Here is a 72089-nt window from a genome sequence, read left to right as displayed (position 1 = left end):
CAACCATAAAGACTGGTGTGTAGGAGTTTGTTTCTCATGCAGCTCATCACCACAAGTAAACTCATCTCCTCTACAAATTTCCAGCTGTGAGACCTGAATCTGAGGCTGGAGGCACAGTGTTCTCAGTAAAGCATCTCTGTGTTTGCAACATACTTAATGGCCTCTAAGGCACACTTGTACACATATAAGAGAGCACTCTCATTTTCAGACAATATATCTTCTTTTCCTTGGCATGATGGTCCTCCTATATTTGGACAATTTCTTTTTCAGGAATAACTTTACGAAAACAAATAACTTCCAATGGTTAATAACATAAGCCATTCTCCTCTAGACATGATTTACTTTGTGAATAATTCTTGATTGCTTTATACCCAATAGCTAATTATCCAGTTATTACTCAGCGATAGTTTTTCTATACCACTAATTTCCTCAGTCAGTGTTTGGTAGTCTCAAGATTGGACCACTGTGGCAAAATTTATTTCACAGTGATTTATAACATTGTGTTCTTACTATGACCCAGTACACCGTGCGCTACCCTACTGTATTTGAGGAGAGGTCTCCAAGCCTACTTGGATTTTCTTTTTAAAAATTAAATATTTAAGATTTTTGATATTTTCTCAATGAATAATGATTTATTTTAAAATGTTCTTTAAAATTCTCTAATATTTAGAATGTTTATAAGTAGAAAATTTTAGAGATGCCAAAGCAAAAACTCTGGTAAATATCAGATGTATCATTTAAACAATAACAATACATAAAGAACCAAATTATAATACTGAAAACTTGAAAATTGAAAATTGAAAAGTATTCTCCATTTCAAAGGAGAATGTGATGAAAGATTCCTTTAGATTTTTTGTAAACATCTACTTCCAAATTAAAGTAAATTCATATCTGTATGTTATATGAGATTATATGCCTCAATAATGTTGTATAGAGACTAAATTTGACTGAATTCTTTGCATTTGGTCAATGTACTTTAATTCTCCAAAATCATACTTCCATTCTACAAAGCAAACAAAGATTTCACGGACTATTGAGATAAAAAGCCATTCAAAGGATGAACCTTGGCAATTTAATGTTGAGTTCTATTTCATGCTTAATGTGCTGTGTAGAGAAAGAAAGAAAATGTAACAGTGTTCCATGATTCAATGATTTTTGAGATAAGAATATTTTCAATTTATGATTCCATGGTTCAGAAAGAGTGCATAGACGCTGAAAGAGTCCAGTGAGACACATTTTATGACCACCAAGGGCATTGTCTTCTTAGAGTCTAGGTTACCTGGCATGTAACAGTCACTTAATAAAGATTGAGTGAAGTTACAGAGTTTTAGTACTCCTGCATTTCATTGAAATTATATGCTGGAATATTAGACTATTCTATAAACTCTGCTGACTTTCTTCTATCCTGTTTTCAATTAATAAATGAAAAGTTTGTATGTTAAGATCTTACTTCCACACTGATTCCAAAGTACAAAATCACCATATGATATGGTCTTATTTTCTGATTCTCCTCTCACTGTTTTCTTCTAATCGGATTGTATTGTTGACATGGATAATATTCAAATTCTGTTCATGGAAACTTGGTCAGCATCAAGTAAATTCTTGTTGATACTTATCATCATCCATTTAGATAAGTGATTGACTGCAGTTACTGCTAGTATTAATCATATTTGGTATTTTATGGATGTTAGTTCAAAGTTTTCAGAGTGATGTAATTCTAGAAGTTACATCATCGCATTCCCATGAAAAAGAAAATGGAGGGAATGAGGGGCTAGTAATTTTTCCAAGGTCATACAGGTAAAATGTTCTTATGCTAATCTAGATTAAAGATGTAAATCTAGATCTGAGAATATTACAAACAGCATTTTCCTCTCTGCCATTCTGCTAATTCTTTTGGTGAAGGATGGACAGTAAGGACAGTTTCAACTTTCTCACACACATGGTGCTTTGTCATTAACAACTTGGATCCACCCGTACAGCTTTGGGTAATGATTTCATATAGAGGATACACAGAGAAATTGATCATTTTGGTAGATCTAGAGTTTGCTAGTAGAAAATGGCTCTAGGAGGTGGGGATGTAGATTTTAGGAGGAAATTCAAAATGAGCCTCAACTTGTCCAATTATATAGCCCCTTACTTGGAAATGTATACAGGTTAAAACATATATATTTTCTCTTTGGACTCTAATTATAAAGGTCTCTAATGTTCACATATATCATGTTGCTTAAATCATTTTCATTAAACTCCACCAATAGTATAATTTTGACTAAAATGTTTTATTCGAATATGTTGGAGCTTATTTCATGATATCAATGAACATGCCTCATAGTTAAAAGACTTTTTTGTGGACTATCTGTGCTTGCAAAGTTATAATTTTTTTATTGAGCACTTATTACATATTTCCCCTATTCTGACACTTTCCATGTGCTGGATCACACACATGGGAATGAGGTAGTCTCTATTCCCATTGCTGAGGAAATTGGAGTGCAGAGGGATAATATGTTTACTGACCACATTTAGATACAAAAAGACTCTGGGAGACCTGAGTATTGGTCTGATTTTAATACGCTAAAACTTAACCCAGAAAAATACAAGGTCCTGTATTTGAGTCTAAAACAACTGCCCAAGTACAGAATGAGAAAAATGTGTCTTATCAACAGACTATAAATATAAAAGATGCAGAACTTTTGCTGAAGAAGAAGCTCTAGAAAAGTCAATGGAATTTTGAGGATGCCAAAAATAGTGAACTTAATCTGCACTGAGGGAGGCACTGAAACTCATTAGAGGAAAGCAAGGATCCAGCTCCCCTCTGTTTTTGGATTATTACAATCTTAGAATGGGTTCTGGGCCTAGTACTGAATTTTTACAAACTTGTAAACAAACTCAGATATATTCAAAAGAAAACAACTAGAAAGCAAGGGTTCCAACACTATATTAGATGAAAAATGATCAAAAGAGTTGGCAGTATTTACCAGTGAGGAAAACAATAAATAAGGCCTCAGGGATAATATGATAGCTGTCCACCAATATCTGAGGAACTGACACAATCAGGGGGGATTACATTTATTTAGTACAACCCGAAGTAGTAAAACTGGCAAGAGTGAGTAAAAGCAGCTATAAACAGAGGATTCAAGTCTTAACAAGCAAGATCTTTCTAATGGTTGGAGCTTTACAAATATGAAATGAACTGCTTTGAGAGGGAATAAATTCTCTGATACTGGATGACCATGCAGAAGAGATATTGCAGCAGAGATACAAAAATTAGATGGATGGTTAGACTGGATCTTTGAGTTTCAATCCTGTGATTTTTTTTTAATTCTAGGCTCTTTCCTTTTGAACAAGAAAGAACAGGCACCTGGCAGGTAGCTATGCTGTCTGATCTAAACAAGCAGGAGCCTGCTCAGGGTATTTGGAGAAAGCCCACCCTGAATTAGGAGATTTTGGCCGTTATTGAAGTAGCAAGACCTGTATACTTTCTCACTCACATGTGACTTTTTCTTACATCTTCCTTATTGTGCAAAAATCATCTTTTATTTCACCTTTGCCATATATATCATAAATTTCTGATCTCACTTTGAAACAGGCCATTCCTAATTGATTTGTCCAGAAGTTACACTCAAAATGGCTTTGCGATTATTTAACTGAAGCAGGTGCAGACATAGCCTCTCAGCTTTCTATAAGTTCAAAGACTAGTCCTTACATTAAGCTCCCTACCTCTAAAGGAAAATTAAACTGGCTCAGAGGCATCTATTTATCCAAAACAAAAGGATCCTTGAGGTACAGACTCATGGATTTAACAGGATTTTGTTTCCTTACTATATGAGTAAAAGGTGTTAATGGATAAATCATTCTTTCTAATCTGGCACAAGATGTAGTCCCAGCCACACTAGATAATCAAATGAAATAAACATTTTATTGTTACTTGGGAAGAAAACTTAATACCTTTATGTCACAAGGCTTGAGAACAAACACAGAATCCAAGTCTGTAATTTTAGCATTCTATTTCAGAATCTGCACAGAACTGCAAAGAACACAGACCATGCTCTGAAGGATATGAGGTTCTTGCTAGTGTGCTCTTGAAACTCCAAAATCTCTTTCAACAATACTGTAGTTGCATACTATGTCATACCTCCAAAGAAAAATAGTTAGAAAAAAATTTCCAACAAGAGTAATGTTTCAGGCTAGACTCCTCTCCAGGTGGTAGAGGCATTCTTAGTAGACACAGACATGTGGAGACATGAAGACCACCTTTCTGAATGCTGATTGATCCTGTTCATCAAATTGGAAACAGAGGAGGTAATAGACTTCATCACTGTGGAGGGGACCACTTATTAATTTTGAATCAAAATCAGTACTCTTGGAATTCATACTGTTAGAATTCATGCCTATGTCTAATCCCTGGCATAAGAACTGTAGATATGCATCTTCCAGTATGTAACTATCTATTTCTTGTATAGTTTATATTATTCTTCATACATCACCTGCTTTTTATTATTTTTTATTTCAATAAAGAAAATGTTACACTTGCATTGATTAAATATCTGCTTAATGATATATTTTATATTTCGTAATAAAACAAGACCATGGAATCATAAGACCCGAGTTGTCTGTTTCTAGGTGATATCACCCTTAAGCATAACTTATTATCAAAAATGTTCTGACCTAATTTTACAACATGGTGTGACCTTACAGTCCTGTATTCCAAAGTCACTGCAATCAGCATTGTCATCTTGATATCTTGTTTAAATACTGCTCGCTATAATATAATTTTATGTCCTGTCCTCAGAGTGGCCTTTATTTTGAAATTTTGCCAAGAACAACATTGTGAGTGCTAGAGTTTGATTAAACATAGCCCGGAAGAATGTCTTTCAAAGGATACATCTCACCCAGTTTCCATTTATAAAACACAAAGTAGCATATGCTTTGCAATGACAATAAATCATCTTCAAACTTAGACTTAAAAATAACAGACGATGTGGTCTTAAACTCTGATCAGAGAGAGAAATGCTTCCTAGAAGGAATCTTGTAGTTTATCCGTGTCATACATCCCCTGGGCACCTGGAGGCACAGTGATGGTGTGGGAGAGGATCCCAAACATGTGGCTAACGTACAAAACGGGTGCTCAGGACTTTCTCAGCTCTGCTGTATCTTCAGCCCTGAGACCTCAACCTAAAGGCTCATTTTTGTCCAGTTTCTGAGTCAATTTTGACTAAAGTAGAGCACATAACAGTAGCTTCCAGGTGACCAGCTAATGGGATCTGATTGATCTTCAGGTACCTGGTGTGCTTAAGGTGATGCCTGCACAATCTTTTGTCCAGAGAACCACAGCTTTTCCACCTGAAGTCCACTTATTTGTCTAGTCTACTCATATGTCCTGGCTTCTGCTGCACACTGGGCTAACCCTGATACTGCTGAAACTTTCCTCTTCCAGGGAACTGGAATTTCATTTGGATATACACCTAATTGTTGCTTGTGAGAGTCTAGAATTGTGATACCACCACCTCCCCTCATAAAATACCGCTTTGGAACTACTACTGTTTTGTCTCAACTATTACAGCCAGGTATTTAGAACATCAACTATTACAGGTATTTAGAACAGCCAGAATCAAGTTCAAGTTAATCATACCTCTATGGATCCAGGGATAAGGATGGTCACTGACTCCCCTCATCTGTAGCCATGATTAGAATTGAGTTAACTTCTCAACACTGTTCATGTTCTCCGTTCCTTCTCCATTCTTCTAATCTGCTGGAAGATCCTAGCATGCTTTTGAGCCTAGGTTTCATATGCTACATCATGCTGACTACTATGAATGGAAAGCAAAAGATAGATGGAGTTGGAGGAGGGATTGAGGGGTTCTGTAGGCTCACTTAGTGACTTTGTTTGGCTATAGGTGTAAGGCCGGGAGATACATCTATTTAGTCAACTATATATTTCTGCTTCTCCCTGTACTTACAAATCTAATTAGATCCTAGGCAACGAACAAAGTGTTCAGAGAGAGGCTACATGTTCGATTAGAGACTGAAGAGGTGACTTAAGTGCTATTTTTGTCCTGAATTTGAGAAAAACACTGAATATGGCCACTCCCTAATACACACTTGGATTTGGGGTGGGTCGGCTAATGAAAGTTCTTAAAAACATTACTAAGATATCATCATATTTTTCTTCATTATGCAATTCTCCCACAACACTGCAGGGCAAGGTTGAATTACTTTTTAAATTATTTATCATTCTGTACTCTCTGGTTCACTCATTTTTCCCTTTACCTGGATTGAATAAAGAGTTGATTTTATGTGGAAGAAATTCCTAGAAGTGAAGAGGGTGAGGCTATAAATTACATTTTTAGAGAAATGTCTTTCCTCAGGATAAGAGTAAAAAGATAATCTTCAGTATACAAATGTTTCATTAAATCTTATGTGAGACAGGGTAGTGAATCATAAGATCTCTGCAAAATCTTTCCAGAATCTATGAAAAGATACAGCTACTGTTTATATGCCAGTGATTAGAAGTTATGGTTTCATGCAACAGTATTCTAGCTTAGCCTATTTATGAGCCAGGACCATAGGAGATTCTCCATCGCTTTCATATTTATAGACAAACCTTCATATTTTCTTATTGCAAGACAAGTCTTTTGAACAGTGACAAAGTTTTAATTCCTTTGGGAGTGGAGGCTGAATAGTATGGCTCGGCAAGTCTAATTTAGATTTCATTTCCTTTGATTCTAAACAATAGGGAAGGTGAGTGTGAAATGACTTTGGTTCCTGACACCAGTTGCATAGATTTATTTCAGTGATTGATTAAAAGATCACATGGTTATGCTAAGCATTGCAAGGCTGCATCAATCTTCAAGAGAGATGAAACCGCCATTGATTTTGCCTTGCTGTCCTAGAAAGAAAATTCTGAAAGACTCCATCCAGCTGTTAACAGGCATAAGCAGAGCTAATAGTTGCTTTGATTGCCAAGAAATTAGAGTATGAAAAGAAGAGGTCCATTTGACAATATTCTCTTTTTATTTAAAAAATGCCTTCATATATTTTACTTGATCAAATAATTTTAAATTTAAATGCAGAAAATATGAATGATTACTGTAGCTAATAACAAAAGAGATATATTAGAAATATGTAACCTTCAAGAAATAATTTAAGATTTTTTTTACCTACTATTTATATGTATGGAGGGAAATATCAATTTTTATTTTATTTTTAATTACAGAAGTGCATGCTGCTGTTAAAAATAAAGTTCACTGTAACATACAAGCTTCTAGGGAAAAAAAAGTGAAAATCTCTATCTATTCCATAAAAGCTCCCTATGGGATGTGCAACAGTAAAATTTGGAATTTTGAGAAAGTGAAAGGAGAAAAAGATCCAGGTGGCAGCAGATACAAATTTTACTCTACAAACTCAAATATACAAATACTGTAATTTTATTTTTCTATAACTTATAGAAGGAGCTCTCATAATATCAGAGCAGTTCTTCCCCTCCATCGCACCCACCTTCTTCCTCAGAGTTAAGTCTATAGTTGGGAGCTCACAAAATGCGAAGGCTTAGGGAGGGGCACACATGGCATCTTATTCTTGTTCTTATCTTTCCATTGTGGCATCTACTGAGGTGATTCTTGTCTAATTGGTCTGGGTTGTGGATTTGCAGAGGTTCCTTCTCTGTGGAGCCTCGGCAGGTCAGATGACTCCCAGTATTAAGTTCATGTCATTTTTGGATGGAGGAGATGTATTATGATCTTCCCTTGGGAGTACAGGAATCCTTATACCACTCTAGCACGATCCTCGGTGTCCTGACTTTTGAAATTAACCCAGACTCATCTGCCTAGACATGACATACAACTATTTCTTGTCCGAAGAGGGGCCCCAGTCCTCACATCTTTTAAATATTCAAACCCATCTTTAGTCTGTCATTACCCTACCCTGGGCTTAATCTGGCTTTGACCCAGGATGGCCGAAGGAAGAGGTTCTAAGTATCTTTCTTGCTTACTCAATTCTATCAAAATCTTACTGCTCACTCTTTAACTCTTCTCTTCTTTTCTCTCTGATGGGGAAGCGGTCAGAGTAGCATCTTCTAACTTTCATGTGTTCTCTCAAATTTCTTCTCCTTTTCTTGAGTTCTTTCCTTTTTTTCCCGCATGTTAAACTTCTGAAATTCAAAACTCTAAAAACTGACTACATTTTCCCCCTCTTCTCTCTAATTTGCCAAACTTTTGGTGAGACATGAAGCAAAAGAGACAAGCTGTTTAAAGGAAGGATTAAGGCAAATAAGAAAATACAGTGAAGGATATACAATTGATAAATCAAAAACATTAATGCAAATTATGAGTTAAATATTACTGAATACTGCAAAAAATTACAGAAAAGTGTATACACCACAACTCTGTCATGTAAACAGTGAATTTTTTCTATTTTTCACCAAAAAAAGTCATGTTAAATTTATAGATGGAAATCTGCAACTTACTCTATTTCCTTTAAAAAGAATATTATGGAAATTCTCAAGTGTAATTCATACAAGTCAGTCGCCAATTTAAAAGCAGCTGCCTAAAATGATGTATCTGTGGCTGAAATCAAACCAGTAGACAGTGATATTCTTGTGCCAATTATGTACAATCCATGTCCACTCTGATTAATGCATTCTATTTAGTCAGCACCAGGGCTGCACTGTTATTTTTGTTATTGTTTACTATTTTTACTATCACCCCAGCGTGTATCTTAACTTATTAGTCATATGGATACTCAAGTGGTTTCTAATTTGTTGCTCTTTAACCCCACACTGAACACCTTTGCATATATAGCTCATAACTTAATAATATTACTTCTTAGGTATAAATCCAATTTTAGGTTTAGAGAAATTCTTTCACAGGTAAATAAGAAGATCGGAATAATGATGGTCTTCTTCAGTATTGTCTGTAATCACAAACAACTGAAAACCATCTAAAGGTCTAATCGTAGGTAAATAGACCGAATAAACTGAATGAATTATATAGCAGATAAAATGAGTGAATGAGGTCTCTATACATTTATCAGTATGAGTTGATCCTGAAAACATAATGTCAAGGAAAAAAGCAAATTGAATTTTGTTACATAACATACAGGTGACTAAAAATAAAATTATACTATATGGTTTTTCATGCTATAAATAACTATTAAGAGTATTGAAATAAGTACTTCAAACACATTCAATTTGTGATACAGGGTGCTGGGCCTTAGAGAGAAGTGAAAAGAAATTCAACTTCATCTGAAATAAGTTATCATAAAAAGAAACTACCATCAGAGTGAACAGGCAACCTACAAAATGGGAGAAAATTTTCGCAACCTACTCATCTGACAAAGGGCTGATATCCAGGATCTACAATGAACTCCAACAAATTTACAAGAAAAAAACAAACAACCCCATCAAAAAGTGGGCGAAGGACATGAACAGACACTTCTCAAAAGAAGACATTTATGCAGCCAAAAAACACATGAAAAAATGCTCACCATCACTGGCCATCAGAGAAATGCAAATCAAAACCACAATGAGATACCATCTCACACCAGTTAGAATGGCAATCATTAAAAAGTCAGGAAACAACAGGTGCTGGAGAGGATGTGGAGAAATAGGAACACTTTTACACTGTTGGTGGGACTGTAAACTAGTTCAACCCTTGTGGAAGTCAGTGTGGCGATTCCTCAGGGATCTAGAACTAGAAATTCCATTCGACCCAGCCATCCCATTACTGGGTATATACCCAAAGGACTATAAATCATGCTGCTATAAAGACACATGCACACATATGTTTATTGCGGCATTATTCACAATAGCAAAGACTTGGAACCAACCCAAATGTCCAACAATGATAGACTGGATTAAGAAAATGTGGCACATATACACCATGGAATACTATGCAGCCATAAAAAATGGTGAGTTCATGTCCTTTGTAGGGACATGGATGAAATTGGAAATCATCATTCTCAGTAAACTATCGCAAGAACAAAAAACCAAACACCGCATATTCTCACTCATAGGTGGGAATTAAACAATGAGAACACATGGACACAGGAAGGGGAACATCACACTTCAGGGACTGTTGTGGGGTGGGGGGAGGGGGGAGGGATAGCATTGGGAGATATACCTAATGCTAGATGACAAGTTGGTGGGTGCAGCGCACCAGCATGGCACATGTATACATATGTAACTTACCTGCACATTGTGCACATGTACCATAAAACCTAAAGTATAATAATAATAATAATAATAATAATAATAATAAAAAAAAAGATCCAAAGAAATATCACAAAATAGCAACATTAGTCCAAATATAGGCATATTTTATCTTATATGTATCTTACCTAAATGCATTTATTTTAATTTAAAAATCCTCATATACCATAAATTTTCTTTTGAGTACCACTTGGTTGCATTTAGTAGAATTTGCTGATACCTTTCATACAGCTGTTTTGTGATTTCATTTTTAACTTAAGATTCATTGGAAAAATTAATGTATATAGTTTTCTAGTGATTAGATAACCTTTCATTATGCTCTCCTTATTTTGCTTTGTTTCTACACAATGTGGCTTTAGTGGTATCTAGTTTTAGCAAGTCAATGAAATTTTATTTGACCCAAACATATGCAAAACTTCTATAAATACCATGAGGGCATTAGTAAACAATGTGAGATCTCTACTTGTTGTCTTTAGTGTTGTGTATGTCCTTATGTGTATTTAAGTGTATTCCTATATGTTTGTTTGTGTTCATGACTATATCTGAGAGTTTTAGATTAAAGCTTCATAGGATTTTGTTATTTCAGTTTCGCTTTGTATTTTTGTCAGATTTTGCTCTGTCAGTATTGACCCCATGTAATTCAGTACGTATGGGTTTATAATGTGAAAGGTACTGGGTGTATCTTTTGTTTGTTTGTTTGGTTGGTTGGTTTTGGTTTTTTGTATTGTTGTTGAGAGGTGGTTTTGCTATGTTGCCCAGGGTTGGAACTCCCGGGCTCAATGGATCCTCCCTCTCAACTTCTTGAGTAGCTGGGACTACAGACACACACTACTGTGCCTGCCAGATTCTTTTGTAATCAATATAAATGATTCCTTTTATTTTCTAACACAGTTTTCTCTTAGGTTTCATGCCATATGACTCTCATGTTTCTATCCTTAATTTTTTTTGTTGGCATTTGTCTGTTATGTTCCCTGTTTTTCTTTTCAACATATTTTATGTTTTGTCATACTATTTTTTAAACATCTAGAGAAGTTATTCCTCTCACATTTTATCCGTGAATTTCCTAATGAGTTTCATGAAACCTCACATCAATTAGTATTTTTTTAGTACCAAATCTAAACTAGTAGCATTTTATTTGTGGCACTAAGAAACAAGCATTGGAGGGAGGGAGACAGTGGAGGAGGAAAATCAGCAAAAGTGCCCAGTTTGACCCTAGATTTTAAGAGTCATATCTCCTAGAAACAGAGAAAGAACAAGTAAAGGCCTATAGTATGGAATTTATATTTTTTGTGATATTCAAAGAAGGAAGATATTGCTCACTGAAATTGTTGGAGCAAACTTCACAGATCTTTTTAAAATAGTTACTGAATGAAAGAAAGACCAGTTTTGATTTGCACAGGGGGAATAACATAAACAAAAAAATAATTCATTCATTCATTTCAAGAAACATTAAGTAACTACTTTTTCCAAGAATTGAGATAGGTTTAGGGAATACAACAATATACAAAAATGGCTCCAAAATATGAAGCTTAGAATCTGTCCTCAGATTATATCACCCAAGTAGATGTAAAACTAAGTTCTGGGTCTAAGAAGTGAAGTGTTGCATCATCAATGGTGGGGAAAATCTGGCTAGGAAGGCTGGGAGAGGGTTTCCCAAAGTATAAATGTTAAACTGAGGGAAAAAGAAATAGTGGGTAGTGACCATGAAAGAGAAGTAGGAGAGAGTTTATTAGATACAAAAAATGATGTGTGCAAAGACCCAATGGCAGGGGGATCTTGGATTGTTCTACCTCTCTTTGAAGCTTGAATGAAAAGAGAAATGGGTTTTGTGGTATGAGAAGTCATGAGAGGTCCACAGATGTCAGCTGAGGTAGGCATTTTAGATCTGGCTAAATATTTTGATCTCTGCATTAAAAATGACAAAAAAAAACTACTGATTTTTTTTTTTTAAAGCAAGGATTTGAGAGTGGAATAAGGGTGACTGTCTTTTTGGTTTGATCAATATTTGCATAGAAATGATCTTCCTGGCTTCCCCTCCATGAAGAATAAAGTCAACAGATCAAGAGAGGCCATAGAGGATAAGAACTACAGCAGAAGTGCAAGTTAGAGCTTATAGTAGTTATGTCTAGAATGGTAACCATTGAAACAAAAAGAGCCGTTTGTAATTGAACAATGTTTAGGAGGTAAAATCAGTAGGGCTTTAAGATAGATTGTATGAGGGATGAGGTACTCCAGGGTTTCTGGCCTCACCAACAGGATGGGGAGGGTATGGAACATGAGGTGATCATGAGGTTTGTTCTGAACATGACCAGAGTCATTGACATTGGAGTGTACATGCAGGAATGGCAATGATAACAACTTAGAAACAGCTGAAAATGCCTAATGGAGAGTTATGCAATAAAGATGAAAATTAAAATCATTAGGAGAACACAGAAAAAAACAGGAGAATTGAAATTCAGGCAGTGATGTTAGAATCACACACAACTAGGTTGAAATCCCCATGATTCTATTTACTCAGTGATTTTTTTTTTAAGTACATAATTACCTTTCAGAGTCTTGGTTTTCTCATTTTAATGATGTGAAATCGTATCTACTCATAGGGTTTTATGAGGGTTAAATGAAATAATATGGATGAAGTGTCTAGTTCAATAAGTGCTTAATAACATTTTTATTTTTAAAAGAAGAGAGAGAAGCAAAGTCCCATTTTCAATGTGAGCTGCAACCTTATATATTGCTCATATAATAGTCTCCATTTCTGATATTTGAGAAAATAAAGAGAACGGATGATATATCTCTAGTTAAATACTTTTATTAGCTATATCTGTTCTCTAAGTGCTAGTCTGGCAGGTAGGCAGACATTTTCCTACATGCAACAGTAACTTACACATTTTGAGACAGATTTAGAAAGTATTTACCTACTTTATGAAAGTTGTCAAAATTACCTCCACATAAAACACAAGTGAATTGCTTATTTATTCTGACAATTCAGTTACACCAAAATATATGGAGCTCGGAAGGCATGAAATCTTCAGGCTGAGACCAATGGGTGCCAAGGAAACAGCCAGCCACCCGACTACTCTGTGTCAAAGGACTCAAGAAAATCAGCACTTGCTCAGAGTAGGAGACGAAGGCCTGAACATATAGAAACAGCCATTTTGAATCTTGACTTCTAGAAAATCATGCGCTGTGACAGCACCAGATCTGCTCTAAGCTCTCTGGTTCACATGGTTCCCTCCACTTCCTGTTTGATGCCTTACAACTGATCCTTTGCATTCACTTATATTATCTGCCTGGACTCTGCATTCACCCGCATGTGTAATCCAGACATTTCTTTTGCTAACACTCATAGTTAACAACCCAGGCTCTGAGGCGAGATAGCCTAGGTTCAAATCCTGGTTCTGATACTTACTATCTCACCATGACAAGTTACCTAACCTCTCTAAACTTAAGATTTTTCATTTGCACAATAGCAATATTAGTAATACTTAATTTACAAGTTGTTATGAGGATTAAAAACATACATAAAGCCCATAGAACAGAACATAGCAACAGATTGGTGCTCATGGATAGGTACTGAGGAAGTAAATAGGTACTAAGTGTTCTTCCGAAAGTTTCAATACACACAAATGGATATCTTAGGGATCCAACTGTTCTCAGGAAGCCATTCCAAGTAAACATCACTCCCTCCTTTGAGCTTTCCTTAACCAGGCTTTATCAATGCTCAGCCACATATTAGCACATCCAGACTTCAGCATTTCCAATTCATGTTTTTTCTTTGGAGGATAGATCAAATCTAGGTTCTATAAAAGCCTAGAAAGGGCCCATTTTGGAAGACTCTAGAAAAGGGACCAGCATTTTGATGCAGTTTCAGTATCTCTGAGATGGTAGTACTGATAGGAACAGGAGTAGATACATTCTAGGCAGAAAAGGGCGGGTCCCTGGAGAAACTCCACCCTCAAGCCAAAAAGCCTAAAATCGTGGCCCAAAGTGAGAACTTATATCCCTGTTTTCCCGCTTGAATGTTGCCTTTTCCGAAACCACCAATGGCCCCGCCCTGCCCCATCATGTGTCTATAAAAATTCCAGACTCAGCTGGTAGATGGAACTATGGCTGGGCGTCGCAGAGAAGTGCCTTGGCCTCAGAGGGACAGCTTGATGATGTAACTTCGGAGAAGAATTCGGCTGGAGAGGGCCGGACTTCAGGGGGCTAGTACCTTTCTGATCAGTCCCCTTCTCAGCTCCCCTTCCTGCTGAGAGCCATTTTAATTGCCAATAAAATGCTCCGCATTTACCATCATTCAATTCACTTGTGCTACCTCATTTATTTTATTATTATTATTATTTTTTGGACACCAGGCAAGAGCTCGGGAGCCACAAATGCAGACACAAAAGGCTGCCACACTGGCCCTTTGCCCTCGCTGCTGGAGGGCAGCTACCTCACGTGAAAAGGCAAAGGGTTCACTGAACTGTTAACACTTAAGCCGTCCGCGGACAGCAGAGCTAAACCAGCACCATAACAACGCCCTCTGGGGCTTCAGGAGTCGTGGGTACTCCTGCCTAGATACCGCTGCGGGCCTGCACGGAGTCCACTCCAGCCGGCATTAAAGCATCCGTCTGGTTCCTGTACCCGCTCACCTATGTGCTCCCTCCCATGAGGGGTGGAAGGCAATGGATCCGAGCGAGTGGAGTTTGATCCTGCCGGCACCCAAGCGGCCAGCTGGTTCCAGCACTCATTCACTCGTTCCCGCACTCATTCGCTTATGTGCTCCCTTCAGCGGGGAGTTGAGATTGGTGGGATGAGTAAACGAGGCACCCCTGGGGCAAGTCCCACAAAGGGGTCAGGGAAATATTCTACTTCAGTACTTCCCAGCTACCTTCTTATTTTATTCATCCCATTAAACGATTTTACTCCTATACTTGTGTTCCTTGAGTTTAAATTTTATCCCTTGTTTCTTAGGCCTGAGAAGTTATCATAATATGAAGAAATTCACTGGAATTATAAAAATAGATTTTTAAAGAACTGAATAAGAAAAAAATGCAAGCATCACCTAAAACAAAGAAAAGAAACAGAAAATCCTTCTTCCTTACCCAACCCTTCCTTCCTATCCCCGATGTAAACACTTATTCACTTTCAGGTTATATTCTTCCCCCACTCAAAAAAATCAGGTTTACTCAAATATACATGTATATACATTATAAGTTATAAATGGAACCATACTACACACTTCTTTCTGCAGAACTTTACATGTAAAAATACATACATATCAATCTTTTAATGTCTGCACAGTATTATGTTGTATGGAGTATTATCCATGAATGATTTATATAACTAATCCTCTATTGTTACAATATTACAAAGAATGTTGGTGTGAGTACACTAATGTGTGCCTGCACATACACACACATACATACATTCATAGGTATTGACATACTTTTCCTTCAAGACATGTTGAAAACCTGAACTAAGTAGCAGTGGAGAGGAGATATGGAAGGTATATAAAATTGAACATATGGGGGACCAAGAAAGTCTAGGACAATTCCCAGGTTTCTTTCTTTCTTGAACAAATGTAATGTGTAATGTAATGTAATGTGAATGCATTGTAGGATCACATTCACTGAACTAAGGAATGCTGGTGTAGAAACTGGTTTTCATAGGGGAAATAATGACTTCAGTTTTTTATAGGTTGTTTCAGTTGTCCAAGGAGCATCCAAGAAGAGCTTTCTAGTAAGTAATTAGATACAACTGCCTGAAATTCAAAGAACAGGCCTCAGCTGCCAAGTTTATTCTGCAGCAGCCTGTGAAAATGGACAGTCTCAGAGTTTACTAGCCAGGTCTAGAAATTACTTAAAGTAGGACCTGGATGAGTTAGTAAAGAAGCTAAAGTTAAGACTATAAGACCGTTCTTTACATATATACATAATTTCAACTTTCATTCTAGATTCAAGTTACCTGGGTATATTTTGCGATGCTGAGGTTTGGGGTACAATTGGTCTTGTCACCTAAGTACTGAGCATAGTACTGAATAGTTAGGGTTTCAGGACTTGCCCTTCTCCATCCTTCCCTACTAGACCCCTCTAATAGTGTCTATTGTTGCCAGCTTTATGGTCATGATTATCCATTGTTTAGCTCCTGCTTATAAGTGAGAACATGTGGTATTTTTTATTATTTTTCTGCATTAACTTGCTTAGGATAATGGTCTCCAGCTGCATTAATGTTGCTGCAAAAGATGTGATTTCATTCTTATTTATGGATGCATAGTATTCCATGGTGTATATGTACTACATTTTCTTCATCCAATCCACTGTTGGTGGGCACCTACTCTGGTTCTACATCTTTGTTATCATGAATAGTCCTGTGATGAACATATGAGTGCATGCGTCTTTTCGGTAGAATAATTTATTTTATTTTGGCTATACACCCAGTATTGGGATTGCTAGGTTGAATAGTAGTCCTGTTGTAAGTTCTTTGGGGAATCTCCAAACTACTTTCCACAGTGGCTGAACTAATTTACATTCCCTCCAACAGTGTAAAACTATTCTCTTTTCTCTGTAGCCTTGCCAGCATCTGCTGCTGTTTGACTTTTTAATAATAGCAATTCTGACTGGTGTGAGACGGTAATTCACTGTGGTTTTGATTTGCATTGCTCTGCAGATTAGTGATATAGAGCATTTTTTAATGTTTGTTGGCTGCTCATATGTCTTCTTTTGATAAATGTCTGTTCATATCTTTTGCCAATTTTTAATGGGGTTATATATTGTTTATTGTTCAATTGTTTAAGTTCCTTATGGATTCCAGATATTTGGCCTCTATGGAATGCACAGTTTGCAAATATTTTCTCCCATTCTGTGGGCTGTCTGTTTAGTCTGTTGATAGTTTCTTTCGGTGTGCAGAAGCTCTTTAAGTTAATTAGATTCCACTTGTCAATTTTTGTTTTTGTAGCAATTGCTTTGGAGGACTAGTCATAAATTCCTTCCCAAGGCCAACATCCAGAATTGTGTTTCCCTAGGTCTTTTTTCTGGGATTCTTATAGTTTGATGTCTTACATTTAAATCTTTAATCCATCTTGAGTTAATATTTGAATATGGCGAGAGGTAGTGGTCTAGTTTCATTCTTCTGCATATGGCTAGCCAGCTATTCCAGCACCATTTATTGAATAGGGTGTCATTTTTCCACTTATTAATTTTGATGGCTTAGATCAGATGGTTATAGCTGTGCGACTTTGTATCGGGGTTCTCTATTCTGTGCCATTTATCTATATGACTATTTTTGTGCTAGTACCATGCTATTTTGGTTATTATAGCCTTATAGTATAGTTTGAAGTCAGGTATGTAATGCCTCCGGGTTTGTTGTTTTTGCTTAGGATTGCTTTGCTTATTCTGGGTCTTTTTTGGTTTCATATAAATTTTAGAATAGTTTTTCTCTGGTTCTATGAAAAACAATGTTGGTTGCTTAATAGGAATAGCTTGAATCTGTAGATTTCTTGGGGGCAGTATGAACATCTTAACAGTATTGATTCTTGCAATCCATGGGCATGGAATGTTTTTCCATTTGTTTGTGTCATCTATGATTTCTAAGACTATCATTCTATTATGATTTAAATGATAATACTAGATAGAAGGAAACTACTTTTGTATTGAAATGCTGTATAATAATAATTTATTTCACTGCTGTAAAATATTTTATTTCACTTAACACTAAATTCATATGATACTTATATTCTTTTTTTTTTTTTTTTTGAGATGGAGTCTCACTCTGTTGCCTAGGCTGGAGTGCAGTGGCACAATCTCAGCTCACTGCAACCTCCACCTCGCGGGTTCAAGCGATTCTCCCACCTGAGCCTCCCAAGTAGCTGGGACTACAGGCACCCTCCACCACAACCAGCTAATTTTTGTATTTTTAGTAGAGATGGGATAGTCTCTTATTTTTAAGTTAAGAAAAGATACTTTTAATCCTGCAATTTGTGATTTGGTCAGAAAATCACATATAAATTTCAGGAAAATGAGCATATTCTTATGCCATATGTTTTGATGTTTGGGCCACAGCATCAGTTGAAAGGAAGCTCTCTAAGCAGGCAAAAAGAGCATCAAGTGCTAAAAGTGTAAACACTAAGTTATAAAATTCTCATGAAAACTTGTTAACCAAAACCAAACCAATGACAGTTACAGAAGCTGTACAAGTGATGCTGGCTGTTTAGGAGGTTGTCCTTCAGATGCTTGCCAATGCAACATTTGATTCTAACCTATATGAAAGAGAATCCACATTTTTCAGTCAGGAAGCCAGGGCTTCCAAAACCAGCCTTGAAGGTAAATTAATCCTCCACTCAGTCCCAGGAATCCCCCATCTAGCTGCTTCATGAGCCTGCCAATCAAAAGCAAGTCACCTGTGTCTGCACCTACCTGCCGCCTGGGGCTAGAACTCTAATTGCAGTGAGAAGGGAAAGCAGCAGTCATTCTGACACTGCCTAGGGACACTATTTCCCATTTCTTTCATGGTAAATTTACAGTATCGAAAATGAAATTTCCTCCCAAGTTCAGTTTTAGTTCAGAACAAAAACATACAGTACACTGGAATTACTGTAAAATGCTAGTTTTGGTGGAGCACATCGGAGCGTATTATCTGGATGTGATATTTAACTCTCACTTTCTCTTTCTATACTGCATACGCTTGGGCAAATTTCTCTTGCTAAAATGGAGCAGAAAGAATTTAATGCAATTTAGTAGTCTCCAGCAGCCTCATGCACTTGGGGAAGAGCAGTATTATTTGATAATGATAATGGTGATGAAGGCACTCATACTTTGGGAATTTCTTACCAAGTTTGAGAAGAGAAAAATTCTGTACATTTACAAATTATAATAGACTTAAGCTAAGAAGGTTTTTGTGACAATAAATGATGTTACATATGGGTTGGAAGAGGTTACTGAAAACAGGGTAAAGCTAATTCCAGTATTGGGTGAGAAAAGAATCTTATTTACTAGATTAAAATGTATAAAGGAACACACAATTTACTAATGAATGCTGATAATTTTAGGTCAAAATATATTTTCTGAGGTTATAAATTAGATTATTTTTATAGTTTCAATTAAATTATTAGTATATTAATACTTATTTAATTATAATACTTTTTGATGGAGGCTGAAAATATACAGCAATTGGGAAGAAAGCACATCATGCCTCCCTAGGGTGTTTGATAAATATCAAAGTATGACAATGAATTGTGTACAGAACATGCTTTATTTGCATTTACGGTTGAACTTCATAGAAAATCTTCTCTGTGAGACATTAGATAGGTCCTAACTAAAATATTGTGTCATGTTTACTTTCATCCCTCTTTTGAAACATGCTATGGAAAACTGAAGGTCCTATGGAAAGAAATCAAAATAAAGAACATACTTGCACAAGTTTCCAAGTGAAAGCCCATCAAAGTTTCTTTTGGTCAATTGCAACTGGCTACTATTACATAAGAGGGATATTTTAATGGCCTGATAAGTGTTCTACCATATCACAAGATCAGCTTCACTCCATTATAAAATGCTTTGGAAGACTGAACTGATATGTGTTCCTCGGAATATAATAGACATCTGCAATCAAATTCTATCCAGAGAATTTTCTGGGCACAATTTAAAGTGTGGACCAAAAAAAAAAAAAAAATCAAACCTAGGGGTATAGGACTCAATTATCTGTGGGAATCAGAACTCATCATCCAATACATCATCTAAAGAACAATTAAAGATTTTACTGAAGCAGTCAGTGACAAAATCAGCGTCTGAGTTCATGATTTCTCCGAGTCTCCTAGTGTTAAATTTGATCATGGATCATTTCGCTTCAATCATTTTTTTTTCATTCAAACCGAAAAATATTTATAACAAAAACTAACTTGTTGAGTAAGATAGAGGAGGAAAAAAGAAACATGAGTGAAAATAAAAAGTGAATGCAGCAACGTATAATATGTTGGAAGAAACTTAATTTGCAGTTTTGCCATTTAAATGCATTATGAGTTATGAGAATAAAAGAGGAAGACTTTAGTAGAAAATGATGGTAGAATAGCCTTCACATTACTAATCTGACAAGTCAGAGTGGTTACATGAAGTCTCCAACAATTATTACCTGAAAGATTCATTCTAAACCCTGAATAATGAAGGCTTGTTAAGTAAAATGCCTCTGTAGCAGTCAACTCTATCCAAGAAAGCTGAAGCCATACTCTGGGTTTTTCAACCAGAAAGATTTACTACAGAAAACTGTTTTCCAGATTATATGGTTTGAATATGCCCCCTCCAAAATTCTGGTATTGAAACTTGGTCAATGTGATGTTATTAAGAGGTATGGCCTTTAAGAGGTGATTAGGTCATAAGGGCTTCTTCCTTCACGAATAGAATTATGACCCTTATATAAAAGCAGATGCAAGTAACATGTATCCCACTTACCCTTCCATCTCTGTCATGTGAGGACACAGTGTTTCTCCCCTCTGGAGGATGTAGCAACAAGGCACCATTTGAAAGCATAGAGCAGCCCTTATGAGACAACTGAATCTGCTGCCACCTTGATTTTGGACTTCCAGCCTCCAGAACTGTGAGAAAATAAATTTCTCTTCTTTATAAATTACCCAGTCTTAGGTATTTTTGTTATAGCAACACAAAACAGACTAAGACAATAGATAATGCAATTGTTGAGAAACAAGTAGAGGTGAGTAGTGCAAATATAGATTGGCAACAGCAAGAAGCCATTACCATCTCTAGGGCAGAAGGGACAATGGAAAGGAGCACTTTCCACTGTGTGGGAGCCAGAGCCATGGTGGAAACATCTTCGTCAGAAGTGGGTTCTCAGGGTGCATGGCTTCTTTGAGGGACTGCAGTTATGAAAGAGAAGCACTTTCAGAGACAACACAGGGTGCAGAAGGAAATGGTGAGAAGTAAGCAGACCTCCCCCTACTCCTGTCCTCAAACTGTTGGCCCCCGCCTTCTGGTATTTGGTTTGCGCTTCCATAACAAAATACCATAGACTGGGTAACTTAAAAAGCACAGAAATATTTTCTTACAGTTCTAGGGGCTAGAAGTCCAAAATCAAGTTTCTGGCCAATTCAGTTTTTGGTGAGGGCTCTGTTCCTGGCTTGTAGACAGCCACCTTCTCCATATGTCCTCACATGGCCTTTCCTTGGTACATGCACAGGAGAGAGAGAGACAGAGAGATAGAAAGACACACAAAGAGATAAAGAGAGACAGGGAGAGAAACAGGGAGAGAGAGACAGAAATAGACGACAGAAAGACAGAAAGTGCACACACACGCTCTCTGGTGTCTCTTATAAGGATATGAATCCTATTGGATCAGGGCCCCACTCTTATGACCTCGTTTAACCTTAATTACTTCCTAGGAGGCTCCATCTCCAAACACAGTTACATTTAGGGTTAGGGCTTCAACATATGAGTTTAAGGGGACATAGCACTGCCTTTGACTGAACCTACTGTGATGCCTTTGGCTGAGTCCCTGAGATAGCAAGGGGTCCTGAAAAGTGTCCTGAGATGCAGAAAAGGGGGAGAGGTAGAAAAGGTTAACTTGCACATTCTCTCATGGTATTCTTTTAATCTGATTTTTAATGGAACCTGGAGAAAAAAAAGAACAGAGGAATTGAGTGAACTTAATATAACTTGGTGAAATATATGTTTCTTAATTACCATCATGGCAACTCAATATATGCTGGCAGATTTGATAGTTGTGATCAAATGCTAGGCTACAGAAAATGTCTAATTTATCACCAGAAATATCTCCCCCTATATCAGAAGATTTATCATAACTGGAGCATTATATAAATTTTTTTCCTAGACAACAAAGATCTGTCTGCTTGAGGAAAAAAAATAAACTGTTAGAGGAATAGAAAGAAAATACGATTCTATTCTAATAAACTAGGCAACACATAAAAATAGGTTGGCTTCAAGGTTTCCTTATTAATCCTCCATTCCACCCACTCACATTGTGGGCAGTGTTGATAAATATAGAAAAGCAACATGCTTCACTACATACAACCAAAAAATAAAGACAGTATATTATTATTGTTTGAACAAAGGATAAGTCTTTTATCTATATCAGTACCCTAAATCTGAGACATCATATGCAATCCAAACATAGATGCACAAACCTCATTTACAGTTAAAATTCTGGCTTTGCAAACATTCATTAGGGAAATGGTAATTGCTCTGTAGGTCAGTTGAGACTTTTTAGATTTAACTCAATGGATACTTTCAGGTAACAAAAGAGGAAACGCATATGGGTAATTAAAATCACCAAAAATCGATCCATATGAAAAATACAATGGCCCTTTAAGTGGAGTATCCTAGAACACAGTGCCTTGCCATTTAAAATGTGATCATAATGAATGATCCAAGACCTCATAATATATATCAAGAGCCTTTAAAAGTCCATTTTTTAAATCAATTTATTTCATTTTTGAGAATCCAAGGACATAAAAAAAATCAGGAAAAGTTTTACATAAAGCTGTTAGGTCATAATTTATAATATTACAAATTAGAAACAATCTAACTTTTTGACAGTAAGACAATGCTTGAATAAGCTGTGAAACAGAGCTAGAATTAGCTATTATATAACCAATAAAACTATAATTATGAAGAGAATTTATTATATGGTAAGGCACGTGCATAGGGTACTACCAGAGTAATACTACAGGAAAGACAGGAGAAAGATGTAGCAAATATTAATAGGCTGTAAATGTTATAAATAATCGTGGTTATCTTTCAGTTTTAGGATTATAGGTGTATTTTTCCCCTTTATTTCTTTGTAGTGCATATTTTCCACATTGATCATCAGAAAAAAAACAAGCCATATAAAATAATCAGTGCTCCTATCTGACACCTTGCATCTTGTTGTTTGGTGTCTCTCAGTCCTGCCTTGGTCTAGCAGTTTTGGAGGTCAGAGCTATGAGAGCTTAGCTATGGATCTGGCCAGATGCCCACTGCTCCCCAGTGCTATCCCAGCCTCTTCACCTACATTTACAATTATAATAATATTTGTTGAGAACCTGTTATGTGCCAAGCATCAGTTCAGGTGCAATAATAAACTTACAGATGTATGCCATTTTACCTTTACGTTTGCAATTAGGTTTATATTTATTAGGGCGACAAGACTTATTTACTTGAAATAAAAATCAGAAAACAAAAGAGCACTTAATCTGAACCCAAGATGTTCTATAGGCCAGTGGCTTTTAAACCTTTCAATGTAAAGAATATATTTTACATTGCAATCTATACATCATGGTGTGTGTGTGTGTCTACGCATATCTGGAAATAATGTCTCACAGAATATTTGTCATCACTATGTTTAATAAACTCTGATATTTTCTATTTATCCCTGTATTCCTATTCTGCATTGTTACATTTAAAATACACTATTAGCATGACAATATTTTTTGTCAGCAGCAGCTTACCTAATGAGTGTTGAAGCTTTGGGTCTGAGTGAAGAAAAGATAAAAGAAGAAAAAATATGCTAATCACAATCCACTAGATTGATTCCATGACCTATTACTGGGTTCAAATCCAGAGTTTGAAAAATACACCTATAGGCAAAAAATTCTGAAAAATGCTTTAAAAAATCAACATAGTTCCTGTAAATTACTGGGAAAATCTGAGTTTGAAAGTAGTATTCAAAATAGTGATGGTGTCCACGTGGGAAAGATAAACCAGCAGAATTAATCTGATAGATTCGCCTGAAGTTCAGATCTGCTGCTTGAGAAACATCCAAATAAGTAGAAGTATACTTCAGTAGTTAAGAGTGTAGTCTTTAGAGTTAGACTGACATGGGTTCAAGTCTAAGCCTTCCTAGATTACTTAATTTCTCTCTATATTGCCCCAGTGTAAAATAAAGATGGCTAGTTCTACCTTTTAAGAAAATGTATAGAATTAACTCAGCCAAAATAAGTTGTGCCTGATATGTAGGAAGTACTTACTATGCACTTCCTTTGTTCAAAGCTTGGTGGACTATGTTGACTCCTGAATCTTAATGATTTATTTCACCTGATTCCAAATTCCACAGTGGTACTGACCAAAACTAATGTCTGCCTCTCATCCTAAAATCTCCAACCTGGCTTATTTCTACTTTTGCCTAACTCCTATCCCTAAATCTATAATCTTCTGCTCTCAATAGTCCAGAGTAACAGAATTTAGCAAGTTTGAGAAGTGAGTCAGACTCTAATTCTTTTTTAATATAGACCATGCTATGTAATGTAAACTTTATATATAGAGATGTCTGTTTGTAGTGATAGTGTTTTTATTTTTTAAAAGTAATAAATATAAATAACATATAAAGGAATAAAGCAAAAAAGAAAAAACTTAGAAACAAAAATCATTGTCTTTCCACCACCTAATCTTTTCAATCCCACTCCTTGACAGTAATTTCAAAACAATGTTAAAAGACAGTGATGAGAATGGGCATCCTGACATTTTTCCTGACTTTAATGTATATGCTCATTTTTCACTATCAAGTATAATGCTGATTTGGGGGCAAGAAATATATAAGGAGAAATACCCCTGAATCTCCATGATTGACATATATGAGAAAATAGAGATTATTTTTAAATGAACTTGTATATTAAAAAATCATTATAGGCCAGGCATGGTGGCTCACACCTGTAGTCCCAGCACTTTGGGACACTGAGGCAGGGAGATTGTCTGAGCCCAGGAGTTTGAGACCAGCCTGAGCAACATAGCAAAACCCTGTCTCTACTAAAAACACAAAAAATTACACAGACATTGTGGCATCCACCTCTAGTCCCAGCTACCCTGGAGGCTGAGGCAGGAGGATCACCTGAGCTCAGAAGGTCAAGGCTGCACTGAACCATGATCATACCACTGCACTCCAGCCTGGGTGACAGAGTGAGACTATGCCTCAAAAAAAATCATTATATTTTCCCATTTTGTTATTTTTAAAATAAATAATAAAGAATAAACTTTATCATATGTCTTTTCTCCATCTCATGGGGCAACTTATGGTTCTTCTTGTTAGACTTCTCATATGGGGAAGCGTAATTATGGATATTCTAATATTCTACTTGCTTATATCTGAAAAAGTTATTTTAATGGACAGATTTTTTAACAGACATGTTTTCATGTAAGTATTTGAAAAGGTATTCAGCTTCATTAGACATTTGGAATATGTAAATTATAACCACAATGAGAAATCAGTACTTATATATTACCATGGCTAAAAGTTCAATGATTGACACTGTTGATTGCTATGGAAAATGTTGAGTAATAGGAACTCATTTCTGGTGGAAATGTAAAAGTGCAATAATTTTGGAAAATAATTTGGTAGTTTTTAATAACATTAAATATATACACTCAATCTAAATTCTTGGTATTTATTCAAGTATTATAAATTGTAAATCTATATTGACACATGACTTGTATGTGAAACACCACAAGCTGGGAACAACTAACATGTCCTTCACCAGTTGAATGACTCAACAGAACTTACATACCTACGATGGAATGACACTTAGCAATTAATAGAAAAAAACACTGATACATCGCAGCATGAATAAATATTAAATACATTTTGTTAAAGGAGGCAGAAAACAAATGCTACATATTGAATGATTTTGTGTATATGACATGCCAAAAAGGGCAAAATTATCTAATATTCTACTTTAAAGATTTATATTTTCTTATCTATCAATGTACATCATTGGAAATGGAGGGCATTATTCTCTGATTTGAAAATTATCAGTCATTGTGCATATAAAATAGTATTATTCCTATACTCCTTACACCCTAGTCATACCATCAAATGGATAGCAAAGATAAATGCTTTTCTGCTAGTGCACTTTGTAAATCTTTGAATAACACATTCCATAATCATGATAGTCAAAATACAATTGAACAGATCAAGATTTTTGTCAGATTATACTCATTTATTCATTCATTCACTCACTCAAAAAGTATTTCTTGAGTACATACTATACGTTTTGTTCTGTGACTAACATAGTACAAGAACTCCATGGCGTTTATGATCTAAAAGGGAGATAAATGTTAACAATTACCCTAGGTAGATGTGTAAGCAGGTAGGCAGGTAGGTAGGTAGGTAGGTTAGTGGGTGGATGAGTGGTTGGATGGATAGATGATAGATAGGTAGATAGATGAATAAACGGATAGATGATAGATATGTAGATGGATGGATGAATGGACAGATGGACAAACATATAGGTAGGTAAATGATTGACAGATAAAATTACTAACTGTAGTTAAGCATTGTCAAGATAAATTATAGAATTATAGGAGAGATTATTACAGAGCACAAGAAATCTAACATAATCTTGGGAGAATGGGAAGGCCTTTATGAGAAATTGACTTTTTTTTTTTTGAAACGGAGTTTCTTTTCACCCAGGCTGGAGTGCAATGGCATGATCTCAGCTCACTGCAACCTCTGCCATCCGGGCTCAAGCAATTCTCCTGTCTCAGCCTCCTGAGTAGCTGGAATTGCAGGAGCCCACCACCATGCCTGGCTAATTTTCATATTTTTAGTAGAGACGGGGTTTCACCATGTTGGCTAGGCTGGTCTCGAACTCCTGACTTAAGGCAATCCATCTGCCTCGGCCTCCCAAAGTGCTGGGATTACAGGTGTGAGCCACCGCACCTGGCCTGAGAAATCAACTTTCAAGCAGAGATCCTAAGGATAGAAGGTAAATAATAGAAAACACAGTGAAAAGTGCTCTGCACATAAAAAATAGTACTCAAGTCTTAAAGATGAATGGATAGTGACATATTTATGCAATTAGAGAAAGTCCAAGATGGCTGGAGAGCAAAGCATAGAGAAAAGTGAGGGAAAATGGGAAAAAGGTGGGTGATTTCTGCATTTCCAACTGAGGTACCTGGTTCGTCTCATTAGGACTGGCTAGACACTGGTTGCAGCCCACAGAGGGCAAGCCGAAGCCGGGTGGAGTGTCAACACACCCAGGAAGCACAAGGGAGCTGGGAACTATCTCCCTTAGCCAAGGAAAGCTGTGAGGGACTGTGCCTTGAGAAATGGTGCAATCCAGCCCAGATACTCCACTTTTCCCACGGTGTTTGCAACCCGCAAACCAGGAGATCCTCTTGGGTGCCTATGCTATCAGGGCCCTGGGTTTCAAGTACAAAACTGGGCAGCCATTTGAACAGATACTGAGCTAGATGCAGGAGTTTTTTTTCATACACCAGTGGTGCCTGGAACCCCAGCGAAACAGAACCGTTCACTCTCTTGGAAAGGGGGCTGAAGCCAGGGAGCCAAGTGGTCTAGCTCAGTGGATCCCACCCACAAGGAGCCCAGCAAGCTGAGATCCCCTGGCTTGAAATTCTTGCTGCAAGCACAGCAGTCTGAAGTTGACCAGGGACGCTTGAGCTTGGTAGGAGGAGGGCTGTCCACCATTACTGAGGCTTGAGTAGGCGGTTTTCCCCTCACAGTGTAAACAAAGCTACTGGGGAAGTTCGAACTGGGTGGAGCCCTCTGCAGCTCAGCAAAGCCGCAGTAGCCAGACTGCCGCTCTAGATTCCTCCTCTCTGGGCAGGGCATCTCTGAAAGAAAGACAGTAGCCCCAGTCAGGGACTTATAGATAAAACTCCCATCTCCCTGGGACAGAGCACCTGGGGGAAGGGGCAGCCGTAGGCACAGCTTCAGCAGACTTAAATGTTTGAAATTGAGGCAGTAATTTACCAACCAAGAAAAGCCCAGGACCAGATGGATTCACAGAGGAATTCTACCAGAGTTACAAAGAGAAGCTGGTACCATTCCTTCTGAAACTATTCTAAACAATAGAAAAAGAGGGACTCCTCCCTAACTCATTTTATGAGGCCAGCATCATCCTGATCCTAAAACCTGGCAGAGACACAACAAAAAAAGAAAATTTCAGGCAAATATCCCTGATATACATCGATGCAAAAATCCTCAATAAAACACTGGCAAACCAAATCCAGCAGCACATCAAAAAGCTTATCCACCATGATCAAGTCGGCTTCATCCTTGAGATGCAAGGCTGGCTCAATATACACAAATCAATAAACATAATCCATTACATAAACAGAACCAATGACAAAAACCACATGATTAACTCAATCGATGCAGGAAAGGCTTTCAATAAAATTCAACTCCCCATCATGCTAAAAACTCTCAATAAACTAAGTATTGATGGAAAGTATCTCAAAATAATAAGAGCTATTTATGACAAACCCACAGCCAATATCATACTGATTGGGCAAAAGCTGGAAGCATTCCCTTTGAAAACTGGCACAAGACAAGATGCCCTCTCTCACCACTCCTATTCAACATAGTATTGGAAGTTCTGGCCAGGGCAATCAGGCAAGAGAAGGAAATAAAGGTATTCAAATGGGGAGAGAGGAAGTCAAATTGTCTCTGTTTGCAGATGACATGACTGTATATTTAGGAAACCCCATTTTCTCAGCTCCAAATCTACTTAAGCTGATAAGCAACTTCAGCAAAGTCTCAGGATACAAAATCAATGTGCAAAAATCACAAGCATTCCTATATACCAATAATAGACAAGCAGAGAGTCAAGTCATGAGTGAAGTCCCATGCACAATTGCTACAAAGAGAATAAAATACCTAGGAATACAACTTACAAGGGATGTGAAGGACCTCTTCAAGGAGAACTGCAAACCACTGCTCAAGAAAATAAGAGAGGACACAAACAAATGGAAAAATATTCCATGCTCAGGAATAGGAAGAATCATTATGGTGAAAATGGCCATACTGCCCAAAGTAATTTATGGATTCAATGCTATCCCCATCAAGCTACAATTGACTTTCCTCACAGAATTAGAAAACACTACTTTAAATTTCATATGGAGCCAAATAAGAGTGCGTATAGCCAAGACAATCATAAGTAAAAAGAACAAAGCTGGAGGCATCATACTACCTGACTTCAAACTATACTACAAGGATACAGTAACCAACACAGCATGGTACTGGTACCAAAACAGATATATAGACCAATGGAACAGAATAGAGGTCTCAGTAATAATGCCACACATATACAACCATCTGTTTTTTGACAAACCTGACACAAACAAGCAATGGGGAGAGATTCCCTATTTAATAAATGGCATTAGGAAAACTGGGTAGCCATATACAGAAATCTGAAACTGGACCCTTTCCTTACACCTCATACAAAAATTAACTCAAGATAGATTAAAGACTTCAATGTGAGACCTAAAACCATAAAAACTCTAGAAGAGAACCTAGGCAATACCATTCCAGACATAGCCATGGACAAAGACTTCATGACTAAAACACCAAAAGCAATGGCAACAAAAGCCAATATTGACAAATGGGATCTAATTAAACTAAAGAGCTTCTGGACAGCAAAAGAAACTATCATCAGAGTGAACAGGTAACCTACAGAACAGGAAAATTTTTTGCATTCTATCCATCTGACAAAGGGCTAGTATCCAGAATCTACAAAAAACTTAAATTCACAAGAAAAAAACAAACAATCCCATCAAAAAGTGGGCAAAGGATATGAACAGACACTTCTCAAAAGAAGACATTTATGCGGCCAACAGACATACGAAAAAAGCACATCATCACTGGTCATTAGATAATTGCAAATCAAAACCACAGTGAGATACCATCTCATGCCAGTTAGAATGGCGATCATTAAAAAGCCAGGAAACAACAGATGCTGGAGAGGATGTGGAGAAATAGGAACACTTCTACACTGTTGGTGGGAGTGTGAATTAGTTCAACCATTGTGGAAAACAGTGTGGTGATTCCTCAAGGATCTAGAACCAGAAATACCATTTGACCCAGCAATCCCACTACTGGGTATATACCCAAAGGATTATAAATCATTCTACTATAAAGACACATGCACACGTAAAGACACACGCACACATATGTTTATTGCAACACTGTTCACAATAGCAAAGACTTGAAACCAACCCAAATGCCCACCAATGATAGACTGGATAAATAAAATATGGCACATATACATGATGGAATACTATGCAGCCACGAAAAAGGATGAGTTCATGTCCTTTGCAGGCACATGGATGAAGCTGGAAATCATCATTCTCAGCAAACTAACACAGGAAAGAGAACAAAACACTGCGTGTTCTCACTCATAAGTGGGAGTTGAACAATGAGAACACATGGACACAGGGAGGGGAACATTACCCACTGTGGCCTGTTGCAGGTTGGGGGCTAGGGGAGGGATAGCATTAGGAGAAATACTTATGTAGATGATGGGTTGATGGGTGCAGCAAACCACCATGGCATGTGTATACTATGTAACAAACATGCACATTCTGCACAGAACTTAAAGTATTTTTTAAAAAGTATAAGTAACTATCTGATAAGGCCATTATTTCTAATTTTTTCAAATATATGTTCAGATTTAACCATGTTAAAACCCTTCTCTTTTGAGGGTAAAAAGTTGTTGAAGTACATGGAGAGTTGGTTCAATTTTGTAATTTAAAAAATGAAGAAAATTCCTGCTCCGCTAAACTCTAACTTCTCTAGGTATTTGCTAAGGATTTTTTTTGCAAAGAATATGCTGACTCTGTAATAAAAAATGTATTATTAAAATCTGAAACTTTACTTAGAAATTATGTGGAATAGTTAATATTTATTTGAAAAAACAAGCATTAATAGAGAAAGAGAAAAGAAAACAAAGTTAATGTGTACATTATTCTACAAGAATAATGACACCAGGATAAGAGAAGGATTGCCAAAGCCTAATTTGGAGTGAAAAATTAATTATCAAAGGTATTGCATATAATTGTCCACTAAATTATACTTGATATTAAATCAAGGGGAAATAAAAACACCTTAAATCATCCCATTGCCACTTCATGTGAACTACGAAAGAATGTGGTAGATCAGAACCTTCTAAGACCACAATTTCTTATTTTTTAAATGAGCGTAGCAAGATTGAATCCTGTTTCAAGTTCTCCTCTGAAATTTGAAATCAATGAGGAGACTTTTTATTTTTGCAATTTCCTCTCTTCTTAGAATAAATAGTGAGTCTCTTCATTTACTCTCACACAAAATTTCTCTGATTATTTCAATATTCTCTCACAGTAAGGCTTGACCTCCAAGCTTGTATTACTAGATAATATAGAGGATATAGAGGAGTCTCCAAATGCTTGGAGTGTCTATGTATATGCCTGTGTGTGTGTGCACGCGCATGAGTGCGTGTTATGTGTGTTTAGCCCCCAAGAAGAAAAAATAAAAGACACTGCAAAAATTAGGTAGATCATTAAATCAAGTGGGATTTTATGAAACTATTTTATAAATCATTCTGTTTGATGGACATGTATTATCTTTAAGAGGGTAAGTTTAATCTAGGTAAAGTTATTTTCTGTCTTATTTTTAAATCATAATGTTATGATTCAATCTTGAATAAAACAACTAAAATGAAATGTTGCACTGATTGCAATGCCCCCCAACACCCCCCCTCCAAAAAAAACTCTGCAAAGGGTTTCTGTCAGAAAAATGGTCCAGAGAAAAAGGTGACATCTAGATCAAGTGGACGATAAGCAGCACTGGGGGTGGGGGATGGGGCAGAAGCTTCTGCCAAGCAATAGGTGAAACTTGAAACCCAAGTGTGTATTAATCTGAATCATTTGTCAACTTGTAGGGTCACTGACCTTGAAGAAATGAATTTATTTCGTGGTTAAATACTTTCTGAATAGGTGCTCACATTTTAGTCAATTTTCAGGCCCTCACTAAAGTCCAGATTAATTTGTGCAGCTCGAAAGTTAATTAAACCCCTTTTTCCAACAAAACAGATTCATGCCAAACCATTTGATACCTGCTTATGACCATTTCTTAAAAATGCTTTTGAAAAACATCCACTGGTGGTAATAGCAACTGAGGATCCCGGGGAGCCCTGGAGTTGTTGTTCACAGTCTTTGGAATACTATCCTGTGGCTTTTAGATAGGAGTGCTAACAATTTTCAACAACACACAAGTGTACTATTGACCTCTGTAAGAATCCACTCTAGAAAGCAAGGTTGTTGATTTCATGGAAATTGAAAAATCACAAATACCTTCTCCTTTTTTTTTTCCCATTTCCAGTTATCTTAATATTTCCCAAACCAGAACACTAAAAAAGAAACAAAAAAATTAATTATTTAAAGATGTTATACAAGAAGAAAAAGTAGTTTGAAGTCTGAGTGTTCCTGGAAGTTTAAAATGTTCTTGCATATTTTTTAAAGCTCCCTAGGAGCTATTATAGCTGCAGTGCTTGAGGGAGAAATAAATGAAGTATGAATATGTGGTTCAATATAATGTGATTGTCTTCTGGCTGTAAATCCAACTGTCTTCACTGATTGTTGAGAAAGCAACAGTGTTATACATGTAACTGATTACTTTTTATAGCCATTCTGTGTGAACTATATTAGATGTTTAAAAGAAATGGGTGATCCCTTTCACAAAGATCTGAAAAAGGCAAACACTTTCCATCATTTGACAGATGCAGAAAGCTGGAGAATGGCCTCCAATCCCATGCTAATTGTCTGTCCAGTAGAGCTCTCCTGTAAGGCAAAATGAGGGGCTAGAAGCCTAGAAAGGGAGCAGGAGGTTGACCAGCACTTGCTGTGTCTTTTGTAATCAGATGAACATGGTCTCAAGAACCAAGGGGCAAAACTACTGCTAACTTCTTTGCTGTTTTTGTGCAATTGTAATTTAAATCAAGCCAAGTGTACACCTAGGTAAGGTTCTGTCCCTGCTCTCATCTGAAAAGCCACTATTGACAAGCTCAGTTTTAGGATGGTCATTTACTAGCTGAAAGACATCTACACATGGCATGCCTCACGATCACCTCTATGACATTGAGCTTCAAAGCCAAAATAATGGTGAGCTCAGCAGAAAAAATCTGGAAAGATGCTCAAGGCCTAAGACAAAAAAGAAAGGGCAAAATTAGGTTATTAACTTAAACTAGGCAACCATAACATCAGTAAAAATTGTCCTAGTAAAATAGAGTATACCTAATTATGCCAACTTTTTTTTTTTTTTTTTTGACAGAGTCTCTCTCTGTTGCCCAGGCTGGAGTGCAGTGGCACAATCTTGGCTCACTGCAACCTCCGCCTCCCAGGTTCAAGTGATTCTCCTGCCTCAGCCTCTAGAGTAGCTGAGATTACAGGCATGTGCCACCATGCCCAGCTAATTTTTGTATTATTAGTAGAGACGGGGTTTCACCATGTTGGCCAGGCTGGTCTCGAACTCCTGACCTTGTGATCCGCCCACCTCAGCCTCCCAAAGTGCTGGGATTACAGGCGTGAGCCACCACGCCTGGCTATGTCAACTTTTAAATATAATTCCTCCTTATAATCCTAAATAGTTTAAACCCTATATAGAAATATAAGAGCTGGTGAGGATTTCAATTTAAGTAGTTTATTTGATTTATAAAATTTTAAATGAGTAGCTCAAGCAGGGGTCTTATATCAAAATAACATAACTATCCTCAGGTGAGTTCTCTATACCCAGGATCTAAGCAGTTCATTGACATATTCAAATACATGAAGTAACTGTCATGGGAGAGCATCCGAGATCAATGGATACTTAAAGACTCAAGAGATCTGTGATCCCCCTGAAATTATAAGCTAGACTTAGTCTCTCTCTCTCTCTCTCCCTACCTACCTATCTATTAATACCTATCATTTGCATTTTAGGAGACAGGAATCCATTAGCATTAATGAGAATCTCAAAAGAATACACCACGTGTAACTTTATAAATCACATATGTAAAGGGCTACTTGTTACAAAATTAAATGTTGTTTTTAAAATATCTAATTATGCTACAACAGCAGATGGTATCATAAAAACTCACAACCTATAACAGTTTAGCAAACTTTCACTAATTGTTTCCCCAATTAAAAAAAAAATTAAAATTGGCTATTTATTTTGAAAATTATGCCTCCAGTTTTTTCTTAGAAGTCATGTGCTCTAGGGTTCAAAGTATGTACAAATCTTCTCAAACCTCAATAGTCCGTGTTGTTATCTCTGTATATAATTACACATTTAATAAGTCCAATCTAAAACTCTCATCACTTACGGTTGACGCAAGGCATCTCATACTGTGAAACATAATGATTCACACAATTCCCATGATTGTAGTTCCCATTTGCAGTCTAAATGCATACAAAGCAATCCCTGTAAGATTTATTATAAATACAACATATTCTTATGTCTATTAGTGACTCACTCTCCTGGTGAGGATACAATTTACATTTTTGGTGAATTAAAAAATGATATAAATATTAAGTGCTTACTGCCCTTTTTATATTTAAAATCTTAGTCAAATAGTTTGTCAAAAATCGGTGATTGTGAGGGCAAAATTAAGGAGTATATGTAAAAACATTTGGATGAAGAAGGCAAATGTATAATATTTTATAAATGCTAGATGTCATTATTTTAATAATATAAGGTAAATAAATTTTATACTTCAAAATACCAGCAGAGGGTAAATTTTGAAAATTATTTTTATTTGAAGTCTGACATTAATTTTGCTCTGGAATTTTTAATTAATGCTGCTGCTTTCTCTCTGGAAGATGCTTGAGATTGTAGAATAACACTGCCAAGATGATATAACTATCTCTACTAAGTTAAGGTAAAATTAACCATGCTCTATGAAAAGTTACTTTTCTGATTATTTAGCACAATGTTTCATACATGCCAGTCATTTTTTTGTCAAATGAACTCCCAACTCATAAAACATAAAAATTCTTTAAAGTTAATTACTCATGTGTTTAATAATAGACAAAAATCATATTAAAATGTATTCAATTCACTAAGTTCACAGTAAATCACAGAAACTGTTTGTATGACATACCAACAGATAAGGTGGGAGATTCAGGACATTTAAAGGAAGTAGATATGCTCTGATTCCCTAAAATGAACATTATGCCAACAAATATTTTGACTGAGTCTTCTTCAATATGTTTCCACAAGGAAACTATGTAGTAATGATTTAAACCTTTTGTCAGATGGAAATCCTTATAATATAAAAAAGCAAACTTTCCTTTTACCCTTTTAATTGGTGATAACATGGATGCCAGGAGGTATTGCATGAAAGTGAGAGAGAGAAAGAGAAAGAGATAATATATATGGACACTTAATGGAGTAAGAAAGGGGTTACTAGAATTTAAAAAGAAATGCATATAAACCAGGGTAGGAAGAAGAGGGTATTTGGTGACTGGACAAGAATGTTGCCTACTTTGATAGGGCCAGGCAGTGTTCTTTCAGAGTAAAGGAGATGCATACTATTTCCCTGGTTATGAAGAAGATTCAACCCAAGCAGTGTTCTTTCAGAGTAAAGGAGATGCATACTATTTCTCTGGTTATGAAGAAGATTCAACACAGGCAGTGTTCTTTCAGAGTAAAGGAGATGCATACTATTTATCTGGTTATGAAGAAGATTGAACCCACAAACTCCATTTGATCACCATCCCCTCTATATTAAACTTCATATTTCCCCTTGACAAACATAATTTCCCACTTCCCCAGACCCGCTGAAGTTTTTTTCCTTACAAGGATCAGTTGTCAACTGATGGCTACTATCTTCATCAGCCTCATGGCTATGCTGGAAAACCTCACCTGGGCCCTGCCTGTTTCTTACACGAATCAATTCCTTTCTCTAGTAATTATCTCCAATTCAATTTTTTGTCCACCATTGGAATTTTATAAGGAGCACTTTATAATATAGTATTTTTAAAAAAGCATATGATATAGCTTGGATGTTTGTTCCCTCCAAATCTCATGTTAAAATGTGATCCCCAGTGTTGAATGTGGGGCCTGATGGGAAGAAAGCATTTGTGGCATGGTAGCAGATCCCTCATGAATGGCTTGGTGCCATCCCTGCAGTAATGAGTGGGATGAATTCCCAAGACATCTGGTTGTTTAAAAGCATGTGGTGCTCCCCTGTCCAACTCCTTGCTTGCTCTCTCTTGCCATGTGACACACTTGTTCCCCCTTCGCCTTCTGGGATGAGTCAAAACTTCCTAGGCCTTACCAGGAAGCCAAGCAGATGCTGGTGCCATGCTAGTACAGCCTGCAGAACTGTGAGCCAAATAAACCTCAGCTATTCCTTTACAGAAAGAAATGCAAATGGACTAACATAGCATTCATCCTAGAAATACAGCAATCTTGCCCACTGCACATTCATGCTACCTGGTTTCAGTTGGGCCCTGTTTGGAAGCAACACTGCTTTTGATCATCCTTGACTCTGTATTGAATGCATGTCTTACTTTTTGATAATTCCAAAAATCATCTTTAATTAGAAAGCAAGGAAAAATAATGAGGAGCAAAAACAAAAAGTATAAACAAACTTATTTATTCACTTAACAATATTAAGTACCAGTTCTAGTTGCAATGGTTTTTCAATAACAATAACATCAGAAAAATTCCTGTCTTCCTAAAATAATTTTCTAGCTGGGAAAGGAAATAAGAAACTATATAATATGTGAGGCTATGATAAAAACCTCACATATTAGAGAAAAGGAAAGCAAGATATGAAAGCTAGAAGTAGGAAGTGCTGATTGAGTATGTTAAACCATATGAATGTGCTGGTGTATAAATTAAAAAATAGTCTAATACCTTTAACTTCATATGATGCAAACAATATGTCAAATAGAGTCTTTTTAAAAATGTTTAAGTTCCAAACATTCAAACTTTAACCTGCCTTTTCCTTTCTATATTTCTCTGTGAATACATGCCCATCTTTTTTCCCAAGGCTAATGTCTAACTCAACCTCCTAATTTTTTTTCTCCCTCATCTTTCTTTGACCTTGTCTTCTTAGCTAAATCTTCATTAACTTTTCCCCTTCCTTCTATTCTCAGTTTCCCTAGCCTATTTAATGCACTTTCTAAAAGTTTCATCTTAAAATTTTTCTTACATCCTAAACTTCTACAGCTCAAACTCTGATAGATTTTCTCACCACTCCAACCCATTGTGTGGCCTCTTATCTTCTGGCATTAATATTCTTAGTGGAGGATAATCTTCATTACTCCTGCTGTCATTTAGCCTTATTTTTCAACTTCTCCTATATATGCTTCTGGTCATCCTGATTACACTGTAGCTTCCATGACAGCAACACCAGAGTCATTTATTGTTTAATAAATGGGATCTAATTAGTCATTCTTTGAATAGGTACTCAAAAAACGTTTAAGACAAATACATTTCCAAATGAATTCAAATTTAAAATGCTTTCCTGGTGTTCTAGGAAAATACATTTTAATTTTTATTTATCCTAGTAGTCTGCTACTTGAGACACCTTTAAATTCTGCAAAAATGAGCAATACTCTAATGTTTGGTTATCAACAGAAAAGGCAAAAATGTGTGTGAAAACAAGAATTTCCAATAAAATTTATTTTTACTGATTTATTCAAAGTGTTTGCCATCTTGAAACATAAAAATACTTTCACAATATCTTCACAATGTAGCCTACTATAAACATTTCAAAGGAGCCCACTGAGACAATAAAAGCACTAGTTGCTCTGAATTGTCCAATTCTATACTTATGCTCAAAAAGAGTTTTGTTTCAATCTCATAAGATGAAACAGGCTTACCTCAAGTTGTGCATGCCAACAAAACAGGTAAAACATCTAAGAAGGAAACAAAACGTACACCAGATTTGGGTTTTCTGGAAGAATTTTAGCAATAAACATAATTTTGAAGACTGTAGCACAGAGTATATGCACATGAACGTGATGTAAATAAAATGACTACCACTTCAGTTTCTTTTGACGATAGTTCTCTTCTTGAGAGTAAAGATCAACAGAGACAAGACTAGTTTAATCTATAGTACTGGATTTCCTACACATTAAGCTTCTGGACCCAGGATAGCCCTTCCTGAAAGCTCTCCACATTACCTTAGTACAAAGCCTGAATCTGCACTTGGTAGTAATCATTTAGCAAAATAAAAATATGTGCAAATTAGTGCCCTCTGCTTGATGGAAATCCTGTGCCCTATGGTCTTGTTCTGTAGATATCTCTACTTTATGTGTTTTCAAGACACGTAAAGGAGGCTATGAAATTAAGCAAGTACCAATTTTGAAAACAATGATCTAAAACTTTCAATCTCCAATGCTGATTAATGGCAACAAAGACTAGATGGAGCTAATAAGAGCTGGCTGTGTTTATAGAGCTTTCCATTTTAATGGAGTAATAATGTAATGGCCAAATTATTTTCACTCTCACTATCAATATTAAATCATAAACTCAGCTAATATAGAATTAGACATTGTATGACCTAATAAACAAAATTGGTGAAATCCAAGAAAATTTAGGGCATCAAGATGAGCTAAGAGCTTTTTCATGTTTTTTGGATTTTTGCTGTAGCACCATGACAAAATGGAATAATTACTGCTGAAGGAAAATGAGATAGTAAAGCAGAATGACTCAACAAGAAAAAGCTAATCTCATATTACTAAACTCAAATGGTATGTAATATGAGAAATATTGATTATAATTGTTCATCATGCCTTTGTAACATTTTAAATAATAAAAATTTTTAGACCATGGCATAGGGAAGTATTTATCAGGCATATTAAATTGACTTTATTTTCAAGAATAACTATTTACTTTTTACATGTGTAGCATTACTGAAAACTTATACAGGGATGGTATCTGGGCTTCATATCGTGTTCTCATAGACTTAATATGTGATTTCAGATACATGTTTCTCTATTTGAGTAACAGGGAAGGAAATGGGAGAACAAGATTTCATAAGTAAACATTTTAATATTTATTTCTATAAAAATCATACATTTATCAGTTTCCTGTGTATTGAATTTATTTCTTCCTAAATGCGGTATATCAATGACACCAAATCCAAATGCATTTCACACATTCACTGAAACCAAATAATTTGGTTTTCATATGTAGTTTTCAGTGATCCTATAGAACCTGAATGTTAAAGCAGTCATAATATGTCACGTATCCTTGTTACAATTTTTAATAATAAAATATTGCAAACAAAGGAATAACTGAAAACTATAGGCCCCATTGATGCCTAGGAGATATTAATATTTTCTATATTTGGCTCAATTTTCTCTATTTTTTCAAAAAGTCTGCAACTAAGACAAAAGCCCTTCCTGCTCCTACCTCTTCTTTCCCACTCACACCTTATAAATACTATTCTTTAGTTTGTGTTTCCATTCACCTATGTTGTTTTTGTACTTTCAGTAAATGTAAATATATCCACTGCAATATATAATATTATTTTCATGTATAAAATTTTACATAAATGGCATCAAATGTTAAGTATTCTAGTGTCATTTTGCTTTAGTCAACATTGTATGTTTTTGAGAATTATACCTGTTGATGTAGGTAGACATAATACATTCACTTTTATTTTTCACTTTTGTCTGACATTTTTTCTAGTGAATAAACAACGGTTTGTTATCCATTCCCTTACCTAGGTTGTTTTCAACTCTTAGGCTATTTCCATGTGTTTGCTTTTACAAACAGTGCTGAAATTAGCACATCTTTCTAGGTTTTCTTGTGCACATATGCAGGAGTTTATGAAAGACTTCTGGAAATGCAGCTACAAGTTTTAATATGTATGACAAATTCTTCCAAACTACTCTACCAAATTTCTATTCAAATATCTCTACCAACTTATGCTACCACAGATAATAGGAGACCTGGTTTCCCAACACTTGGATTTATCAGACATTATTTTTGCCAATCTGATGGATATAAAATGTTACTTTATTGCAGTTTTAGTTTGTATATCCTTAATGGAACATAACATTCTTTCTAATGTTAATTTGCAGCTTATGCTTTCTTCTATCAATTATCTTTTGCTAAACATTTTCAATAACTAGCTTCTCTTTTTCTTGTTTGGAAGAAATTATTTGCATATTCCATACACTAATGAGTTTTGGTTTTCTGAACTGCAAATCTCTTCTGTATAGCCAGATTGATTTTTCATCCTTTTCAGGGTAATTTGCTTAAGAAATATAGGCACAGCAAAAATTTTTTAAATATTATCTTTTTTTCTCCTAAACATCTTCTAGTTTTGCTTTTCATTTCATGCCTCTAATGCAATTAGAAAAATGCAATTAGAAAAATGTATATGTGGGTAGAACCCACATATACATAGGTAGGACCCACATATACATGGCTCGATATGTTCAGTAAATGGATTTTTCTATCTATTACTTTTTCAGTTAAACTTTTATTTACTATAGTTTCATAATATATTTTGAATGACTAGACCATTATCATTTTTGTTTTTTGAAAAGTCTCAACTGTTTTAGGCACTTTATAGTCTAACATAAGTTTTAAGATGAGTTTATCATGCTCCATAAAAATGATAAAATCTTGGGTTTTTTTTTTTGAAAGTATAGATAAATAGGAAGAAGAACTCCTATATTTGTTATAGTAAGTCTTACGTATAAGTAATATATCTCTACACTTAATTAGGTCTTTTATAACTTTCAATAAAGGTTTATGACTTTCTCATTAAAGTCTTGCCTCTGTGAAGTCATGTCTATTTCTAGTACTCTTGTTGCTTCTGTGATTGCTATATTTTGAAATTACATTTTTGTTTGCTGTTTCTATATATGAATTTCTTTAATTTTTAAATAATCATTCTCTGTAACTTCTCTTGGACTTTCATATACATAATCATAATCTTTACAAATGATGACAGTTTTATATTTTTCTAATCCTTGCAAATTTATTTTGCATACCTTTTTCATTTAGCAGGAACTCCAGTACAATGATGAATAGAAGAAGGCATTGAGGCCTTGTTCTTGATTTAAAGGCATGTTTTTAATATTTTATTATAAAGTATCTTGGTTAAATACTTGGTAGCTAACTTTTTATCATATTAAATAGGGTCCCTTACTCCTATTTGTTAAGAGTTTATATTATAAAGGAGTCCTGAGTTTATTGAATGATTTTACTGCATGTATTGAAATAATCATGTTTTAAAAATTGTTAATTTCTTATTGTGATAAATTACATGTTAATTTATCACGTTTTAACATTGTTATGCTTGCATTCTTAAGAAAAAAATTCATCATTCCTTGTCATGATTTAAATGTACATGTTTTTCTTTGTTATATTTGGTAATATTTAAGCTATTATTTTTATATCCATTTTTATAAAAGATAATGATCTGAAATTTTCTTTTACTAACATCCCTGACAGATTTTATCAAAGTATAGTTTACCAAAATATAAAATTGTTGAGGAGCTGTCTTACTTTTTCTTTTACTTTAGAACAGTGTGAATAAAATAGATACTATCAAACCCTTGTTTATTGAAATTATCTTGTAGATATATTTAGAATACATGTTTTTTGCTTGTTTCAGTCATTGTTGGTTTTGCTTTGTTATTGTCGTTTTTGTTGTTGTGTTTTCCACCAATGCTTAAATTGTTGACTACTGATTTAATTTCATTTATTTTAATAGGATTACTCAGACTTTTATTTATTCTTGAATCTATTCTGTAAAGTGTATTTTTTTCTAAAAAAAAAATTTCAAAATAATTGGCAAAATGTTATTTTATGATTGTGTGGTCTAGTTTTCATTAAAGCCTCTCTCTCTTATTAATCTGCCAGTGATTTGTCTATTGTATTAGTTTATTTAAAAAAATTAACTTTGAGCACTTTTTACTCTACTGTTTCTGTATTTTTTTATTGTGATAAGAACACTTAGCCTAAGATTTACTCTCATGACAAATTTTTAAGTGTACAATGCAGTATTGTTAAGCACAATTGTACAGCAGTCCTCTAGAAGTTACTCATCTTTTGTAAATAAACCATGTACCCCTTGAACAGATGTCTCCATTTCCTCTTCCCTCCAGCCCCTGATGGGGTAGCTATTGGTTATTTTCCATTTAAAAATCTTCTATTCTTATCTTTACTTTTTTCCTTCTTTCTACTTTCTTTGGATGACTTCATTATTCTTTTTCTGCCTGTGTAAACAGGAAGTTGTGCTGATTTTTAGTTTTTCTTCTTTCCTAATATACGCAATTAAGGCTTTTGCCTTTTAATTGTGGTTTTAGCCAAATCCCACACATTTTGATTTACAGCATTTGCATTATCATTCAGATAGAAATATTTTCTAATTTCCATTATCATTTCTTCTTAAAGTGTTTCATGAGCTATGTATGCCTTTTTTAAAAAAAAATTCCAAATACAATGTGTTACCTATTTGACTCTTAATATGTCAGGGATGGTAACAGAGACCCAGTATCTTCTGACTTTTGCTTTTCTAACCTGTAGCCATTACGTGTGAGTGCATCTTCATCCACCTTGGCGAGGCTAGTGTCTCGATTGGCAATGCCTGCCAGGAGCTCTACTACCTGGAACACAGCATCCAGCGCGATAGCCCAATGCCAAGTGACAAGACCACTGGGTAAGGAGATAATTGATTCTACGCCTCTTCAGTGAGCAGGCAAGTTTGTGTCCAGGGCAGTGTTTATAAACCTGGAACCCATAGTCACTGATGAAGTTTGCACGGGCACCTACCACCAGCTCTTCCACCCTGAGCAGCTCATCACAGACAAGGAAGATGCTGCCCGTAACTATGCCTGGGGGCATCACCACATTGGCAAGATCACTGGCCTCGTCTTGGACCAAATTCGCAAGCTGGTTCACCAGTGCACAGGTCTTCAGGTCTTCTCGGTTTTCCACAGCTTTGGCGGAGAAACTGGTTCTGGGTTCACTTCTCTCTGTTGATTATGCCACAAAGTCTAAACTGAAGTTCTCCATTTACCCAGCCCTGCAGGTTTCCACAGCTGCGGTTGAGCTCTACAACTCCATTCCACCACCAGCACCACCTTGCAGCACTTTGATTGTGCCTTCATGGTAGACAATGAGGCCATCTATGGCATCTGTTGTAGAAACCCCAGTACTGAGCACCCAAACTACCCTAATCTTAACTGCTTTCTTAGCCAGATTGTGTTCCCCATCACTGCTTCTCTCAGATTTCATGGAGTCTGACAGAATTCCAGACCGACCTGGTACCCTCTTCCTGCATCCTCTTCTCTTTGGTCACATATGCCCTGTCATCTCTGCTGGGTAAGACTACCATGCATAGCAGAGGTCACCAGTGCTCACTTTGAGCCAGGCAACCAGATGGTGAAATGTGACTCTCACTATGGTAAATACATGGCTTACTACCTATCACACTGTGGTAATGTGGTTCCCAAATATGTCAATACTTACTGCTATTCCACTAACAAGACCAAATGCACCATCCGGTCTGTGGATTGGTGTTTCACTGGCCTCAAAGTTGGCATTAATTGCCAGCTTCCCACTGTGGTACCTGCTGGAAATCTGGCCAACATAAAGAGAGCTGCGTGCATGCTGAGCAACACCATAGCCATTGCTGAGGCCTGGATTTGCCTGGGCCACAAGTTTGACTTGAGTTATGCCAACTGTTCCTTTGTTCACTGGGAAATGGCTGAGGGGATGGGAGAAGAAGCATTTTCTGAGGCCTGTGAGGACACGGCTGCCTTTGAAAAAGATTATGAGGAGGTTGGTGTGGATTCTGTCGAAGAAAAAGAAGGGGAACACTAATTTTCCATTCCTTTCAGCCCTGCAGCATGTCATACTTCCAGAATTTCAGCTTTGACATTAGCTGACAGGCATTAAAGCTTTCCAGTTAGATTGTTTTCACTCAGAGGTAATCATGACTTTTCCATGTGTGCCTACAAGATTTTTCCATCGTGTCTCAAATTAAAGGCCTGAAGTAAATAAAATAAAATAAAATTTCCGTATATACGGAGATTATATTTGCTATATTTTTTTTTCTTTTAAATTTTTTTGAATTATCAGCAGAAGCATGATCTGTATGACTCATTTTATGCCAAAATATGTTATTTCTTAACAGTTTCATACATGTTTAAAAAATGAAAATGCTTTAATTCTTGAGTACAGATTTCTAATGTATCAACCTTATAATTTCTCTTTTTATTGTGGTAAAAATACATATAACATAAAATTACCATCTTAACCATTTTTAAGCATAAGGTCCAGTGGTATTAAAAACATTCATAATGTCCTGTGTACCTGCTCTTTACAGTCCTTATATGTACTAAATGTATACGCAGACTGGTGAATTGCTCCTTTTATTATTTTTCTGTAACCTTCTTTTTTCCCAATAATGCTTTGGCTTCAAAATATATTTCTTAAACATTATTATAAGAAGTAACATCATCTTTCTTTGCTTATATTTACCTCAAATATAATTTTCCATTTCTTCACATTCACAATTTTGTGTCTTTATGTTTTAGGTAGGTCTGTTGTAAACTATATATAGATGGACTACTTTTTTAAAATCCACTTTGAGAAGTCTTGCCATTTAACTTGCAAATTTAGTCAATTTACTTTAGATGTATTTCTACCATTCTTTTTAACTTTTTGAGATAATTGTATATTCACATGAAACTAATTTTCACTTAGTTTCCCCCAGTGATAGCATAACTAAAGTACAATATTACAACCAGAAATTGACAATGATATATACTGTTGACCTTAATTCCATTTACACTAGTTTTACCTGCATTCATGTAGTGTGTGTGTGTGTGTGTGTGTGTGTGTGTATTTAGGTCCATGAAGCTTTATCACATGTAAATTTGTGTAACTACAACAATAGTCAATACAAAACAGTTCCATCACAAGGATTCCTTTCATTGTTCACATCCTTTCCTTGTCTACTTCCCTCCTTAATCCCTAAAAAAATTCACCTGTTGTCTCTATCATTTTGCCATTTTTTGAATGTTAAATAAGTGGAATCACGGAGGATATATGATTTTTGAGACTGGCCTTTTTCAGTCAGTATAAATCCTTTGAGAACATCTGATATGGCTTGGCTGTGTCCCCACCCAAATCTCATCTTGAAGTTCCCATAATCCCCATGTGTCATGGGAGAGACCAGGTGGAGATAATTGAATCATGGACAGTTTCCCTCATCTGTTTTCATGATAGTGATTGAGTTCTCACAAGATCTAATGGTTTTATAAGGGGCTTTTCCCCCTTTTGCTCGGCACTTCTTGCTGCCGCCATGTGAAGAAGGATATGTTTGCTTTCTCTTCCACCATGATTGTAAGTTTCCTGAGGCCTCCCCAGCCCTGAGGAACTGTGAGTCAATTAAACCTCTTTCCTTCAAAAATTACCCAGTCTCGGGCATTTCTTCATAGCAATGTGAGAATGGATTAATACACCATCCAAGTCATTGTATGAATTAATAGTTGTTTCTTTTTAATCAATGGTATGGAGATAAGAGCCTCTCATTCAAAAACTGTGAGTCAATTAAACCTCTTTCCTTCAAAAATTACCCAGTCTCGGGCATTTCTTCATAGCAATGTGAGAATGGACTAATACACCATCCAAGTCATTGTATGAATTAATAGTTGTTTCTTTTTAATCAATGGTATGGAGATAAGAGCCTCTCATTCAAAAATGGGAAAAACAGGAAGCACATAGAGCAGTCACTACTCCACAGCAATTCTTTCTCCAGTTCTTTCCTTCCACTCTCCCTTATTTTACTTTATTTACTTTTTCAGACAAGGTCGGGCTCTATCGCCCAGGCTGGAGTGCAGTGGTGTGATCTCGGCACACTGTAACCTCTGCCTCCCGGGGTCAAGCCATCCTCCCACCTCAGCCACCTGAGTAGCTGGGACTACAGGCATGCACCACCATGCCCGGCTACCTTCCACTCTCTCGAAGCCAATTCTGATTTGGCATTCTCTATAGTCCATCTACCAAATCTTCTCCTGTCAAGGTCATCTGTGACCTCCGTGTTGCTAAAAACAATGTTCATTTCTCAGGCTTTATCTTACTTGACCTATAAGCAGCATTTGACATAGTTTATCAAATGACCATTATTCTACTTCCTTCTTGAAACACTTCCTCATTTGGCCCCCAGGACATGACACTCTCTTATCTGTTTACTTCACTAACTACTCCTTTCTCAGTCTCTGCATTTACTTCCTATCCCTCCCTTGGCAAATTACAACAAACTTAGTGGTTTAAAGCAACACAAATTTATCTTACAGTTCTGGAGGTCAAAACTGCAAAAGAAGTTTCACTGAGCTAATATCAAGGTGGCAAACCTTCTGGAGGTGCTGGGGGGGAGTTTGTTGCCTTGTCTTTTGTAGCTTCTAGAGGCTACCTGAATTCCTTGGCTTGTGCCTCCCTTCTAGCAATCATACTACCTCACTGACCTCTGCTTCTGTCATCACATCTCTGTCTTTGGTTCTGATCCTCCTGCCTCCCTCTTATGAGCAGTATTCTGATTACATTGGGTCCACCTGGATACTCCAGGACAATCTCTCCAAAAGATATTAACAGGTTTTGAAAGGCTGGGATGTGAGCATCTTTGGAAGGCCATTATGCTGCCTACCACATTCTCTCTTGCTGGTTCTCCCACATCTTTCTAACCTAAACATTAGCATCCTTCAAAGACTCAATCTTCCGATTGTTTCTTACCATTTCTATGCTTATTCCTCATGTTAACTGTTACAGTGATTTATATGACTCATATCTGATATTATGGCTTATAAGTTCCAAGTATATGCTGATGATGTTCAAAGGTACGTATTCATCCTGGACTTTTCTACTGAGCTCCAACTGCATGTGTGACAATCTTACTTCGTATATCCAATGGACATCTCAAATTCAATATACTCCAAGTGGAACTTCTCATTTGTCTTGTATCCAAAAGCTTATTCTCTAAAAGAATTTCTCATTTCAATAAACTTAAAGTTCCATATTTACTTAGAACAAAACCCATAGACTCTCCTTTTTTACAACCTACATCCATTTTACCAGAAAATCCTGATGGTTCCATCTTCAAGACATATTCAAAAACAAATTATATTTCCTCACATTCCCCAGGCAGACTCATCCAAGCCACCATGATCTCTTGCCTGGATTATGGCAATATCCTCCTTATCCATCTCTCTATTTGCATTCTTTCTCCCTACAGTTTCTTCTTCTTTTTTTTTTTTGAGACCTAGTCTTGCTCTGTCACCCAGGCTGGAGTGCAGTGGCGCAATCTCGCTCACTGCAAGCTCCGCCTCCCGGGTTCATGCCATTCTCCTGCTTCAGCCTCCCGAGTAGCTGGGACTACAGGCAGTTTATTCTTAACCTATCAATCTAAGTGAAAGTATAAGTTAAATCATTTCACCTCTAGTGATCTCCTCTCACTCTGAGAGAGAGAAAACCAAGAAAATTGACTGGGCCTGCAAGGCCCTGCATCATCTGCTCCCCATCTCCCATAATTTCATTTGGTACCTCTATGACTCATCTTCTATTATTTTTCTCTGGCTTTCTCTGTTTCAGCCCTACCCACCTCCTTTTCATTCCTGGAACATTACTGACATTCTCTCCCTGTAGGGATTTAGCACTGTCTCTTTTCTTCTCCTACCACGCTTTTCCCCAGATATTTTTTTGTGTGCTTCTCTCCCTCCTCTCAGTCTTTCTTGAAATTTGACATTCTCAGTGAGGCTTCTCTGAAAAATTTGTAATCCCTACTTCTGACCTAGCACTTCCTATCTTTCTCCTCCACTTTATTTGTCTCCATATCACTCATTCTCATGTGATATGCTCAGAAGCCCTTCACTTCCATGGTCCCTTTCTAAGGTCCTGTATTCTTTTTCTTAAAGACAGCCCACAACTGATTCAGGATTCAGGTGCTACAAAAGTCGGATGTACTTTAATTGTTAATTGTCTGTCTCCTTCTGTAAGAGTGCAAGCTCCATGAGGGCAAGAGTATTTGGCATTTTGGATCACTGTTGTATCATATCACATAGAGGAGTATCTGGCACATAGTACGTAATAAATATTTGTTGAATCAACTAATACAATCAGTAGAATTCACAAAGAAAAACACCAATAGATATAACCCTCTAAAAAACTAACTTCTGTATTTTACAAAAAATACCATAAACAGAATGGTAATCAGCAGTCTAGGAAAATACTTGCCACAACTTTGATAGGCAAAAGTTGAATGCCTTTAACATACAAAACAGCAAGAACAAACCAAAATTATAAAAACCATGCGAATGAACAAGACAAAATTTAAGGATTCAGTGGGAAAATATGTAAGCAGTTATCCATCAGCTTTAGTGAAATGATGCCTTTGTGTCATTGGGATAAAGATTCATGTAGTTTAGATGGAAGAAGTCAACAAATGATAATTAAATTATTTGGCTCAGTGCTTGTTCATTGTTAATGTTCTTACATTGGCACCATTCCAGTGTGTCTGGAAGAGACCTATGAGACACTGTGGGTTTCTCTCATAAAACAGAAGCAGTCACATGGCTTTGGACATTGCCTTTTTCAAAGATTACACAAGTACATTTTCTTTTTCTTAAGACAATAGTAATTTTCAGGGTATTTCTTAATATTGAATAAAAAAATAAATGATTATGAATCATAAACCACAAAACCAGAGGGCTGCTTTTGTGCCACTATAATTACTAACAACATTCATGTACTTACTCTAATACAGGGCCTAATTTCAGTAGATTTAGTGGTAGGCTTGTTTATTTATAGGAAACTTTCTTTAAACAATTACCTAGAATGATTAAACACTTTCAAATGGGTTGCGTCTGCTGCCATGGCAGAACTTTTTTCTTTTCACTTCATCTCGTAAACTACATTTACTTAATTCTTTTCTGATCATAGAAATAATTTCTGTTCATTTTAAAAATAGCTTACAATGACAATGGACACAGAAATATAAGAAAAATAGAGAAAGTTTTCCCTATTCTCACAGCAGAAACAGTTACCATCACAGAAAGGTTTCTATTTTTGTGTAGTTTACAATAAATTTTAAAGTCCATTTTAGCAAAACTGAGATCTTACATTCTATATTATTTCACTTCTTGCTTTTGTAATTCAATTTCGTATGGTGAACATTGTTTCATATCATTGTGTGTTGTTCAAAAATTTGAAAATTCAGTTTTAATTTTATAAATGCATTATATTTGATTTACATGATAAAACTGACCATGTACTCATACTTTTATACAGACTTAAATGGTATCAAGTAAGGTTTAACACAGTAGTCCATGAGTAACCCTCAGAATCAAAGGTTTCATTCCAATGAACGCAGACCATTTTCATAATTGCTTTCTTTGCTGCAACACAAGGAGTTAGGCCACCTAAAATGCATTTACCCCTGGCTCTCCTAGGTAATCCTGGTTCAGGCTTGGATGACAGTTTATCAGAGGTTGTGAACTAGTCAGCCTCCCAAATCCAGCTACCATAGCTCCACCAATTGTCATCCTTTACATGGTGGAGTCATACTCTTCCACCCTGGCCTTTCAGGGCCCATGTCAATATATAAGACTATGTGTGGCTTTTGTAGCACCTGGAAGATATTGAAAAGCCAGCAGTCTTTCTGACATCTTCTGGATCTTAGTCTTTCCTTTTTTTTTAATATGTAGCCTACTCTTATGGGAAGGCCAAACTGACATATTAAGAAACCAAGACTAAATAATAAGTAATACCATGTCAGTGATTTTTATAAAATTCTGTAATTCCTAATACCTGGGAGAGCAAAGCAATTATAGTAGATGATGTCCTTAAAACTCCCTCCTTGTTCCCAAGTAGAATACTCTTCTGACTAGAGTTCTGCTCCCTGATTGGTCTGAAACATTTTAAAAATAGACTTTTATTTGTAAATATAAACAGTTGGTCTGAGGAAAACACCACATTGTAACCTTTCAATGGTACAAACAGAGACAAAACTTGAGAATAGGAATATATTTTCAGAGTTAAGAAGGACTCCTAGGGTGAAGTGGAAAAACTGATAAAAGTATTTTTTTAAGCTGAAAAACCTAGTGATTAGATTGTAAGATTCTAATCTCTTACTTGTTAAAGTCTCGTTTTAGTACCTTTGCATATATGGTTCCATTCCTTTGTATACAAATCAGGTCCTAGGACAATTAGCTAATGATAGTTTTCATTTTGAATGACTTGCATGCATTTCATTTAGTGGTTCTTGTCATGACTTCACTTTTCAGTTTTGTGGCAGCTGTATAGATCAATTACCAAAAAAAAAAAAAAAATCTTTTTATCCTGTGTTTCTAACACAGATGCTCACCATTTCATCAAATCTAATTTAAAAGGACACTGTGACTTTTTTTTTCCTGTTTTTTTTTTTTGTGACAGAGTCTCCCTCTGTCACCCAGGCTGGAGTGCAATGGCATGATCTTGGCTCACCACAACCTCCACCTCCCAGCTTCAAGCAATTCTCCTGCCTCAGCCTCCTGAGTAGCTGGGATTACAGATGCACACCACCACTTCCAGCTAGTTTTTGAATTTTTTAGTAGAGATGGGGTTTCACCATGTTGGTCAGGCTGGTCTTGAACTTCTGACCTCATGATCTGCCTGCCTCAGACTCCCAAAGTGCTGGGATTACAGGTGTGAGCCACTGTGCCTGGCCATCATTTTTAAATAAAACAAAGAAATAAAGTTGTTTAAAATTTCTCATAAAGCTTATTCCAAAAGATAAATCACTTTAAAGTTTGCTGGCATTTTTTTCTTCCATTCTCCCTTACAAATTCATTACTTTTAGAATAGTCATAGGAGGTATAGATATTTTCCACACATATAATAAAGTTTATACTTTTATATATTCTGAATCAATTGTAGGTAATGCTTAGATGCTAAATTATGAGATTCGGATTCTAAAAAATGTCTATACTGAAACTCTGAATACAATACTAAGCACTTACCTGTAAGTTATGTTAGCCAAATATAATAAAATTGCCCAGAAAAATGACCTTTTTCTACAAATATTTGTCTTAATGTACTTGTCTTTAAAGACAAATCTTGCCTACCCAGTTTTTCAACAAGTCTATCTATTGATATTTTGAATACTAGGGATCTGAAAGAATGAGGATCTATTTTACATGGACTCAATAGAACAATGACAGTTATAGAACTGAAACCTACATCAGTCATTCCTAAAAACAACAACAAAAAAGGAATTTATTGTCTAGAAATCAATGGATGAAATTAGTCAATGTTAAATAGGAAATATGGATATGGATATGGATATGGATGTAGTTGTATGCCGCTTAAGGACAAACATACAGCTTTTCCATGGTGGAGAGTTGTATGAGTGCACTGGGGTACAAGGCAAGGGTGTTTGGCTTAGGGAGCTGCAGGACAGACCCAGTAGTAAGTGTCCACTTACCTTTGCTTGTACCCCAGTGCACTCTCCACCATCTCCACTCCACAGTCTGCCCAAAGAAGCTGACCTGTATAGATAGTATTGATACAATCCTGTGCCCTTGGGGAGTTTTGGCCAATGGAGAGGTCAGATAGGATACGGGAGGGAAAGTATCGGGTCAGGATGTATATTTCCCAGTTCCCTCCCTTGGGCTGCCTGTGTCCTTAAACAGAAGGTGACTACTCCTCTCAAGACAGACTGATCTTTCCAACTCTCCCCTTTTGGGCTCTGGTAAATTCTCCCTCACCTCATCCTTAACAGTCTATAGATGCTGCTAGCCCTAGGTTTGTGTATAATCCCTCATGGTTTTCCTATAATTTACCTACATTTTTATAATTAGTCATTTTTTATAGAATCATTCTTAAATTATCCTAATTTGTGTGGGCCATGTGATTTCTGCTTAGGCCCTGACTGTTATGTCTCCTTTTGAGAAAGTATTGCTCTCCTGAGAAATATCTCCAGCCCATCTGAGTGCAAACACTCACCCACTGCCACAGTTAATTGGGTGCAGAACAAACACCAGAGAGCAAAGACTCCCTCCCTAGAAATTCGGAAGTGAAACCAAGAAATTACAATTCAGCCTGGGTGTTCTTTGAACAAAAGAAATGACAGCCCTAAGCTTTTTGATGGCCAAAAAACAAACACTCAGTCCTTAGGGAATAAGAAGAAAGCCAATGAGTAGAGGAGAGAAACAGGATCTTGACAGTTTTCAAATTCCTGATTCAGTTGTTCCTGAGACCAAGCTTCAGTCTTGCCACTGGCTTCTGAGAGACATGTCAGTGCACTCTTACAGTTCCCTCTCCTTGACTTCATCTATTTTGAGATGAGCTGCTGCTTCTTGGAAAAAACAGTCCACATACAGTCAGCATATTAAATTCTCACTTATGATGCCACAAAAGCCCTGAAGAGAAGATAAAAGTGTTTTCCTGTTTTTCTTTTAACAAGACAGAAACTGAGCCTCAAAGAGGCTAAGTGACATATTTGAATCACATAGCTTGTAAGTGATGGAGGTGAGATTTGAACCCCAAATTACAAAACCCAAGCTTTTTTTTCAAACCCAAGCTACACTGTTGTATTAAACAGGGTACCCTAGAGGGACAGAACTACCAGGATAAATATAGATAGATATAGGTCTCACAATAGGCTGTCTGCAAGCTTGAGGAGCAAGAAGAGCCAGTCTGAGTCTCAAAACTGAAGAACTTGGAGACCGATGAATGTTCCAGGGCAGAAATCATCCAGCACAGGAGAAAGATGTAGGCTGGGAGGCTAGGCCAGCCTCACCTTTTCACTTTTTCCTGCCTGCTTTATATTTGCTGGCAGCTGATTGGATGGTGCCCACCAGATTAAGGGTGGGTCTGCCTTCCCTAGCCCACTGACTCAAATGTTAATCTCCTTTGGCAACACCCTCACAGACACACCAAGGATCAATACTTTGCATCTTTCAATCCAGTCAAGTTGACACTCAGTGTTAACCATCACAATTGGATGAATTCTTTACAGCAAAATTTTATTGGTTTTGCAGAGGCAAAAGCATTTCTACCATGCTTATGCAGAACCTGAGTTAATGTTCTAATATGCAAACCTATCACACCACCCTTCTTTCCTTCATAGGAAGCTTTCAAGGGCTACTACTATTGCTCCAGCATCAGTCAGACGGCCCAGCATGATCCAGCACCCGCTTCCCCTCCAGTTTCATCTCATGCTACTACCCCAGTGAACTTTATACTCCAACCCACCTGAAGTGTTTCAGTTCTTTCAAAGCACACAGTCTCTCTCAGTGTCATGCATATATTCTCATGCATACATCTTCCCTCACCGCCTACTCCTGATTTTATCTGAGTCATTTCCTAAAGAAATTAGTTGCCTCTTCTATCTCTCATCAAGCCTGGGTCAGGCACCATTCTTGTGTGGTCCCACAGTACCCTGAGCTTCCCATGTCAGATTCCTAATTCACTGAAATGTATTCTAAACTCCTTGTGGGCAGGGCCACATCTCCCTATTGGATCCCCTATACTGAATCCAGTGCCGAGCATGGAACAGGTATTCAATAAGTACTTGATGAATTAATGAGTGAATTTACTATACGACTGTTTGAATGTATTACTCTTCCGTTGAGAAAAAAAAAAAAAAATATATATATATATATATATATGTGCCATGCACAGTGGCTCACGCTTGTAATACCAGCACTTTGGGAGGCTGAAGTGGGCAAATGGCTTGAGCTCAGGAGTTTGAGACCAGCCTAGGCAACATGGCAAAACTTCATCTCTACAAAAATTAGCTGGGCCTGTTGGTGAGTGCCTGCAGTCCCAACTACTCAGGGAGGTGAGAGGATGGTTTGAGACAATTAGACAGAGTTTGCAGTGAACATGCCATTGCACTCCAGCCTGGACTCTCTCCTCTCTCTCTCTCTCTCTCTCTCTCTATATATATATATATATTTGTGTGTGTGTGTAAATATTTTTCAAACTCTAGAATTCAGACTATCTCTAGTGCTAACACTATATAATCAATACATGATATATAGCTTATTTTTATCTCTATTTCCCTGCTCCACTCTTTTTATTCAAGCTATCTAGAATTTTAATTGAGATTATTATTACATTTTTTACATTATATCTCTACATCTTTAGAAAAACTTTTTAAACAAGAGAATTACCTTCACACCAAAAATGAGTTAATCTAGTTATTGAACTACAGGCTTTAGATATTTTGTTTCCTATGTCTTTCTCTTTCCTCCCTTCTCTGATGAGTGTCTGTTGATTGTTTGAAATGATTAAATGAGTGATTTGGGCTTGGAAAACAAAATTTTTCAAAGCTCATTGCTTGTTGAAAGCTCTCTGTTGTACTCTTACTTTGAATATTACATGGTATAGAATTCTAGCTTCAAAAGCATTTCCAGCTGGGTGTGGTGGCTCATGCCTGTAATCTCAGCATTTTGGGAAGCAGAGGCAGGAGGATCGCTTGACCCCAGGAGTTCTAGATAAGTCTGGGCAACATAGTGAGACTCCTTTCTCTCCCCCTACCCCACCCCCACTAAAATAATAGCCGAGTGTGGTGAGTGCCTGCAGTCCTAGCCACTAGGTGGGGGCTGAGGTGGGAGGATCACTTGAGCCCAGGAGGTAGAAACTACAGTGAGCTGTGATATTGCCACTGCACCCCAGCCTAGGTGACAGAGTGACACCCTGTCTCAACAACAACAAAGCATTTTCATTTAGGACTTTGAAGACTTTGCCCTACTTTGTTTCCTAGTATTCGAATCTGTATATAAGGCTGACACTGGTTTGATTCTGAATTTTGTAAATAATCTTTCACTCTCTCCTAGAAACTTTTAAGATATTTTTTCTTTCTCCTTCAAGTTCACAACTTTTACCAAGATATAACCAGGTCTGGAGCATTTTTCTTGGCACATTGTATGACCTTCACATCTGAATGTGTGTGTGTGTTCAGTTCAAGAAAATGTTTTTCTATTATTTGCTTTTTCCATTTTTATTCTTAATTATACTTTAGCATTTTTGTTCTTTTTACATCAATATCCTGGGAAATTTCCTTAACTTTTTCTTTCTGATCATTAATACTATTCAGTTCTTTTTATTTCTTAGTTTAGCCTTTCTCACGTTTTATTTCAGTAATTATGTCTGTAGCTTTCTGTATTCTTCTTGCCCTCTGATTACCTAATTTTCATGGCATTGATTCTTGGGATTATGAACACAGTGTCTTCTTGAATTTCTCTAAATTTACTAATTTTAAAAAATTCTCTTTTACTTTTCGTGTTTCTTTGCTTCTGTTGTGGTTGCTTTATTAGTCTTTCTCTTTCAGGCTGTTAGCTTTTCCCAGATATTTTATGATATGGGGTACCAAAATCTGAATTAGTCAGGGCTCTCTAGAGGGACAGAACTACTAGGATATATATATATATATAGGAAAGGGAGTTTATTAAGGAGAATTGACTCACATGATCACAAGGTGATGTCCCATGATAGGCTGTCTGAAAGCTGAGAAGCAAGGAAGCCAGCAGTGGTTCAGTCCGAGTCCCTACACCTCAAAAGTAGGGAAGCAGGCAATGGACAATGCAGCCTTCAATCTGTTGCCGAAAGCCCAAGGGCCCCTAGTAAACCACTAGTGTAAGTCCAAGAGCCTAAAAGCCGAAGAACTTGGAGTCTGGTGTTTGAAGGCAGGAAACATCCAGCACAGGAGAAAGATGAATGCCGGAAGACTCAGCAAGTCTGCTCACTCCACCTTCTTCTGCCTGCTGTTTCTAGCTGCACTGGCAGCCAAGGGGATGGTGCCCACCCAGATTAAGGTTGCATCTGCCTCTGACTCACTGGGTCCACTGACTCAAATGTTAAGCTCCTTTGGCAACACCCTCACAGACACACCCAGGAACAGTACTTTGCATCCTTCAACCCAATCAAGTTAACACTCAATATTAACCATCACAATAGGCTAATTAGTTTAGCAAATCAGTATGAGTTTCCCTAGCATTTGTCTTCACCTTTTTTGCAAAAGGCCCATCCTTAGTAAAAAAACAAAAACAAAAACAAAAACAAAAAACAACAACAAAAAAAACACCAACTGTGGGCTCTGGGCTCTGTGAGTAAATCGGCTGGGCAAGGCACAATCGCGTAGAATCATTTCAGTGTTAGTGGTGGGAGCAAGCCAGTGAGCCAGGGTCCCTTTTGATTGCCAAATTAAGAAAGTCTTTATTGAAGGTTATAGGACTATTTTTGCTATTTATTTTCGCCTTCATTCCTTCTTCCCTCCCTTAGTTTCTTCCTTCCTTCTATATTTCTTCATGGATTTTGCTTATTTTTTCTTGTTTTATTTCCTGCAACTTGGTGGTGGTGTAGCTTGATCACATGCTGGTCATTTTCTGCAGATGTATCTCATCTTGTCAGCTCTTCTGCACAGGTGTTACTCATTATGAAAGCAACCCCTCCACTCTTCCTCTATTGGCAACCAGAAGTCAGCTCCCTGGCCTGGAACCCTGAGATGAGCCATAGTCTCTTTCTAATCCCACAGTTCATGATCCACTCCTCTGCTTCTGTAACGTAGTCACCTTCTTCTGGTAATCTATATTCTATAGTTGCTCTCTCAGCTAATTCTAACACCCACTGGGGGCTCATTAGGAGCGAAGGGAAATTTGAAGTCTCCTATCCACTCCTGCTCAGATGTAGAGCTGCTTTGTTGCACTACTCTGGGGGTTACCATTCTCATTATTTTTTTACTGTAAATCATGCATTTGGATGCTATGACACCAGCTCTACTGCTAGTGCCCCTTCCGTTCTTGTGGTATTAGTAACTACAGCAAGACCCCACTTTAAATTTTAGATAAAAGTGGCACACAAGCCTACCCCTACCCCTTAATGTTGAATCTTCCTGCTATTAGCATGATGTTTATGCTGAGTCCAGAAAGACACAACTTTAGAGACAGACAGAATCAAAGTGGATATTACCTAAAAATTAAAGCTGACATCACTTACGAACCTATAGAAATTGTAGCTCTGCCAGGGAAGAAAGTACATAAAAAAAATCAGACTAGGATCAGGCAAGAAACAACTTATCTAAATCTAATCAAGCAGTGATGCAGCTCGGGTGAGAGCTGCAGACTTAGATTTGGTTAATAAGTTAAATATGATTTGAGTCTAGCAGATGTGAGCTATGCAATAACTATGTTTGGGAATCAGACTATTTTACATGAGGTCCCTAAATATTATCACAAGAAAGATCACCTGAGATGTCTAATGCCCCAAATTTCCTGCCTGGCCAAAAATCTCACATTAATATGCAACTTCAGCCAGTTGAGCATTTAACCCCAAAACTATTTGAGAAGGCAACCTCAAATTGTAGGATCATTTATTTTTATGTCACTAACGCCTTACCCTTGAAGTGCTTTAGAATTAAACATGCAATAGTTATTAGACTTAAGCATCATCAGAATCATCTGTAGGTCTTATTAAAACACAAATTGCTGGGCCCCATCCTGAGTTTCTGTTTCTGGAGGCCTGGGGTAGGGTCTGAGAATTTGTATTTCTAACAATTTCCCAGGTGGTGTTGATACTGCAAGTTATGAGACCAGGTTTTGAGAAATAAAAACTAGAAATGGAAATGAAAATAACACTGATAATAGAGATATTTTATGTTAGCTTTTGGAATAATCTTTATATATTTATTGTTTTAATTGTTCTTAATATTTAAGATAATTTAGAATATTAGAACACTTAAAAGATCAGACTTATGTTTCAATTTATATATCTGAATTATTGATTTAGACTTACAGTTTTAAGTTGGAAAGGATAAAAATGTTCAACCACATGTGAAAACAGTTTAGAATGTTTAAGAGATTTAAACATTATTATAATTAATTACTAAGTTCAATTCATTAGATTTACCAGATATATTTTGGTACTTTGAGAAAATTCACTTGTTGGATGAACTACTTAAAGAGAAAATTAAATATACTAAATTTGTAAATGCTGTTTAAAATGCTTAAGAGAATTTATGGCCCAGCATGGTGGCTCATTCCTGTAATCCCAGGGCTTTGGGAGGCCGAGGCAGGCAGATCACTTGAGGCCAGGAGTTCAAGACCAGTCTGGCCAACATGGCAAAACCCCCTTTCTACCAAAAGTACAAAAATTAGCCTGATGTGCTGGTGCATTCCTATAATCCCAGCTACTCAGGTGACTGAGGCATGAGAATCGCTTGAACCCAGGAGGCCAAGGTTGCAGTGAGCTGGGATCGCACCACTGCACTCCAGCTTGGGCAACAGAGTGAGACTCAGTCCCCCCAACCAAAAAAAAAAAAAAAAAAAAATTAGAGAATTTAAACAAATTGTAAAATCTCTCTCAAGAGTGATGTTAAAATTTGAGCTATTAATAAACATATAAATAAATAAAATAAGATTTTTAATTTGAACTTCAAAGTTTAAGGAAGAACCAGGACTTAATTTGAAATATCAATGAAATAAGTAATAATTTTAAAAGATAAAGAAGCCTCCAAGTTATATTTTCTGTGCACAAAAGCCCCCCTCAAAAATGTCAAAGTTGCATAGAAATTCCCCAAATTACAGGGAAAATTTTTTTGTGTTCCTCTGTATTCCAGTGCTATTGGTGGGGTTAGGGAAGAAGTTATGCAAGGACGCCTGGTTCATATGCTTCTTGTAACAGTTTGTTTTTAGCAACTTTCTCTTTTCTGTAGTTCAGGGATCAGGGAGGGAAGTACTACTTCTGCTTGTTTAACTCACCTGCCAATCCTATTTTCCTCACACCTGAAACCCTACGAAGCGCTCTCTAACTCCGGTGAGTGAATCTTTGCTTGCCAGTCTGCATCTAACATTCTATTAGCTCCTGGGGTAAGTTTTAAGGACTGAGTTGGGGGAAAGTTGAATTGGGGGAAAGTTCTAGGCAGGCCAGTTGATATATGCCACCTTGTCCTGTAAGCATAATTAGCATGTCCTGGGTTTTATCAGCTTATAATAGCAATAAGATATTTATATTAGTCCTTCAAAATCTTATGTTTCTCTCATCCTGTTTGACTAGCAGAAATTCTAATACATTCTTAAAGTTTCAATTTGTTACTGTTTCTGAGACTCCAACCTATAAATCATTTCTAGTCACCCTTAGTACTCATTGGTAGAGTAGGAAAAACTCCCTGAGGTTGTGCTCCAAAACAATTGCCTCAATGATAATTGCATGGAGAATAGTTCAGCTCTAGCTAACAACTGAGGATACCTGTGGAGCCTTTCCTCTGCTATGCTCAAACAGTGTCCTTCACTAAGCTGCACAGTCCCCAAAGTGTTACAGGTTACCTACAGATGCAAAAGCATGAAGACACACAGGCACACACTCTTGTGCATGCCTGTGCATGCATTTCCCCTACGGTGCATTCTTGCAGTCAGGCTGACTAAATTTAGTCCTGGTGCCAGTTTTACATGGAATAGGGAACCACAGTTCCTTTCCAAACCTTAGGCTTTGCCTCCAAATCTTCACATAGGTTCAGACTCCTTATCTAGAGACTCTATTGTCTTTCTTGCAATATGTAAACAGCTGCCACTCTCATCCAGCAAATGTATATTTATATATAAAACTTATGGGGAGGGAGGTTGGGTTTCTAGTCCCTTTTTACTTCTGGAGAAATTTACCAGTCTTATGTGTAACCTACTGGATACAAAACAGCATTTAAAAGGAAGGACACAACAAGCTCTGCCTAGCAGTAGTACGTAAGCACCCAAATTCAACTGGATATCTGCAGGAAATGTGACACCTGTCCCATCCAGAACCAACAGAGGCTTTGCGCAGAAGCCTATCCCACAGCTAAAATGAGCATCACATATATGTGTGAATATTTTAATAAAATATTTCATTTCATTTTTCCATGGGAAAATTAATTCTCATCTTTACAACTATAGACTAGAATGTTGAATATCCTAGCATTTAGCCAGTTTTGTTTACTGAATTTACTTTCAAATATGCATACTTCTATACATTTATTAACCAATCATTCATTTTTTCATAGTGATTAATACCAAAGACATAAGAGTTGAAGATATTGATCCTGAAGTGGTATCCATCACATAATTGCAAAAAATTGATTGTTCCTTCCTGGATTCCAAATTTATTATCAGAGAGAAATGATGTAGACTAATAGCTTAGCATAATTTTACTTAATAATAGCAGAAAATTGGGAAATACTTTTCCTAGATTTTTTTTCTAAAGTAAAAAAAATCTTTTGAAAAAAAAATCACAATTAGGTGAAATTAGAAAGCTTCTACCAGCAAAGAACAGGAAATACAACTTGCTTAACAAATAAGAAAACCACTTGTCACATAATAAAAGTCCAGGGGCAGTGCAGTCATTGGATTTAGTTGATTGATGGCTCATTTTGTTATTAAGATTTCTGATTCATTTTCTTTTTCTGCTCTCACAAACACACACTTTCTTCATCCTAAGGCTAATTCTCCTCATTTTCATAAAATGGCCGACACCAATAACTGGGGCTGTACGTGTATTTGTTCAGGAAAAACAGTAAGAAGAAAATCCTCTCTCAAAAACCCTGAACTATAAGACCTTGCCAACTATCACCTTGGACTAGTTTAAGTCACTAGCCCACTCGTGGACTGATACAAACCACTATGGTTTGCCACACACCAATGAGCCTACATCAGTATTTATTACAACTTCCCTAATGAAAGGAGAGATTTGCAGTGTTTGGTAGAAACACAGATTTCTGAGACCCAAACTTGGACCTAGTTTGTGGATTATAATTTCAAAATAAAAATCTGTTCACCTATGTATTCAGCAAGTTTTCAGGTAAGTCTTATAATCAGTGGAAATTTCAAAAACCTATAGATGAATCAAAATCCAAAACTGAAATTCTCTGAGTCATATAGAGGAAGTGTGGAAACATCAGTAAATTGGAGTTCTGCTAGGATGGAAGACCGAATAGACACTGGATACGGACCAGCAGTTAACAACTAGAGCAGCAGATGTTGTCTGCTTTTCTTAGTTCTCCACTTTGAGCCCTCCCCCCTTGGTGATACTTTTTTTGTTTTGCCTTCATAGATATTCCTTCCCTCCCGACAACAAAGCATGAATCTCTCATACCTAATTCCAAATATGGATGCAAGACTGGTAACATCTAGTTAAAATATTGGAGCCTAAAAATCAGTGAGTGGGAGAAATCTTTCTCTAGACTTTCCCCGCACTCTGAAAATATCAGCTCGTACGTTGTGGTCTCATTGGTTTTCATGAAAAGTCAGTGCACCAGTGAATACAATCCTGCCGTGGAGACTCTTACTGATTCATGGTGGGTCTTCCCATGGTCTGCATTAAGGCATAGAACATAGCACATTATCATTAGTAAAATAATAATAAAATATGTGAACTCTCCTTAGGTTGAACATGAATGCTATGTAAAATGCGTAGATTTGAACACACACCCTGGAGACACAGGAAGAATAAAGTTCCCACAACCAGAAATAAGAAACATCCTTTTACTCTCTGATACTAACAATTTAAAAGGCATTTGTCATTAGAGCAGATGCTGGTTACAGTGCCATTGGTTAGATGTTGTAAATATAACTAACTATATACTTATAGAAGAAGCTATCATTAAGCCTGTGATTGCTTTCTAAATGTGTTTTAGGGGATGAAAATGGTGGCAAAACCAACTCCCAATTCACTGCTCTATCATAGCTTGCCATCATTTCACATCATCATTTTTTGTCATACTCAGATCCCACACATGTCCTTGTTGGAAACAAACTTACTTTGCATCACTTGCTGGGAGAAGCCTCTCCTGGCTGCCTGAATGTGCAGCCAGACAAACACAAATGGCTGGCAAAGGTCAACAAGAAAGAGGGAATCAAATGTTCCTAATAAACTGAAATTCTCCTCACATTTTCCATTAAAGGACAAAAAAATCATCCAGATTTTCTGTGAAATTTGCAACTTGACCCAGAGGAACAGTTTCATGTTTAATATCTACAATAGGAGCATCATTTTATCATCCTTTGATATGTGACTCTTGTACAAGTCACTGTATGGTCACATTATTCGTCCTGTACAAAATTATGTCTCTGTCTGGGGCTCCAGACTACTCACATAGAAATATTATGTGTGCTTATGTATGCCGATTATTTTATACACATTACATTGCACAGAAAACACATTGTAACATATGTTTATAGGCCAAAAAAAAAGTGAGTCAATGTGTAATTGAGGAAGCGCTCTCTAATTAATCTCATATTTTATTCACAATCCTTGACCAGCACTTTCTCACAAAGAATTTTTGTGAAAATACATATTTTCTATCCACCCTCCCATCCCAAAGTATTTGTCTCCCTTTCCCATTTAATAGGTAAACTACATGGTAGGATTTTGTATTTTAAATTTTCCTGGAATGAAAACTCCATTTGGGCAAAAATTTTTGTCTCTTTTATTCACTACATATTCCCTGTGCCTAGCAGAGCACCTTGTACAATATAAGTCAAAACATGTAGAATTAAGCCAATCAATTTTATCTCCTATCCAATCCCACTGTCATTGCTTTAGTACAGTAATGGTCTCTCATAGGGGTTGCCAAACTACAAACAGTGGTCCAAATTTAGCCTGCTGCCTGATTTTGTAAGCAAAGTTATATTGAAACAGAGCCACACCCATTTACTTACATACCATCTATGGCAATTTTCACAATATAACATCAGAATTGAATAGTTGTGACGAAGACCATCTGGACCACAAAGCCTAAAATATTTACCATCGGTTCTTTATAGAAAATGTTTGCTGACCCCTGGTCAATTGCAATAGCTTGTAAGTAATCTCCCTTAACTCAATAACACTATCTGCCTTCTTAACACACACTCCCACCCTAGTCCCTTCTTCACCGGGCCCAGAGAAACTCTCAATGCAAATATGATCTGGTTAATTCCTTGACTTCTTCCCTGAAATATTCATCAGCTGATCCTTTTCTGAAATGCATATATGAGGTTTCCCAAATTTTCAAGTAAGACAAAAATTTCACAATGAAGATTCAAGCCTACTTGTCTCATATGCCCAGAAACATTCATCTACAACCACATCATAATTACACATTTTTTCTATATAGAAACTCTTAAGCTGATACTGCCAAGAAGAGAAAAGCATTAAAAGAATAAAAAGGAAAGTGCTACAAGAGTGAGTTTCTGGAAATAAGAAGCAAGAAACAGAGTGGGAAGGGTGTCCAAATGGAATATCCCTGGATATCCCTGGAGGTCCAGGTATCAAGGTCTTAAGAATTCGTTCGAAAGGATCACAACAGCTGGATTAGAAATGTCATGTGATCTGTTACCTCAACTTCCCCTATCTATTCTGTACAACCGTGACTCCATGTGGTAGCCAGAATTCTAAGCTGACCCTCAAAATACTCATTCTCCGGTGTCCACACCTGGTATAATTCTTTGCCTTTGATTGGCGATTTAACCTGTGAATATGATGGAATAGTTGCTCTCTTGACCAATTTATGTTGTGTGGAAAATGGTGAAGGGATAATCACTTTGTGATTACCTTCAATTGTATAAGATCTCTTCATAGTGGACTAGAAAGAAATGAGAAGTATGAGAGCTCCAAAGGAGGCCCCACGGCAAGGACCTGAGGGTGTCTAGGATCTAAGAGCGGTCTCTAGCTGACAGCCAGCAAACAACAGGGACCTCAGTAATGCAACTGCAAGGAAGTTAATTGTGCCAACAAAGTGAGAAAGCTTGGGATTGGATCCTTCCCTACTTCAGCCTCTGGAGGAGGACACATATGGCCAACATATTCATTTCCCAGCCTTGTGAGATCCTGAGCAGGCTACACAACGAAAACGTGCCAGAATCCTGACCCACGGAACGTGTGATGTAATCAATTTGTTTTCTCTAAGCTTCCAAATGTATGGTAGTATTTACACAGCAACAGAACATTAATATATGCTATTATTTGGGAAAAAAAGAATTCTTTAAACTTTTCCTTATGGTTGGAAAGACATTATGTATTTAACATGGCAGTACCTATCTTTATCACTGTGATTGGAACATCTTCTGAACAGTCCTCAGGCTGTCAAGTATCAGATCCTTTATGATGAGAATATTCCAAGAAAGGGAGTTCATGCTAAGTTTTGTAAGTGTAGAGCCATCAACTGTTTTTCTGAGATTGGGAAGTGAGGATGAATTAGCATTTGTGTAGCCTAGATTATTGATTCTGCCAACATTCCTGCGTTCAAGTTTTCTCCAGAGTCAACTGGACAATTAAGCAAGTGGTTTAGATGTTTGTGTGGGCCCAATTTAAATTCTTAGAATGCCAAGGTTTAAAATGGTATTAGGTACAATTGTAAAACTTGGAAGGAAAAGAATTCTGACCTTAAAAGGTAAATTTAGAAGTAGTTGTACCCGGAAAATATAGGTTATATTGTAGCAACAATCTTCACATCATAGAGGTTTACAAAAATGAAGATTTAATTCTCACCAAACTCTATGTCCATCATAGTTTTGCTGGAGTTCTGCTCTACAGGCTACATTTCTCTGCCTTTACATTTTCTGAGGCAGGAAAAGTGAATATGGCAAGTCATACACTGGCTCTTGAAGCTTCTACTTGGAACCAACACACGTCACTTCTGTTCACATTTCATTGGCTAACACAAGTCATGTGGCCTATATTAGTCAAGGTTCCCCCAGAGAAACAAAACCAATAGGGTGTGTTTGTGTGTGTGTGTGTAGACAGAGAGAGAGAGAAAGAAATTGATTATTTGAGGGAATTGGCTCATGATTATAGAGGGTGGTAAATTCAAAATCTGCAAGCTTGGCTAGCAGGCTGGATACCCAGGGAAGAGCCTATGTTGCATCTTGAGTACAAGAGCAGTCTGCTGACAAAATTCCCTCTTCCTCTGGGGAGATCAATCTTTTCCTCCTAAGGCCATCAACTGATTAGATAAGGCCCACCCACATTATGGAGGGTTACCTATCTTACTCAAAATCTAGTGACTTAAATGTTAATTCATCTGGAAAATACATTCACAGAAACACCTAAAATGATGTTCCACCAACTGTCCAGGTACCATGACCTAGCCAAGCATGACATAAAATTAACCTTTGATGTAATAAATTTGTTTTGTCTAAGCTTCCAAATGTGTGGTAGTATTTATACAGCAACAGAACATTAATATACCCTATTATTTGGAAAAAAAGAATTCTTTAAACTTTTCCTAATGGTTGGAAATGGGTATAACCTAAGTTCTTAGGCAGCAAGTAAAATGATGTTACCGTAGATTTGGTAGGCAGAGAGCCAGAAATATTTGGTGAATAGTACAAAAGCAAAATGAAACAAGACGAAGAAACTAGAGAGAGCTGTTTTGCCATGGCATCTATTTCCCTGAGCAAGACAAAAAAAATGGAGACTTCTGAGTCTGTTATTGGGACTACAAAATAAATTAAGATTAGTCGATTAGTCTAATGAGAAGCTGGGGAGGTTTTTGGCATACTATGTATATATCCAGCCACAAGGACAGATGCAGCTGTGAACTTTATGCTTACCCAGATGTCTTCATTCATTTGGGCAGTTATAACAATATCCCTTAGACTGGGTAGTTTATAAACAGAAATTTATTTCTTATACTTCTGGAAGTGAGGAAGTCCAAGATCAAGGTGCCAGCAGATTCAGTGTCTTCTGAGGCCTTACTCTCTTTTTTACAGATGGTGCCTTCTTGTGTCTTCATATGGTGGAAATGGCTAACAATCTCCCTTGGACCTCTTTTATAAGGGCACTAATCCCATTTAGGGGGGCTCTACCTTCATGACCTAATTACCTCCTGAAGCTCTACCTTTTAATACGATTGCATTGGAGATTAAGTTTTAACATATAAACTTAGGGGGGACATCAATCCTCAGCACGAGATTTGTCTGAAGATGTCAAGCAGGTGACTGAACTGGGGAGAAAATGGGCAAACTAACTAGGATTCAGAAGAGTATGTAATACTTTTCACTCAGAGATTTCAGGAGAAAAAAGACTGATCTCCCCAGAGGAAGAGGGAATTTTGTCAGCAGACTGCCCTTGGGCTCAAGCTGCAACACAGACTCTTCTCTGAGTCTCCAGCCTGCTAGCTTACCTTCATAGATCTATCCTAACTGACAAAACCCTGTCAACAAGCTCAGTAAATGCTAACATCTTTCCCTAAGAAATTATAAAGATCCTCAACTAAGGAGATTACTCTGCTTTGAGATGGAAACAAACACCTTCTTGAACTGTTGCTTTATAGAAGGAAAATAATGACCTGGGTCTTAAGGCATCTATGACTTGTTTTTTTGTGAGTTTTTTTTTAATATTTCATTTTTTTCTTAGTGTAATGTTTGAAGACGGTAAATTTAAGCACTTCAAAAATCTCAAGACTTTAAAAAAACTTAATTAAGGAAGAAATGTATATAACACAAATTTAAATAGGTTATTTGTGAAACTTACAGAAAGTACTGTAATTGTTTGTCCATGTTATTTTATGGTAAAATATAAAATGTAGTATATATTTAATTTAATTTATATATTATAAACATACATAAGTTATATATTTAATGTGATGAATCACATTTTATATAAATATATAAATCACATATATTATATAAATCACATATATTATATAAACATAATTAATGTGATGAATTTAATGTAATTATGTTTAATGTTTTATGAAATATATTATTATAAAATATAGATAGTATATTTCAAACGGGTAAAGGAAGCTTCACAATCATAGCTTTTCCATTTAGTTGGAGGACATGTGGCTTTAAAATTATGATTTTCCTTTGCAAAGTAGTTTTAAAATAATTATATTTTATACTAATATGAGTGTACTGAAAGCAACATAATCATTCTTCTAAACCAAATCTGTGAGTAAAAGGGCACAGAAGCAAGACTTTGCACTAAAAAAACACCTCTTGAATTTCTTACCGGTGGGAGTCACATAGCATCAAGTTCATACTCTATCATAAATTTTGAAAATTCATTTTATTCTTAAAGGAGATCTCCTGGCTAACACTGTGAAACCCCGTCTCTACCAAAAATACAAAAAAATTAGCCGGGCGTAGTGGCGGGCTCCTGTAGTCCCAGCTACTCGGGAGGCTGAGGCAGGAGAATGGCGTGAATCCGGGAGACGGAGCTTGCAGTGAGCTGAGATAGCGCCACTGCAGTCCGGCCTGGGCGACAGAGCGAGACTCTGTCTCAAAAAACGAAAAAAAAAAAAAAAAAAAAAAGGGAGATCATGGGGTTTAGACAAAGGACTTGGTTTTAAAATCCCTATCACAGAGCTTTTTAATTTTCATGTTTCAAATCCAAAATGATAAATTAGAGAAACATTCTTCCATTTTTTTAACAAAAGACCTACTCACAATATTGCTAGTAGAAATATCTTACAATCTCGGTACATACCTTTACATGTCTTTACAAGTGGTTAGTCACAGCTATACTCAAGCCCTAAATAGAAGACACAATCATTACTAGCATGTCATCTGAGTAGCCGCATAGCTCGACTCTGACTGTACCCCCATCTACAGTGTGGAATGAGCCACCATCCTCTTGCTCCTAGATTCCCGCAGTTGCTCCTTAACTCCTATTTCTGCTCCGTTGTCTCCCTAAGGCCAATTCTCAAGAGAGTAGTCAGAGTGATACTATTAAACATAAGAGAGACCATGTCACTCCTGTGCTCAAAACCTTCTAACAACCTCTCATTTCCCTCAGAGTAATAGCCCACGTTCTTAAAACCACCTACAAGTCTTTATATGACCCCACCCTCTCTAACCTCTCTAGTCCTTCTGCCTGGAGTGCTTTTCCCCCAATAAAAGAATGGCAAATTCCCTCACCATCTTAAGTTGTTTGCTCACACTCTCAATAAAACCAAATCTCACCACCCTGTTTAAAATTGCCCCCAAGCCTGGCCCTCCCAATTCTCCTTACCCTGTTCTACTTTTTCTTTTCTAACAGCTTTCACCATTGAATATGTTATACAATTTTCTTATTTACTGTATTTATCATCTTCCACCCATCTTCAACCCCTTGCTAGGATGTAGGACCAATGAGGGCAGAAATCTCTGCCTGTTCACCTTTTATGTTATCACAACTGCCTGGAACCGTAAGTGGTACATAGCAAGCATTCAAATGTATGGATTGGATGAAAAATGACAGCAGTAACTACTGAATGGGCAAAGATTCAGGGAGTCATTGGGAGAAATAAATCTCCATAAAACTATAATAATGTAATTAATATTAGTAAATGATATGTAATATTAATATTGATTATTGCTTTCTGATTGAAACTCTAACCACTGACTAGCTATAGAATGTAAAAGGTCTTCTATAACTGTTTTTATTATGACGTAAAGATGATATTTGGATGGATCTTTATCATTTCCCATGTGTTTTTATAAACACTATTCTTTTTTTTTATTTTTAACTTTAAGTTCTGGGTTACATGTGCAGAACGTTCAGTTTTGTTACATAGGTATACACTGCCCTGGTGGTTTGCTGCACCCATCAACCCATCACCTGCATTAGGTATTTCTCCTAATGTTATCCTGCCCCTAGCCCCCCACCCCCCGACAGGCTCCAGTGTGTGATGTTCCCCTCCCTGTGTCCATGTGTTCTCATTGTTCAACTCCCACTTATGAGTGAGAACATGTGGTGTTTGGTTTTCTGATCTTGTGATAGTTTACTGAGAATGATGGTTTCCAGCTTCATTCATGTCCCTGCAAAAGACATGAACTCATCCTATTTTATGGCTGCATAGTATTCTATGGTATATAGGTGCCACATTTTCTTAATCCAGTCAATCGTTGATGGATATTTGGGTTGGTTCCAAGTCTTTGCTATTGTGAATAGTGTCACAATAAACATACGTATCCATGTGTCTTTATCATAGAATGATTTATAATCCTTTGGGTATATACCTAGTAATGGGATTGCTGGGTTATAAACACTATTATTCTTAACTTGTGCAATAACTTTATAATGACTTGTGCAATAACCTTATAAATAAAAGAATAATGAAAATTATTATTTCATTTTGTGGAGTCAGATATTGAGTCTCAGAGAATTTGAGAAACTTGCCTAGGATCACACAAGCCCAGGTATTTGCCTCTAGCCCAGTGCTCTCTCCAATGTACCCTCCACCAGGTGCCACTGTAGAAAACATTCTGTTTATACAAGCCAGTTCATAAACCTTCTACCATCACCAAGGCAAGGTGTGTAGGACTCTTTGTTGCACATCCATATTCCACAAACTTCAAATGGACCTCCGGGCATTCTTTCATTCTTAAAGATTTCCCAATGTTAATTTTTTTAGTTTATCCTGATGGCATCACAGAATTAAGTGTGTGTAATGGGGTCCCATGTGATCAGTGTACCGTGAGATTGAGTCTAGACCTTGCACTTGTTTGAAATTAACCCCCAGTGTGGAGTCAGTGATGTGATGCAGAGGGCCTGTCCATGAAGCCTTTACCTCTTACAAGCTTTCCATTCCCCAGCTCCACTTCCCTGCTGGTACCCCTGCTACTTGTATGTAAATTTCCACTTGGGCAGAGCAAGAGAAACATGAACAAACCAACACTGATGAGCGTATTCAAATTCAAAACGTATACCTCCCAATATATAATTCAAATATCAGCAGGGGACTGTAGCTCTCAAATTGGCTGTGCTGAAAATAAATGCTGTACAAATTAGTAACAGGGAAGACACAGCCTGAGTCAGTTTTATATGGAGACTGTTATGCAAGTATTAGCAAATTAACAACTCTATGCATGTAGGCGGTGATTAGAGCCAGTGTCCCTTAGAGCGTATGATGAACTGTATTGACAGGAGCTATGTTTCCTAGGACAGAATTCTGCGGCAGATCTAACTCATTTTCTTATAGCCAAGATTTCTCATTGTTTCCCTGAGGAAATGGCTATTAGCCCTGTCTGAGGAGCTATGTCTACTCTCTCCAAGTAGACCCCAGGCTCCATCTCAATTTTTTTAAGTCAATCAACCCCAGTGTATAACAGTGGTAGAGAAAAGTGGCAGTATGTCGAAACAGAGAAATCGACAGTCAGTCCTCCTGGGTTTCTGGGCTTGAATTGTATCATGGAAGATAGCCTGGCCTAGAAGTTAGGAGGCTGGAATTGTACTCCTGGCTTTGCAACTAACCCACGCAATGGCCTAGCAAGTCACCTAACTTGATGTTCCTCCTATTCTTTCCTTTGTAAAATGAGAGGATGGACTGAAAAATTGCAAAAGTCCCTTCAAACTCTAAAATCCATTTATCTGTGCTCTGGCTAATGAATTCATGGCTAATGAATTCATGGTTAATCCTTTTTAGTAGGTTGCTAGAAGTTCTAATAAAGCTTTTCCAGGCATAAGAATGTTCCATAGACCTAAAATCCTGACAATGAGCTAAATGCCTGGCACCAAACTAAATGCTTTAGCCAGTCCTCATCACTAGTCATGTGAGGCCAGCATGCCTCTCTGCCTTAGAGCTGAGGGAAGTCATCTCATGAGACGCTGCCTGAGGAATGTCTAACTTTAAGGCAGGTTCACTCTCTTTATTTCTTCTACACCACATAGCCTCTCATAATTAACCAGTTTTTATAACCATTAGATCTTTGAGGAGCCAAATGTGAAAACACTGCAACCATTTGTTTGGATTAATGAGTTAATTGGAGACTGTGAAGCTAAGGTATAGTTAGAGGTCATATTTCAAGCTCCAACTTTACAGGTGTGGAAAATGACAACAGGGAAATGTTGACTAAGAAGTGAGAAAGCAAAGACTAGGGTCTATATTTTCTCTTTCCCTTCCCCTCTCTGCTTCCACCTGCTCTTCCCTCCCCTCCCCTTCCGCTCCCCTCTCTTCCTTCTCCCCCTCCTTCCTTCCACTCATTCCACAATTCCCAAAGTTACTATATGATATGACATGCCTATTAGAAGGAATTTTTATATGCTATAAATATTCATTTCCTCCCATGGGCTACCTGATGATTCTTTTGAATACTACTCTAGCATGCCTTATTTCTTCTTTCCTTAGACACTACTATCAACACATGCTATGCAAACTAAAAAAACTGAGCTTTTTATGAGGTGCTTTTAATTACATCATCTCACTTCCAAAAAAATCATCTTTGGTACACACGGATAAAGGGAATAATTGAAATTTAAAGACTTTAACACATACAAATTACAGTTTGGGCTGCAGTTTAAGAGTTGTATTGAGTGACTTTTTATTCCTATAAGTAAAAATAAACATTTGTTTGCATCTTAAACAGCTCTGAATGTCTCCAGGGCAGCAAATTCAGTGGTTGCTAATAATGTATACATTTAATAATAATATTTGATACCTACACTTCTAAAGAAAAGAAAAATATATTGATGCCTTATGCAGTGAAAATGAAACTCCTTTACAACAAAGTTAGTCAAAACAAAATCAAAACAAAGCAACTAACACAAATGCAATCACTAGAAGCCCAGCTGCCAGGACCCTGAGTGGGGGAGTGGAGGAACATTCTAAATAAAAGTACCCATTGGTGGATATTTTTAAAAAACGTATAATCTAGTTGTGTGTGTTTGTATGTGGGTATTACACCTGCTGCAAACTCCTAGTCTGTCTTATTGTTTAAGTCGATCATGATGGAATAAGCATAACATTGTATATTATTTAAATCTGCTCAGAAACCAAATACTGTAACTAGATCTTCATAGAGTCTCAAATCACTTTGCTTTCTCATTGTCTTAGAAAAAAATGTGGCTGCCTTTCAGGAATTATCTTTCATTTCTTCTTTTTCCAATATGTGTTTTTACTTTTTAGCTTCTAGAATAAAATACCAGAGCTAAATGCTATGAGGTAATGCTCCATAAAATCATTTTCCTTTTCTAAATCATAATTTCTGTGACTAGATTATCAACAATGAAATGTTCGGGGAGAGAACGATGGTTTATTTTTAAAAGTTTAGTAGCACTGCAAAGCTGAGCTAGTTACTTGACATTACTATTGTGTTATAACTAAAGCTTTCAAGGCTTGGGTGGAAAGGAAGGGCATCGCCTCACATATTTGTGGTTATAGGCAAAGTCAGCAGTTGTTCAGAGGACTGAATCTAAATTTATGTCTCCCAGAGGCCTGGTCAGTGATCCTTTTGGGGATAAAGTGCTATATCCAATTATAAGTGAAATTGTG

The 72089-nt window shown here is 36.8% G+C and overlaps 1 non-coding gene and 1 pseudogene across 1 annotated transcript; both read left to right on the top strand.

The window, feature by feature from the left end:
• Window positions 1-14868: 14868 nt before the first annotated feature.
• Window positions 14869-43729, top strand: LOC100449935 (tubulin alpha-1B chain-like; annotated as a pseudogene).
• On the top strand, window positions 23592-23662 carry LOC112132473 (small nucleolar RNA SNORD56). Its single transcript, XR_002914239.1, has one exon. It is a non-coding gene; the product is annotated as a small nucleolar RNA SNORD56 (small nucleolar RNA).
• Window positions 43730-72089: the final 28360 nt, after the last annotated feature.

Source organism: Pongo abelii, chromosome 11 (genome assembly GCF_028885655.2).
Source record: "Pongo abelii isolate AG06213 chromosome 11, NHGRI_mPonAbe1-v2.0_pri, whole genome shotgun sequence".
NCBI lineage: Eukaryota > Metazoa > Chordata > Mammalia > Primates > Hominidae > Pongo > Pongo abelii.
The sequence above is the reverse complement of the archived record's forward strand: the minus strand, read 5'-3'. Positions and strand labels throughout refer to the sequence as shown.